This window comes from Lepidochelys kempii, chromosome 8, assembly GCF_965140285.1.
Source record: "Lepidochelys kempii isolate rLepKem1 chromosome 8, rLepKem1.hap1, whole genome shotgun sequence".
NCBI classification, from domain to species: domain Eukaryota; kingdom Metazoa; phylum Chordata; order Testudines; family Cheloniidae; genus Lepidochelys; species Lepidochelys kempii.
This window is the reverse complement of record NC_136387.1, coordinates 70876712-70948800: the sequence shown is the minus strand read 5'-3', so window position 1 is coordinate 70948800 and position 72089 is coordinate 70876712. Positions and strand designations below refer to the sequence as shown.

Sequence of the window (72089 nt, the reverse complement as noted above, 5' to 3'; positions counted from 1 at the left end):
CCCCACTCCAGAACTTTTGTGCTTCATATAAAATATCTTCCCAGCAATGTCACAGGAAACCCCACTCAGAAATCCAGGTTCTGGTGGAACATAAATTAATTCCAGAGCCCACAATCTCTCACCCAGAATGCCTTGTTGCCAGCAGAAAGGTGATATTAGCTCAAGTACTTTGGATTTCAGCTACTGTGATCTCACACAAACAGAGGCAGTCGCCCAAATAGCTGGGGCTCAAACCATTTTAAAAAGGGATCTCAAACTGGGCACCCAGGAACTGAAGCAACGCAAGCACAATAACTTAACCTTCACCCAGCAAATCAACTGGTAGTCAGTGCCAATCACATAGCAAGGGGGAGAGATTCTCCACTGTCAACAGAACATTACAGTGCATTTCATTTTGGCCAGCTACCTCTGACAGCACTACTGCCTTCCCTGGATCCTCAGAGGGTTCAGTTTGCTGGTGACTGAAATAGCTTAAGTGCAGGAGAGATTCATTTTAAAGCATTTTTTCCCAGGGTCAGAGTACTGGCTGGATTGTGTCCCAGCGGCATACAGCATGACTACAAAGAGCAAAAGGCACACAGCAAATAGATACAGGCACAGCCTGGCACCATGTGTATCACCTCAGTGCTCTGGTCATGGACTTTATGATCACTTACAACGGGCTATGCAACTGATAGCAATGTTTATCTTGCACACAAGGCTACGTGAGTCCATGTGATTTCACTAACGGAATAATTTGGATGCAGCAGAAAAGCTTCATGCTGGTCTGGGTCTTGTTACGAAGTTCTGGAGAGGAGCTGTGGAGAGGACAAAAAGGCCAGGGTGTTGAAGGTGGTGGTCTAGAATGAATCAGAATAATATCGGGTAGTTGTGTGTGCAATTTGTGGCAATAATAGAGCATAATAATCAAGGCAGTAATCACAAGCCACCACTTGCCTAGCTGCTTTCATATGGCAGTTTTCTGTAAGTATCCCAACAGAGGAGAACTTTAGGGAGGGATTTGTATAAGGACAAGGTGCTACTTCTAGATTGTTAATTTAGGACTCTAAGTAGATTCTTGTATTTTGCTTAAAGAGTCTTTAGCTTGAGTGATGTGGAGTCTCCAGATAAGAAAAAAATTCACCACCTAGTCTGGGACCAGGGCCAGATCCTCAGCTGGTATAAACATTCATAGCTCCATTGGCTATCAGTTTACACCAGCTGAGGGTCTATGCCATATATTTTTGGAGAAGGGGACAACATAGGCTTCCTCACCACCTTAGAGAGTCAGTTTAATCTGTGCAGAGAGGATGTAAAGTACTACCCTTCTGATTTACCACCATCTCACAATGCTTTGCATTGGTGTAAGTGATGACAAAGTGCAGGGCAGTGAAGAACAAGGGCTGCAGCAAGCACTCTAAGGTTTAGTTATATCCACCCTTCTGTTATCTCACACTGACCCCTTCACCCATTAACCTCATTTGCCTCCATTGGAGCTCATGGAGTTCTGCTGCCACCATTTCATCACAATCTCTGTTCACCTCAGCGTGAGTTAATTTATACGGATTACATGGGTCAAACAAGCAGCAAGATTCTAACGTGCCCGTGATCAAGCAGGAAGTGAGAAAGACCCTTGCTAAAAAGACAACCTAAATGAACACCAAAACTGTGAATCACAAACCAAAACGTTCCAATCATCGTGCCATAGGACCTGTTGGCCAAGAGTTAGTTCTGCAGCTAGATTAACTAAATTTGATGAACCTACCTGGGAAAAGGAGCTCTCAAATAGTATTGGAGGCAGAATAATTTTTAAAGAGTGAAGAGCAATGCAAAGAGTCAGAAGGATTTGGATTATTTTAGCTCCCTTATGCTACAATTAAATGCACAGAGTTTTGTTGTGCTGATAATCCAGTTCATTTTCCTTGGTGGACATACCAAGCACTGAATAAATAGATCAATATAGGTCTTTGGACAATTTAAATCACAGCAGAACAGGTGAATTTTGTTTCCTTGTTTGCTTTATAACTTTGAAATCATCTTTGACCTGCAATAAAATCCCTGAAGGATGCATACGACAGCAGTTCTAGGTACGTTGTCACACAGTGCATGCTCCGAGGGATCACTGACACAGCAAGCATTTGACAGGCTTCTCAGTTAATGTTCTTATGAAAACAAATAGGTGAAGCAAGTGAGAGGTTCTTGAACTTCTCAGTATTTCTGCTGAGTGACCTGACACCAAGTGATTTATCAGTCACGGTCTCATGCCTCCAATATTTCTGCTAGCAACTATTTTCCACATTTACACTGAGATTTAATACATTTAAATAAATTAACTTAAAGTGCTGCATTGATAAATGCCACAGGAAAATTATAGTAAAACATGAATTTACTTTGAACTGAACAGCCCATTCATCAGTTTGAGTTTGTGGGGAGGAAAAAATCTATCTACCCTAAAGTGCCATTCAGTTCTACAGGTAAAGTCGCAGAATGCAGGAAATGCAAATCTTAAGATTTTTTTCCAGTGATGTCAACTTAGTTGTGGGCCTGTTCTCATTTACACTATTTTTTTCACCTGTGAAACTACATCAATAGGTCCTGAGAGGAGGAGTAACTTTGTTGACACATTTCACAAGAACTGCGTCGTCCCCTGACTGCATGGGGGATAAAGTGACTAGCAATGCTGTTATAGTGACATAAAACTGCTGAGAGGAGGAGAGAGAGAGAAGAGATAGCGCTGCAATATCACCTAACCTCCATACAAAACTGCAAAAGGCCCCTTTTTTTTTTTTTTTTTTTTTTTTTAGGAGCACTGCATGCATCGCCTCACACTCTGACTGTGCCCGTCATTTTTGATGGTGCTCACTTCTAGAGCTGGGTCAGCCAGCTCATAGGAGAGCTGGGGATGCCTTTGCAAGTCTACAGCTCCACTCTGAGATAGGCATTTAACCACCAGAGACCTGGGTTTCAGTTTCCGTTGGTGGCTACTGCTGGAACCTGGGAGTGAACCCATCTGTTTTACATATCTCTAGATGAGCAGGAGGAGGTAGACCAAACCAGTATCCATGCACAGGGTTACATTTCCTCCTGCATTGCCTGCCCTCCCTCTTTGCCAAATCTCCCTTTTGAAAATAAGGCCACCTCCCCTACACTTATATATTATATATATATACACACATACACACACACACCTCCTCTGTGTATATAAATCTCCCCACTGTATTTTCCACGGTATGCATCCGATGAAGTGAGCTGTAGCTCACGAAAGCTCATGCTCAAATAAATTGGTTAGTCTCTAAGGTGCCACAAGTACTCCTTTTCTTTTTGCGGATACAGACTAACACGGCTGCTACTCTGAAACCTCCCCTAAGAAGAAAGTCTACAGGAGCAGAATGGGAGAACAATCTTCTCAACTTAGTGAGATGCTTACAATGCTCATTTCTATGCAAATTTCCAGAATGCTACACTAGCTCACAGCTATTTCAGACAAGTGCCCAAGGCATAAGAACAAAGCCCATTCTACTTGGGTATTCACAGTCAGCTGCCTTTGTGCTTTGTCTATAGCCCCTGCGCAATTACGTACTTTCCCTACAATTGGCAGAAGCACAAGAACAGGCTGATGCTTCCTTCAGTGAAAAGTTTCCATTAGGCTGGGAACAGATAGAATTGGCACTGCTGGCTGGAGAAACAGTGAGTCAGAAAATACATCATCTGTTACTTAAGAGCATGAAGTGGGAAACTAATGAGTGTCACTGTTAATCTTGACGCATGGGTTTGCCCATCAATTAGAGTTCAGGTGTGAAGGCTGCTTGGTAGCAAGTTCTGTATTTGCAGCTAAATATTTGTGTAGCCCCTGGATGTGACGCCAGGCATTTGACTTGCATTTGTAACTTGTGGGAATTTGTTCTACTGAAGTCACCTAAAGGAGCTTGCTAAACCAGTGAGATCAGACTGGAAATCTAATTTAAGGATTGTGAAGTATGCAGTAGCAAAACCACCCATTCTTTAGAGAAACAGGCAGCCACAGAGAAAATGCCATGGCCAGTAGCAAAGATCTGGGGTTGGATTATGCCTTGGCCCTTATGTGGGTACACAGACATGTGCAAAAAACAGCTTCTACTAAATGTCCTGCTTCTTAGTGGAAAGGCCCCATCCCTGCACTCAAGGGAGCACAGGTTTTTCACCCTTGAGGTACAACCCATGCCAAAGGTGGAGCTGAAACCAGATCCTTCTCCACTTGTCCCACCCTGACGAACAGACCAGGTGAAGAAAGGGGAGCACTGAGCCACATCCTGACCTACCCCTGGAAGCGCTGGGAAGCTCCTTGTGGGGTGGTGCCGCTCCTCACTTAACCCTCATACAGGATTGTGTACAGAATACCCTATTTCGCCGTTTCACTGGTTGCTCTACTTACTGCTGGATGGCACTGCCTCTTGGCGGTTCTGGGGATTAGCTCAGTCAGGCTAATGCTCCTTCCAGTGGTTACACCCTCCCAGTTTCTCCTCTGTACCTCCTCTCTCGCTCTCAGGGGCCAGAGTTGTCCTCTTCATGGCTCCATTCAGGTCACGGTTGTGATTTCCCCTCCTGGGGGGCAGAGGGGAGCATATCAAGGTTCCTGCTCTCCAGCAGTCCCAGGCAGTTTTCTACTTCACAGTGCCACTCCCACAACGGCTGGCAGAGGAACCCAGGCCCACCCGCTATTCTAGGTTCTGGCTCAGGGACCCTCTACACAGCAGCTAAGGTCCATTCCCTGCACCTTTCTGCCTTTCCCTGTATCACTTCCATACCTCCTGGCATTCCCCATTCCTCTGGGTTTGCCAGTCTCTTCTATCCCTTCTCCCAGGGAGTAACTTTAAGCAACTTCCAAGCACTTCTCCATCTTCCCAGGAAGAGGCTGCTTCTCTCTAATTAGCTGCATCCAGCCTAAACCTCCTCCATTTGCAGCCTAATTAGCTGATTGGGTCCACCTAGCCCAATTCAGCTCTTGCAGGGCCAGTGTGTGGAGCACACCCCATCTCCAGCCAGTAATGACAGAAAAACCTACACAGTATTTTTGGCATTAGGAGTCCTTTAAATGCAGTAACAGAGATGGAATAGCACCAGTAAAATAAACTCCACCCTAAACATCCTGTCTTCTCATTAAACTACAGTATAGTGACTGTTCAATCAGAATGCTAAAGTGTTTTCATATGATTTATATTTTACTGACTGATGAGATGAGAACACTATCACATATATCCATAGCAAATCAGACTTAGAGAGAGGGACGGGGTGACTCATGCTGAATAATAAAGGAGCTGAGCTGCAATGCAATAATTTAAAGAAAAGCTTTCAACATGGATCCTCCCAGAGGGCTTTGTTGAGTCCTCAGCGCTAAGACTATATGGGCCAAATTCAGCTATATTATAACTCCAACTTCAGTAGTTACACCAAGGATGAATTTAGTCCAGCTGGCTTCTGTCACTCCTGCCTCACTATTATATTCCAAGTAGTAACTTAAAAGTCTCAAGAGGTACTAAGCCAATCAGGTTTCCATCTCCCCTAACATACTGTATGCAAACAAGAGAGTTCCCCAGCGGATTCAGAATGGCCATGCTGATTTGTGTCTTGGCTATCATTTACTCACATGCTGCTGCTGGAGAGCAAAGATTTATCCTTTCCAAACAAATCCTCTCCAATTGTCCTTACAGCTGGAGAGTAACTTAAACAGTGCAGTGAAACTTACCAGCAAATGAATGCACTTTGTCAGGGGGTTTGAACTGGGGATCAAAATGAAATCTGCTACAGACCAAATCCCGCTATTGCTACCATTTGTTTTCATAAAGTCCTTGCACTAGTACTGTCCCTGAGTCTGACACAGGATCTGCATGTGCGGATCTTTGCACCTGGCAAGAACTCCAGAATCACCTCCACAGTCAGTGCACCGCACAGGAAGTGGATAGGTCTGCATAGTCTAAGAAGCAGTCAAACAACAAATCAAATGAAATAACCTGCTAACCATTGTACTGCTCATTATAACAGGACCCAGATAGGAGACGTCTCTCATTCCTCCTCACTTTTCAAGATGGCCCCTTCACCACAGCAAGTTGAAAACTAAACTCGATTAGTTGCTAGAGAGGGCCATTTATACTTTAGTTTAGAATTAAACAGTTCTGTGACAATTCTGGTTTTGGTCATGCAAAGCTGTAAGTGTAGATAGGGCCAGTAATCAGCACCTACAAGTGGGATACACACACACACACAAAAAGATGTAGCTTTCAAAATATGTAGCTCACTCCAAGGCACCTCATTCCTCACCATGATCCCACAGTGTGCATAGAGGGGACCTCCTATCTAAAGTGGGAATTCAGTTGGAAGTAAAAAGTGATATTTCCCACACCTTTCAAGGTCTTAGGTGCAGGAAAGATTTGGATTCTCTATTCTGACTAGTATAACTTCACCATATCTATCAAAGCAACAGGCTGTGGTATTTGATTTTCTTTACAGACACCATTCTAGAGGTACCTGACTAGGTGTTTGGCTTTATAAAACTAACCCACATGAAAGAAAATTATTTTAGAAAGCTAATCCCAAAGGGCCTACAAATGGAATAAAACCTGAATTTGTTTCTCCCTCTCAAAGTTACCCTATGCAATCTAGCTTCCTAGTCCACTTTTAAGCGTTATAATAACAACTGTTACCTTGTGGCTAGTCCCCTATGCATAGAATAACTGCTAAGATGTTTTTTTCAAAGCTTCGTCCCCGGTGATGCTATAAAGAAGAGAAATTATGCTGCAGTCAGAACCTTCTTAATGAGACTGCTCTCACCAAATAATTAAAGCTATAGTTTTCCCCCACCAAGTGAGAGCTAGCTCAGTGTTGTAATCAATGGATTAAAGTACTTTTGAACCTAACATTTCAGACCATTGGGATTAACACCACAGTTGTTTTTTCACAGAGAACCCAAGTCTCCACATATTTATGCTTATGTAAATCTGAAGTAACTCTGTTGAAGTCTATGGAGTTAAGTTACTTTTGAAGTGGTGTCAAGGAGAGAAGAATCAGGCTCACTATATTTAATCTTTGCCAAGTTGCTCTCAGCTGATTCATTTGATAATACTATTTCCCCAACAACATAGCCTGGAAAGGCAAGAATTAATATATAGGGTTTCCATATGTTACTGGTGTACAACTGATATCTATCCACCCATGGAGGTACTCAGGTAGCACCCCTAACCATAGTATCTAAGTGCTGTATACATTAGCAAAATAGGTTTCATCTCCATCATGAACATGTGTTTTAGGAATGGTAGGAATAACTGCTGGCAGCTGTCATTGTGAGCAGTCACCATTTCAGGATCTCAGAAGAGGGGTATCACCTATTACTACTGTAATTTTCAGTGTCTCTGTTAGCGGTAGGCTTTGTATCAGCTGGGGATTGTGCCCTTGTGTTGTTTTCAAGCCACACTGCAGCCCATGTGATGCTCCATCTTTACATGGCATGACAACAATCCAGCTTTCTTCATGGACAGCACTGGAGCTCACCATGATGTGCCGTATGATAAACATAGAATCTACCCATCTGCCACAGAGAGCAAGTCTGCAAGACTCGGCAGGTTCAACTCGGCAGTACTGCCAGCCTCTGTGATTTTTGTTTGGAAGTGCTGCCTCTGACTCCTGCTGAATTGGCAATGCTAACTGTGCTGTCAGTCATCCCTTTCATTCTCTCCCTTCTGCTACAAACAATGGTTTGTCACTCTGCCAGTCCTCCGCTATTATTCCACCCGATGCCACAGTGGCTCCTGCTTATTGCTTGTCCTGTAACTCAATTTATTTGTCAGAATGGGGAGATCAGCTGAGCAAGCTGGCCTGCCTTATTCTCAGGGTATGAGCAGGAACTGTTGATCAGAAAACTTTCTACTTCTGACATGCCACATCTGTTTTTGCTCAGCACAGTGACCAGACTGCAGAACGTGAGCATTGCTTTACAAGCAGGCTGCTTCCTCCAATACCCATCGATTCTTTCCAAACAGCCCATGTGACCTCTGGTCTCATGGTTCAAGAAGGATCTTGATAATTGGAGAGGGTTCAGAGAAGAGCCATGAGAATGATTAAAGGGTTAGAAAACATGCCTTATAGTGATATACTCGAGGACCTCAATCTATTTAGCTTAACAAAGTGAAGATTAAGGGGTGACTTGATTCCCATCTATAAGTACCTACTTATATATAAATGTTTAATATAATGTTTATAAATGTTTAATAATGGGCGCTTCAGTCTAGCCGATAAAGGTAGAACATGATCCAGTGGCTGGAAGTAGAACCTAGACAAATTCAGACTGGAAATAAGGAGTAATTTTTTAACAGTGAGAATAATTAAACTTTGGAACAATTTACCAAGGATTATGGTGGATTCTCCGTCAGTGGTAACTTTTTAACCAAGACTGGATGTTTTTCTAAAAGATATGCTGGAAGTTCTATGGCCTGTGTAATACAGGTGGTCAGACTAGATGATCATAATGGTCGCTTTTGGTTTTGGAATCTATGAATGATCACATCCCGAGAGCCCCACTTCTTGGAGTGATAAAAACTCTAAGATCTGTTCCATACACAGCCATTCCCTGTCCAAATGTAGTGTATTATTTGAACATTTCAGGAAGTATTTATTGCTTTGAATCAGGGAGCCAGAGTTAAAAGCAGATCAGTGGCCAAAGAAGTGCTACTGAAAGTCAGAGGAAGGCAACCAACAAATAGGAAGCAGACTGGTTGCTTTTTTGGTTTCATTTTATCCTTTGTTATTTTTCTGGCTCTGCACTATCCTTTCTGGGCTAATTTCCCACCCTCCGCCCCCGAGCAGCAGCCATCTGTCAATACCACCAGCCCTGCCATGTCTCCCATAATGATATACTTGCCCTTTGATGGACTCACCTGCCAATTCCCTACAGTCACCAACCCATCTGCCTGCTTTTGAAATAGCTTCAGGCAGGCCTTACATTGTGTTTGTCCAGGGTCTTGACTGAGAGTCTCTCCCGCTGTTGCCCCCATTACATTGGATAAGCTCTACAGCATCCTGTCAGGCCACGTCTGCAGTGGGGAAATGTGTTTAATATATTTTCTAACATGACATTAAACAACTTAGCAGCCAATGTTATATGGCTGCGGTTAAACTTAGGAGGCGGCCCAGGGTTAATCAGCTAACATGTTTTTAAATATGACAGTCCTCGATCACACTAAGCCCAAACCTATGGTGTGTTAGAACATGTATTCATGCACTTTAACTAACACACTGCACTTTCCCCAGTGTAGATAAGGCATCCTCTTTTTCTGGAAAGGCAAAGCCTGTTAGAAAGGGAGGAGCAGATTGGATCACAAACCCAATGGCTGGAAGGCATTGGGGCAAGGCCTCCATGAAGGTCCATTTTATCTTCTAAGTTTCTCAGGGCAGGGACTATTGCCTGTGTTTGTAGGACCCTAGCACAATAGGATCCCAATCCTCATCAGGGCCTGTAGGCTTATAAAGAACCTGTGATATCTCTGCAGACCACAGCTGCCTGGAGGAAAAGAGAAGTTATTTATATGGTAGATGTGTGAGAGAAATATCTGATTTTTCTGGGACGTAAGTAAAAAGATACACATTTTCCCAGCGTGCACAGAAAGCAGGTGACTAGAACTGAGTAACATGTTTCTATCGCGTCTCCTAGATACTGTGGTGACTTGTGCTCTATAAATACCTTAGATATAATCTGTCTTTGTGCAGTGCCAGTTACTGAGCCAGACGCAATTATATGTCTGAGAATCTCTATGCATTGGCATGCCAAATGCTCTTCAGAATCCAACACACAGTTACCCAAGTCTTTGAAAATAAAGCAACCTGTACTTGGTTGTTTGCAAAAATGTACGGTTATTACACACTGAGGCAAATTTTCAGAAGTCTGACGCCCACTCTCCAAGCAGATTTTCCAAAGCGTTCACATCTCACTTAGGTGCCAGATTTTCTAAAGGAGCTCAGCACGTTGGGGGTTGAACTATTTAGAAAAGTCAGGCCATTAAGTGACACAATGGGAACTGAACTTCTGGAAAAATCTTCCCTCAGTTGTGAATACTGAGCACTTGAAAAATCTGGCCCCTCATTCCCACATGATGACTTTTGAAAAAGGTAGCTGTGTGTGCTACCACAGCTATACAAAGTCAAAAAGATTTTGCTGTGCAGTGCAGAGATCTTGCAGTAGGCAGTCACTTAATTCCAAAGGTTGTCGTTCTGCTGAATGAGAGTATCCACATCATTCTTTTCTCCCCGTTATCATCCATCATCGTCTCATCAAGCTGACCCTTGCAGAGACAAACAGACTGAAGGAGACAACAGAGTTGCCTTAAGCCCTGCTAGTTATATTTCCCCCTCCATATCAAAATGGTGGCCTTTGCACAAGCTCAGGATTTCTCCTGCAGCTAAGGCAGCCCATGTCTGAACCTCCATCCTCCCAGGGTGAAAAACACCCCTCCTTGCCAATTCCAACTTCCGACATCTGTGAATTCCTAACATCAGTCTGGGGGCTGATTTAGGAGAGCACTAAGATGTGATATGAACTGTGGCTCTTCAAGCAGACAGTCAGCCTATTGTACTTGAGCAGCCTCAGTGTGCAGAGAATTGAGGAGCCAGCCAAGCCGCACTGACTCAGACGTTTTTCAGAGACACTAAATCACATGACAGGCTCTTCCTTTGGCAGAGTGACAGGTGCAGGTTGCACTTATTAAATGAAGCTACTACTAAAAAAGGATGGTGAGATCATGAAAGGATTAGCATATGCACGTCTGTTCAAGGGCAAATCACATTTGCTGATGACAGCTTTGGTTTATGTGGCTGCGGCTGTGAATGAGCCATCCTCTCAGTCAAGGATTCTTCCCAAGCAATTCATTAAAAATAATAAGTTATGGATTCCAACAGAGCAGAGAGGTATACTGCATTGGAAATAGAGTAATACCAGGAAGGGAAGAAGTGTTTTGGAGTCAGAATGTCATTTAAAAAGCTAGAGAATATGTTAAGGCTTAGATTTATCACTGCCAATCACAAGGTAGGGTTTTATCTTGAAAGGTACTAAGTACTATTGGCTTGATACAGTAAAATATTTAGGTGTGTGCTTAACTTTAAGGACATGCTTCAGTCCCATTGGCTTCAGTGGGAGTTAAAGCACCTCTTTAAGTACTCTTTTGGATTGGGGTGAGAAACAGTAGCAGAATTATTGAAGTCACAATAATTTCTGAGATCAGCTACTTCAGTGGAATAATTTTAGCAACAATCAATAATTAGCTCTTTACTGTCAGTTGTTACTGGTATTCTGCATGAACGCTAGTAAGGAAGAACTGCTGCAATCAGTTTTCTTGAAAGTACATCTTTTTTCCCAACAGACAAACTGTAGTTTCAGTTGGAGTCAGTGTTCTTTCCGGACCTAAATTGCCATGCAGTGAACCGTTAAATAGCGGCTATATTCCTCCCCAAGGGTGGAAGGCATTACTCTGATGAATGAAGTGATTTCTATATAGCTATAGAAAGCATTTTGGAATCTCAGGATGAAAGGCCCAATAAAAGAAAAAGAGGATTCAGTGGATCTATCATACATATAGAATATCAGAGCCTCTCACAATCTTTTATGTATTTGTCCTCAACACCTTTGCAAGGTAGAGAAGTATTGGCCTGCCCATTTTACAGATGGGGAAACTGAGCCGCAGAGTGAATAAGTGACTTAACCAGGCTCAGACTTGAAGTCTGTAGTGGAGCAGCACTGATTTTTCCACTGGTGCAACTCCATTGATTTCCATAAACTTATTCCCAATTTACATTCACAGTAATAGAGTGAAAGGAGAATCAGGACCTATACTTTTAGTTTAATACTAAGAAGGACAGAACTTCTTTTCCCAAATTCAGACCCCACTTGAAAGCCCTTGATTTAAAAGAGATTTAATATCTCTAGATTTAAAAGAGAACTCAAGATGTACAAGTTCCAAGCATTAGACTATAAGCAATTTGGAGCAGTAACCATCTTCCTATTAAATGTTTGTGCACGGACATGTACACAGGGAGCCTGACTGAGATCTTAACTGCTACCAAAATAAATGCAATTAACCACCAAGAATACCATTTGCCTCTGTCATATAGCAAGTTTTAGCCTGTATATTTTTAAATTTATTTTTCTGATTATGCTAGAAGTCAGGCAAAAATTAGTTTTAAACATAATTTTCAATGTTTACATAGCACAGGCCATGTTCTTAGAAATACATTAGGGAGAAGGTTAAAATTAAAATTTGCTCCTGGAAAATAATGGTTTCAATTATGAAGAAAACTATTTCATGAACTGAGAAATTTCACTTCTTTTTTTTTAAGTGAAGCATCAGTGGTGTCACAAAACCCAAGATACCATCCAACTTCCCAGTCCCTAGTAACTATGAATAATTAAGACTGAATGCTTTCATTTATCTACAATTCATAATCCCCAACTAATACTAATCTCCTGTAAAGAAGTAGCTGAAGAGATCATTGTATTCAGTGGGTACATTGTTCTGATATGGCTAGTCTTAATTAAACTTAGTTTTTAAACGAGCCACTTTTTTATTTGCAGTATTGCTCATGCCTGATGTTTCTTCGGAGGAAGGCAAGGAAAATGCCTTATTGGAACCAAAAATTGATATTTGAGAACTCTCTGGGAAAATTAGGAGTTGCCACAACTTCTTAAAAATTGCACTAGAGAAACTGGGAACAGAGAGCCTTAGAGATGGCTGAAGATGACAAAATGTCATTCAAGTGTCATGGCTTCATGAGAATATACTTTTGTGAGTGAGTAGTCTGCATTTGTGTCATATTCACATTTTCAGCTCCCCAGCTGTAAGTTCAGAATAGCAGTAGCTCTGAAAATCATGTTGGGTACTGAGACACCAGAATGAGGTGTCCCTTCATGCAGAAATGTTGTCCATCATCCAAAAGGCTAAGGTCAAGATCAGTCAGAAATAGGAGAGAGGCAACATCAATTGTTTTTCCCTCCACAAAACCAAGTTTTCATGAAATTGCACCATACTTGTAAATATATCTTTAAGCTGCTCCACTGAGGGAAGGAATGGAAAAAGATGTGTGCTGGGAACTAGCTGAGAGGAGCTAAAAGCAAAGGTCACCTGAGACAAGGTAGAAGAGATGGAAATACAGGAACAAGGGAAAAGAGTAATGAAAGCCAAGAAAGATAGTGAGAAATGGAGCTTTAGAAAGAGAGGACAATAGGGATTGAGATCCTGCAAATAAAGAGGAATCTGGCTCTGGAAGTAAAGGAAGTCTAAGTCTGAAACTAGAAAATATATACTTTAATATGATAATTTCTTTATTCAGCTACTAGGTATCTGTATGCCTTAGAGTTTCACAGTGTGTGTGGTCCCTAGTAAACCCTGGGGACAAAGTTGGCACTCCAGTTCTGTAGAAGCCTGTTTGTGCCTGTAATTTCCTATAATCAGGACCCTCTGCATTCTGCAGGATTTACCACAGAATTTACCCCCATAGCAAAGAACTGTGCTCCAGAATCTGACCTTAAAATTAAAAAAAAAAAAAAAGTTTCTTGCCCTTATGGTTTCAAAGAAAACCTCAAACACTAACATATTCAGTTTCATCAGCAGAGAGCCTGAAACAACAGCTTTGCCAAGTGCCATGTGCCCCATTAATCTGAAAGTAGTGTGGATTTCATAAATCCGCATCTCTATAAATTGGCATTTCCCCCCACACATGACAACGTGCAAAGCAATTCAGAGTTTTTGCCACAAATTCATCATTTTGCTTCAGCCAGCCATGCACCCACCCAACCAATAAACTAATAAATGGCCCCTGTGCAAGACAGCAATATCAGAGCCTGTGACACTCCAAGGAATGGTTAAGAGGCTGAGATTTGGAGGGGGGGGAGAGAGTAACTATGAGTCTCACCGAAAGAGAGAGAACGAGGCCAAGACTTTAGGTTTGGTTTTAATACCACAGAAGTCCAGCAGGAGAGTAACATAGTCAGCTAGAAAGCCACATGGTAATTTGTGTAGTTGCAATGCATAGAAAGATAGATGGATGTGCAGACTGTTTCCCCCACTAGTATCCTTAGCCATATTTCATTCTGCTGCTGGACTTTGAATTCTAACCATGATCACCCATAGTGCTGGAGGAAGATTAATTTCAGTTTTTGCTGAACTCTAAAGCATTGTCAGTTTGCAAGAAGAAGTTGTGATATATAATCTATGAAAAAAGGCCTTTCCCATCATGATGAAGATAAGCTGTATATCATCAATATACTTGTTTACTCTTGCAACATAACGCAACAAAGAAAAACTTTTGGAGATGCTAGTAATTTTCTACCACTGACTTATTAATCCTAAAGCACATGCCACTTTAGTTGAGAAATCTAACATCAGGGAAGCCTTTGCCAATTGTGTTAAATGTTTTCGGGGTTGTTTGCTATTAATCAATTTCTATTTGTAAAAAACAAAACAAAGCACACATCACTGCCAAATAGATTTCATAGTACAAAAGTCCTCTTATAATTTGAGAAACATAATAGTTTTCCTACTGACATGAAGCATTTTGGATGTTGTTCAGCTATATTAGCTCCAACCAAAGTATTTAATTTTGGGAACTATAATAATGAGACAGCTACTGTCTTTTACGTTATTCCTTCTATGTCAAGAAACTTGATTTTTTTTTTAAGGACTCACTTTCTTAGATCTGGAACAGGCATATTCCCAGCAGTTTTTCATTTCTGAACTGCACAGGGAGCAATTGTAAAAACTCTGTCTCTCTATCGTCATAACTGGCAAAAGGAAGACTAGAAACAATCTCTTCAGTTAAGAATCTTCCTGGTGTTCTAGGAACCCAAAAGAGACCCAAAAGTTTGTGGTTTATCTGTCCTTTCACATTCCTTATATTGACAATGTACAGTGTAACAGAACCTAGCAGCATACACATCTGTGCACGCACACATAGACACACACGTGCACAACCCTTGTTAGACAAATCTAATGGTTTTATAATTAAGCAGATTGGAGACAGATGCCATCAAAGATTTTCTCTGTAAACTTCTGTGGATGGAGAGAGATTAAACTAGGCTGATTACTAATTTATCCTACAGATAAAAGGTAATGCATGACACACAACTCCCATTCTGTTTACAATGCCATCCCTCATCCACTAACTCAAAGGAAGAATTGGCACCTGGATTAAGAGTCCTTATAAACCTTTTTCCTTTATGCGGGAAGATCCAATTATTCAGGATGATTGAATGCCAACATAATTGAATATAATCAAAGCTATACAAACCTGAGAATTAAAACAATTCTTATTCCACTTTCATATCTGAAGCTCTGGATAACTAGGGACCAGGTGCCTGAGTTGCAGAGAATTAGTCATTGTCTCACAATAGGAATTTCATTATAAACCAGAGCAAAGTTTATTGGCTAGTCATTCAGAACATGGATCAGGTAAATTAAAGGCAAAGGTAAATTTCAGATAAAACTGATAAATTAATCTAGACATGATATTATAGGATCTAATGGGGGTGGTGTGAGGAGAAAGCAAATAAAAAACAACGGTTAGAACTACAAAAGCAACTCAGATGTATCTATCTTCTGCACCAAATGGTTTTCATAACTGCATTACAAACAAATTTTACCTGCAACAATTAAACAATCAACTAAATTACTACTTAAAACAGCAAGTGAAAAGGAGAAATTTTGAGTTAAGAGGGCCTTTATGAAGTCAAAGTGTTTTTTTTTTTTAAATCACATTACTGAATTGCAATTCCTCTTTTAAGGCTCAATGTAACACAAACCAAATCCTAATATCCTTGCTTATGTGAGTAATCTATTGATTACTAGTAGTCTATCCCTCATTCATTGCTCATGGCATTTTCAAAGCTGGCATTTTATTGCACCCACACTGACAAAAAGCCCAGTGGCTGGAACTCACCAAGAAGGTGGCTTGGAAGCATGGTCTGGTGTACAGATGCCCACAGAGGATTTTCAGAAGGGCCCAGGACAGCTCCAAGGCTGTTCTAATCGCTCAAAAATTAGTTGCAGTCTAGATACAATTCAGCCAGGAGACACAGGCTATAGTGTCCAAACAGCAGCCCAACACACACACACGTAACTTGAAAGACACAGAAAGGGGCAGACAGGTTTTATAGGATTAGTATGGGGAAGAAGGAAGGGCTAGGAGTGGTGAGGAAGAGGAAGTAGAAGAGACTCAGAGAAGAGACACTGTGGGTTAGGGGAACAGTATCAGGAAGAGTCTCTAGAGCAGCATGTGATCATGTGGGACTGGTACATCATGAGACAATTTAGATAGGAGCCAGTAGGCCAGGGGTCGTCAATAGGCATACCACAGGCCAAATCCAGACCAACAGATGCTTTTGAACAGACCCCCAAATTTTTTTATTTACTTATTATTATCAGTATTGTTGTTATTTTCTCTGGAGTCTGGACCTTAACTATACCTTGGCCAAAAAATTTGGACCTTGACAAAAAATAATTGACTGTATCACTGAAGTGGAAGCAGGACTCAGAGGAGGAGGTGCATTTACTATCCAAACAGGATCTATGAGCCTTGAAGGACTTTCATCATCCTAAGGCACAGGTCACACAGGGATATAGGCTATTCTACCCTGTTCTATTCAGGTTCTTATGCCACACTCAATATAGTGGCATTTGTATGCCTAGACTGACTGATGAAGTCATCCAGCATCTCTGTACTGAGCTGAAGGGGAAGCTATGGGGGAAGCCATGCCACCTCTGTAATAGTCAGGGTCACCGTAGCATCCAGTAATTCTTGCCACTTGTCCTTTCAACGGGTCCTCTCTGTACCTAGAGGATGGCTTAAAGGCTACAATCCACAGGGGTTTAAGCTTCCCTGTGGATCAATAGATCCAACACCAAAGTATATAGTTATTCTTTGCCGTGGATCTCTTCCCATCTGTACTGGGCACGGCACAAACAAGTTCTGAAGGGACCAAGTGGAGACGGTACAGTCAATACATAGATCACATACCTATTCCATGGATAGATGGATTGTTATGGTGGCTATCTACCCAAGAGCATGTCACAAGTTTTATATCCTGCCATAGACACACACAGCATTTATCCAGGGCATAGCCTGAAGGCACAGACTCTACATATTGTCAGCACAGAAGATTCGTAAATATTTGCTGAGGAGCTCATCCTTGAGGAGGAGTATTTCTGTCATTCTGGTGTAAATTTCTTAATCTCCTTAGATAAGCTTCCTTTTGTCTGTCCCCATCCTCTCATCACCTGTCCCTGCCTGTAGCAACTCTCCAAAGATGCCTAAAATAGCATATGATTACCCTGCTCACCACTGGTATCCAGGCCTCAGACATGATGTGCTAATTTACAACTGGCAGGTTCCTGTTCAACTCCCACTCCTCAGGTAATTGGCATGGGTGCAAGCACCAGGTGCTCGGGCAATTTGGGTGTAGCCTAACACAAGCTTTGAAAATTCCCTGGGTGCTCAACTTCCACTTTAGCCCCTAGATCGAGATCCACATTGTTATTTGTGCTTCTCCAAACTTTTTAAGAGGGTGAGCCACAGCGTGTAGAAACTGCTCCTTGTCCGCTTCACATTCCACTTCCACTACATTTGAGCAATGTGTGAAAAGTTGTCTTCACTTTTGAAAACTGACCAATTCTCCCTGTTTATTTGATGCTATTTCTGAAGCTCCATGAATTTAGAGGCTGGTGAGGCCATTTTACTGTCCCAGCAGGCTACAGGTGCCCCATGAGAGAACTGCTGAGGTGACTTGAATGAGTGACCTTAGAGCAGCAGGGAGAGATCATGCATTTAGAAATAGGAGAGCACAACATCATCTAGCAGTGAAGATGTGACAATCCCTGTGCCTGGGTACCCAGCAGAACTGAATACATAAATGAAATGGGCTCCCAGAGTGGTTAGATTTACAGAAAGCACCATCTCATTCTACTTTGAAAATTCCTTGTTTGAGTTTCCAGAACTCCTTGCTCACATCCTCTGCAGAGTGTCCAAAGGGGGCCATTTGAAAAATCCCCCGGATGTCTCTTAGATGAAACACAGAACCTCAAGCTTAGAAGCTAGTTAATTTTGCCAATGGATCTCTTGGCCTCCTGCTGTCTATTGCCACATGAGAATGAGAGTTATGTTGTGTTCTGTACAATCTCTGCATCCTTATTGCAGGAAATAAGATTGTATCTCACTAGTAGGTTAGGATGCAGTCCTCCAATAAGAAACTTTAGCTGTTAAATTGAAAAACATCTTAGCCAAGGCTGTCCAATTGTTCTCATTCCTGTCTCCTCAAAACTGTCTGAATTGCATTAAAAATTGACCCATGTCCTCACTGTGATCAAATAATTCTGAAGGGATACAAACAGATTCCAAACTGATGTGATCAAAAATACCAGCTATACAATTTGCTTAGAATGGTATTAATCTAAAATATAGCTATAAATCAAACAAGCTATTTGCAAATGGGCACATTTCTGTAGTCTTTATTTGAGCAGAGTTCTCATTTGAATCTGGGTCTTGGAATGTGTGGACTTTATGGAATTTAGTGACTTTGATGCTTTTAAGGAGTCAGACTGGATATCCCACTCAGGGCTTTTTGGAGCCAATTCTGCCAATGGGCCCTGATCCAGCAAATCATGTAAGCATGTGCCTAACTTTAAGCATCCAAGTACTCCTATTGAAGACAAATGGGACTATTTGCTTTTCAGGGTCTATATGAGGGCAGAATTGGCAGATAATGAAAAACCTTGTAGAGAAAGAGTCCTGTATAACATGCAGAGAATACCACACCTCACTCTTATACAATGTTTTTGTTCTATAGATCTCAAAGCACTTTACAAAAGGAAGTAAATTTTATCATCCCTGTTTTACAGATGAAAATATGAGAGAGACAGAAAGATGAAGTGACTTACCCATAGGCACCCAGAAAGCCAGTGTCAGGCCCAGGAATAGAACCCAAGTTTTATATTGATAGGGGACAGAATAAGAGTTTTAGGAGGTTTGGGGACTTAAGAGTCAATTTAATTTTACTTATTCAGGCTTGTGTATTGCAATTAATATCCAGGAAGGAGCCTGTAATCCTGGTCAGGCAATACTGTACTGAGATCTATAAGGAATTTTAAAATAAACTGTGGAAGATGATTTCAGGAGTCTGCCTGATGATTAACAGGCATTAGTTCTCAAGATCTGCACCAGCCTTGAAATAAATTCCATACAATTACATTGGTTAAAAAATAATCAGCTTATAACAATAATGACCTTGATGTGGGGCATTTCCTTGGGATTAGTGGACACATGAGGCTCCTTGGCTGTGTTTTAAGCCATCTAGTCCTTCCAGCTGGCCATTAAGCCCTACAAAATTCCCTCCACCTCTTGCATCATTGTCTAAATTGATGCTATTAAAAAGTCACACTTTAGCTTTGTTATTCCAGTTTAAATTTAGGGTTAGGGTTAGGACCCGCCGAGTCCTTGCTCAGATTTACCCTAGGAGCCAGCCTCTTTAAATCTACCTACACTGCAAACTTTTAAAAATAAAAATATATAAATAGAAAGTATGCTTCACTGCATAAGGACCTGAGCTAGCTAAATTAAAGCTAGCTTGGGTTTGTCTACACAAACTGCAGTCACACCCTGTGACTTCAGTGTGGACATATCCTGAATCTTATCCTTATTGTCCTCATGTATCAAGCTTCCACAATGCTGTAGGGAAGGTGAACGTAACCAGTGGACACCTTACCCAGAGGTAAAAATATATATATATCCTTCTTGATCCACAGCAAGCCTGAAAAAACAGCTCTGACAGCTGCACCAATATGGTAGGGACAGGGCAGCTTTCAGCAGTAAGAATGGCTACTGTGTGTGTCCAGGAACGCTTAGACATACGGGGAAGGTGGATCTGATGGAGCCAGTCAGCTCCCTCAGACAATGGGTGGTTAGAGGAGGTGGTGTTTTACTCTATTTTTTCTGGTCCATGGATACCCAGGTGTGTTCTGGTGCAGTGAACTACCTGAAGGGTGTCCATTCCCCTGGTAGGCCAGACACCACCCAAGTCTTAGCAGGAGTTAGAGGCATTTGGACAGGAAACCAGGTGACAGGGGCTCTAGAATTCACTAGCAAAACCTAGTTTGGTTTCCCTGCTGATACTTCACATTTTTATTCTCTGACGTATACTACTCCTGGGGGAATTCTGCACCGAATTTATGCGTGTCCCCTCCCCCCCGATTTTTTTGCTTCCCTGCACAAAAATTATTTTCTGATGGGGAAGCAAAGTCACATAAGAGCTGACATGTGACTCTCCTCATCAGCAGGATATGTTTTATGTACCCAGGGCAGCCAACAGAGAGGTAAATCACTGTGGGGCAGGGGACCAGACTGGGGAAAACCTGGCTGATGGCTCCTGCCCTGCACTGGGCTCAGCTGCTAGTCTCAGATGGGCTGGGGAGGATGGGACTTCCTCTTCCCGTGCATGGCATCCAAGGCTGGGTCAGACCCACCCCCAGATTTCTCCCTCAACTGCAGGAAGCTCTGCAAAATCATATATACACACACGCTTCCTGCACCCATCATTCCTCAGCAGTAGGGGGAGGGATCCCTGCACAGGGAGCTGCTCCCCCATCTGCCCAACCCACATGCATCCAGAACCCCTCATACCCAGACCCTCCTGCTGAACCTCCCCCTCTCATCCCCTGCACTCAGAACTCCCCCAATGAGTCCCACTCTCCCTGCACCTGGACCACCCCAATGAACCACCTGCACCCCCATCCCACTGATCCCCAACCAGCTGCACCTGGATCCCCACCCCGCTAAGCCCCACTTGCTCAGCAACTGGGCCCCCCACACCCAGATCCCCCTGCCAAGCTCTATCCCCCCAATACCCAGACACCCCCCCGCTGAGCCCCACCCACCTTCACCTGGACCCCCCTGCAAAGTCCCATCACTGTGGTACCCAGAACCTCCCCCTGCCAAACAAGCCCCTGTGCATCCAGATCCCCCCTGTACCCAGATCCCCCACTGAGCCACCCGCACACCAGATTGCCCCACACAGGACCCTCTCAACCCACACCTGGATCCTGCCCCTCCATACTTGGATCCTGCCTTGCTAAGCCTGCCTGCCCACATTTGGTGCACTGGGCATGAAGGGCCAGGACCCTGGGGTGTTTCTGGGACAAGCCTGGTCCTTGTGCTGTGTCAGGATTGGGTGCAGCCTCACCACTGAGTCTGTGTCCCAGGGGGGAGCTGCACAGTGATCTCCCACCTCTGTGCAGCCAGTGGACTGTGCTCCCCAATGCCATGCTGGAGCCTCCACATTTATTTGACAAATAAAATTTGCAGAATTTTTCAGCATTTTAAAATATTGTGCGTATACATTTTTTTGGTGCAGAATGCCCTCAGGAGTAATATACTGGGCCTTATTCTTTAAGAGACTGGTGTACAACCAGTATAGCTCCATTGACTTCAGTGGGGTGTCTCCTGATTTCAGCCAATGAAAATGAGAGGAATATGAATATCTGGTGCTTAGCTGTAGTTACCAAACATAGTAATCTAAGTAATTAATAGTACTCAGTCTGTGATATTAATGATAAAAGTCATAAATGGACAATACTAGACAACTACATTAAACTGTGTATTTCTTGCCTCTGTATAGTTCTCACTATTTTGTCATATTTGGTGGATACTTACCAATACTGAATACATTAGCCAAAAAAAGAGCCAGGATTGGTTTGCAGAGTATGTTACTTGCTACAAATAATTTGTTCTGCTCCACTGACAATGTTATGCATTAGCTCCTGCCATTTCTTTTTGCTCTTTAGTACTATGAAAAGCTTAAGCAAAGTGACTCCCGTGTTAGCTGGTTTTCTGACCACCCACGCTCTACAGGATATAGTGGAACTGAGAGCATGGCAGGGATTGACAGATGTCTGAAGTCACCATTCTTTCTAGCAGTTTTAAATTTCAAGGAAACAGCTGGGTGCATAAAGGAAGTAAACAGTAGCTAGACAACTGTTACACCGCTGACCAAAGCTCCAAAAGTACAATATGTTTTGAAGCTAGGGGAAGGTTTAAGCAACGCACTATTGGGAAAGTTTCCATACATTGTAACACTAGTGCAGATAATCCAAAGACATTATTTCATATGTAGCTACATGAGTTACATATTTGCAGTCCAAACAACTGCATGGATGTTTTCAGTAAGTTTAAGCATTCCAAAATCAGTGTTACATCTAAAAGGACTGGGGCTGGAGAGAAAGAGAATGGACGCTCACCTCCACTGAGCTTTATAGTTTACTTAAGGTCCCAATCATTCTCTTGCTAAGACAAAACTCCTATTGGAATCGGTGGGAATTTTGCCCAAGACAGATATTAGGACTGAGTCCTAACTTTTGTACAGAAATCCTGACCTGCCTTACACATCTGCGGAAGACTTAAAACCGATTAGCCATGAAATGGAGGCCATAACCAGCAGAGTTCCCAGACAGAGGGACTCTGCACGTCCCTGAGCATTGTGGTGATCTCAGTAATGGATCTCTGCAGCCCCTTACTGTGCACCCACACACTACTGATCTACCAGGTCAACACCCCGTATGGAAGGGGAACAGCAGGCTGCATCTGCTTTCCCCCTAATGCTCTGTTTGAATAGCTGCAACCCAGCTGCGTAGGCAGCCTGGCTGATTGGAGCAGAGGTGCTCAGCCGCAAGCCCTCTAAAGTGTGTGTGCATGTTCAGCACAGTGCTTTTATGTGAGCTTTGTCCCATTCCCCAGGGTTTGGCCTCGCTTACAGTGTATTAGATTTAGGTTAAAATGAAAACCGCTCTACTACAACTCAGGCTTGAGTCTCACAGCGCGCTGCTAAATATTCCCAGCACAGTTGGCATTGTGGAGTTTTAAGTCCTGCGCTATTCTTAGATGGAGCTGCAGCAGTTCGAAAATGCTCGGTTGCAATCAACACATCCCACAACATGCTCAAGGGCTGCTATCTTAAAGAATCCTGCCGGCTCTCCTGGCTTTATTTATTTCAGTTTGTATAAAAAGCGCTTGTCCTGCTCTAGGCACTTGAATAATTTCTATTAAAAAAAACCAACAACCAATATTCGTATCAAAACAGCAACTTGTTTTAAACTAAAGTTGCAGCTGAAGTGGGACATTTAAATACAAAATAGAAACCATTTCTTAGTTTCTTTGGATGAATTTCCATTTTCAGAATGTATAAATGCTTTTCCAGGTATTTAAGGTCCATGAATTGCTATATTATCAAGGAATATATGGTAAATCATGGAAATGATTCAAAAAAATTGAATATATTTGGTCAGTTTATTGAATAATCCTAAAAAAATGGACAAGATACAGTTAGTACAATCACTTTTTGAGGTTGATTAATCTGTGTAATAGCAGGTGTGTTGGATATAGATCCAACACAGATATATACACAGTAGACGCTCTCCAGGATGTGCTATGCTAAGCAAATATTCCTAGGACAATTATACAGAGAAGTTAATCTGCAATGTAACATTTATATATCATCTTTTATCAACTGTGACAAAACATTTTACTATAAAATATGATCAAGATAATCAAAGTTTTAAAATGATCAAAAAAGGCAATGGTAAACAACTGTTTCTTTAGTTTGGTTTAAAAGCTATAACAGATTGGGGGTTATGAATAGAAACAGGAAGGGAGTTCCACCAACAGAAACAATCACTCGGAGCTCTTCCTCCCAAAGATTCAGGGTGTGGGCTTGCTTGGGCAAGCAAGGAAAGCAGGATTTTTTCAAGGGAGCTCAACATGCTGGGTACCAAGTGCTTGACAGTCTGAGCTCTGGAAAAGTCTGACACCAAGGGTGAAATCCTAACCCCGTTGTCATCAATACGAGTTTTTCCATTGACTTCAGTGGAGTCAGGACTTCACCCTTATTACCTAAGAAGGAGCTAGAGAGAGAGATTTAAATTACTATGTAAATTGATGGAAAGCCAATCTAAAGTAATACGTTACATCTACTGGGTACCTTTGAGAATACAGGACTACTGTAGTGTCATTGTAAAATATAATAGGGAACATCTGCAAACAAGTTAACAGTAGCTAAAGGGAGTCAGAGTAAATCTCCCAGCCTGATGATACCATGGGTATGGTTGGAAAACATTCCATTTTCAAAATATGTAATATTACAAGTCAGTAATAAAGTTCATAAACTCTTTAGTCACCACCAGTAACTACCCATGTTATAAGGGTGATATTTAAAAAGCCATGTGTTCCCAGTTCTTCTAATTGTTTTAAAGCTCGCTCATATTTGGGTCCATTTCTTATTATGGAATCCTTTCATGAGCCACTGCCCCTCCCAATCCTGCTCACAGTTTGTAGTCGTTGTGGATACAAGTGTTTTCCAAAGGCAGTATCAAGATCCAGTGAAAATAAACTCCCTTTAATGTGCTGGGTGTTGCTTGTTGGTAACTTCCTCCCATTTTGTATTGTCCCTGTGTTATTTGTTTCCATTCCCTGCATTTAAGATTTTATGTTTTTTTGACTGAATCTTCTCTCATTGCCTAAGTCTGCCAGTGCACCAAATCTCCAATTCATTTGCAGGTTGTTCTGGCCTACTTGTGAAACATCTGTTCCGTGGTGTGCTTGTTGGTCAGAAAGAGCCTCTATAATGCACAAAAAAAGTTCTAGATGGGCTAAAATGAGCAGGGCATATCTCTGGATGAAAACTGACCCATGCCACAACATTCTGAAAGCCAGGGCTGGCTCCAGGCACCAGCTTTCCAAGCAGGTGCTTGGGGTGGCGTTCAGAATGGGGCGACCGTCCGTGTCCCGCAGCGGCAATTTGGTGGCAGCTCCGCCGCTGTGGCAATTCAGCGGCAACAGCTTGGGGTGGCAAAATTGGTCGAGCCGCCCCTGCTGAAAGCACAGCTGGATGAAGCAGCTCAAAGTGCATTTCAGAATACCAGTGAAATTGGTCCTTGACCTTGAAAGACATTCTGGGTAGCCTAAGGGTGTAACTGCTGGATTTCATTCCTCAATGTTGTGAAAGAATACACATAGCTGATGGGCAGATCTCCCCTAGCTTGTTTAGATAAGTGCCCACAAGTTTTTTATGCTTATCTAAGCTTCTTTTGTTTATCATAAATTCACCATGACTTCCAACATTGACAGGGAAAAATAAACAAACAATCTCTCATGAGAATGGTCTTACTTGTTGTATTAGTTATCTTTAAAGAACTAAAATTGCATGCAAGATACCACCTCCTCCTCAATGGTATTACGGCATTCAAGTTCAGCTCAGCCACTCCAGCCAGCAGCCTTCTGGTTTAATTAACAAAAGGTTATGGCAAGGCATTCTCAGTGAAAGAGGCCCATGACTCTAGAATTTATTCCCGCCCCCTTCCCCTCCCCCGCTCTGACAAAAAGACAAACTTAAAGCTACATATAGACAAACTCATGGTGAAGGCAAGTTTACTCTCTTAAAAACAATAATAGCACTTTGCAGGAAAGAGAGACTAGACCCTCAGCTGGTGTAAATTGGACTCTCTCCATTGGATTTTAAAAAAAACAGATGTTAATGGGAGCTTGCCAATTTACACCCACTGCGAATCTGGTCCTATAACTGTAGTCAAACTTCTATTCCCTAACAAACAAAGGGGTTATTACCTGTTGACTAAGAGGAATTGCTTATAACCTCAATAATACAGAATTCTCTTTTGATTTAGTTGAGTGTTTCCCTTCAGACTGAAACTGCAATTTCAGTTTTCAGGGCCCATTTCTATTTTCAGTTATGCTGGATTACACAGTTTAACACTATTTTTTACAATTACCATTAAAAGACATAAGCAAGGATATGGAAAAGTGGGTGAAGGGACAGCTGGTGCAGTTCTGATGTGGCATGATTTTTCTGTGCTGCTCTTTAGAATTTGCTTTCAGGAGCACAAATCTCAGAAACAAGATCCATATTCATTTCCAGCTGTGAATGTGTGTCTTCAGGCCCACTTGTGAACTTTTATCACAATGTTCTATTCCCCTAAATTCTCACCCACTTCATTACATGACTATATAATGCAATTGTTTCACCATTTGGATACACATTAGGCGATCTGACTCCTACATTAGGAATCCATGGCAAAATGGAAACAAATGAATAAAGGGGATGAACACAAAAGAATGTGGTTTCCATGACAGATCAAGTGGCACAACCATCCTTTTCCAAGTAACTCAAAATATCAGTCCATCCAAAGTAGAAATATACATTACATTACCACCCACCATAAAAAAGATAAGTTAAATACACTTTTCCACTTGAAGATTTTTTTTCCTTTTAATTTGTGGACTAGGTAAGATATTTCCAAAGGAAACTATTTTAGCTGTCAGCTTTCAGAAATCTTGCAGACTGAAAGCACAGCTGTTTGGATCCACTGATTTGACAATAAGTAATGTCTTAGTTACGGCACTGTCATTGGTGAAACAGGCTTAAGGGCAGACAAAGTGACAGCTGGCCCATTTCTTCTTTTGCCATGTAAATCCAGTTTAGAATAGGATTAACATAATGGAAAATAACCCAGCGGCTGAACCAAAAATTCTACCTAGCAACAGGTTAATTGAGAAACACACTTTAAATACTTTCATAATAATGGGCACTTACAGAGCCCAGTAGCATTACTCATACTTGCCTTTCCTTTTTAGAGTAACCATGAACTCTGCAACATAGATGAGGGAAAGAAAACATTAACTCTTAGAAGTACTCTTTAATAAATCCCACCTGTAGACTAAGTGATTTAGGAACTTACTTCCTGTTGAAAGTCATTTGGACTTAGGCACTTTAAGAAATGTTACCATACATCGATAGCATCTACTATAGCTGAAGTTTGAATGATACTGGTAGACACCAAAGGAAGTCTCATCTAGCTCCTTTCAGCTGGAGGTATGGAAGATAGAGAACACCTGATTCTGTTCCCACACACCTTGGGCAGTCATTTACATCAGTGCTAAGTATAAAATGCTCCCAAATCCAAGTGGCAGGATTTTACACCCACTATGCAAAGGACATTCAACATGGATTCATCAAGGGCAAGTTATGCCTGACCAACCTAGTTGCCTTCTATGATGAGATAACTGGCTCTGTGGATATGGGGAAAGCGGTGGATGTATTGTATCTTGACTTTAGCAAAGCTTTTGATACGTCTCCCACAGTATTCTTGCCAGCAAGTTGAAAAAGTATGGATGGGATGAATGAACTATAAGGTGGATAGAAAGCTGGCTAGATTGTCGGGCTCAATGGGTAGTGATCAACAGCTCAATGTCTAGTTGGCAGCTGGTATCAAGCGGAGTGCCCAGGGGTCAGTCCTGCCAGTTTTGTTCAACATCTTTATTAATGATCTGGATGATGGGATTAATTGCACCCTCAGCAAGTTCACAGGTGACAGCTGGGGGGAGAAGTAGATATGCTGGAGGGTAGGGATAGGTTCCAGAGTGACCTAGACAAATTGGAGGATTGGGCCAAAAGAAATCTGATGGAGGTTCAACAAGGACAAGTGCAGAGTCCTGCACTTAGGAAGAAAGAATCCCATGCACCGCTACAGGCTGGGGACCGACTGGCTAGGCAGCAGTTCTGCAGAAAAGGACCTGGGGATTACAGTGGACGAGAAGCTGGATATGAGTCAGCAATGTGCCCTCATTGCCAAGAAGGCCAATGGCATATTGGGCTGTATTAGTAGGGGCATTGCCAGCAGATTGAGAGAAGTGATTATTCCCCTCTATTCGGCACTGGTGAGGCCACACCTGGAGTATTGCATCCAGTTTTGGGGCCCCAACTACAGAAAGGATGTGGACAAATTGGAGAGAGTCCAGCAGAGGGCAACAAAAATAATTAGAGGGCTGGGGCACATGACTTACAAGGAGAGGCTGAGGGAACTGGGCTTATTTAGTCTGCAGAAGAGAAGAGTGAGGGGGGATTTGAGAGCAGCCTTCAACTACCTGAAGGAGGGTTCCAAAGAGGATGGAGCTAGGCTGTTCTCATTGGTGGCAGATGACAGAACAAGAAGCAATGGTCTCAGGTTGCACTGGAGGAGGTCTAGGTTGGATATTAGGAAACACTATTTCACTAGGAGTGTGAAGCACTGGAATGGGTTACCTAGGGAAGTGGTGGAATATCCATCCTTAGAAGTTTTTAAGGCCTGGCTTGACAAAGCCTTGGTTGGGATGATTTAGCTGGTGTTGGTCCTGCCTTGAGCAGGGGATTGGACTAGATGACCTCCTGAGGTCTCTTCCAACCCTAATATTCAATGACTTCACAAGGGTGCAGATTAAGGGTGAATCAGGGCTAATAACTTGGATAGAATGGGGGCTTCTCAGAGCTACTCCTTCTCCAGAAAAAGATTGCTTATAGATTTAGAAACATTAAAATCTTTGTCTTGAGCTGAATTACTACACACATCTAGCTGAATCACTGCACACACAAGTTGTCTGCCCAGATGTAATTACTATTTTGGGGCTCCACTGGGCCTAGTTCTCCAATGCCTTGCACCTTGTGTAGTCATTTACACCTCTCCAGAGTGAGTGTTACCAAACCAGTTCAGAATGGTAGCATTTTGTACATTCTTTCCATAGGTGTGAATGATTACAAGAGGTGCAAGATAATTGAATTCAAGGGGCTATTTGGACTCAAGTTTGAACCCATACTGGTTTTACATCCATGGAATTCCACCGATGACAGAGCAGAATTTGGCCCCAAACCTGCTTCTTTATTTTGGTCATTAGCATTCATCTCCTTTAGGAATAGGTTAGGTTCTAAAGCTCAAGTAAGTATCCAAAACTTAAGACAATTCCTATAGATTCATTAGGCCAGAAGGGATCTCTGATCATTTATAGATTTTAATAAGGATGAAACAAGTAGGAGTCTATGAAAAAGTAATAGGTTCTATAGAAGTATATCATGTTACAGAAAATAATTGTCTCACTATAGGACTCTATAACAGGGATATTATTAAATTCTATGGGTATAGTTAAAAAGTTGTTTTCTTTTAAATCCATAAGGGAATGTTTATCTGGACATATCCAAACTTCCATGGGCTACCACACTTGCACAATCAGGCTCTTCTGATAGCTCGGTACTTCAGGCTTTGAACAGCAAACTTCGCTTTTCTTGTGGTATTTTTAATTTTAGGTGCTGACCCAAACCAGGAAGAGCAGAACATGTTAATAGTGAAACAAATTAGTTCTCTCATCACACAATGAACATGGGTTAATTTCAAGTTTTGAACAAGAGTTCAAGGTGGATCTTGAAGACATTAATGCATCCCTAATCTCTGCCTGAAGGGAAGCGTACTGCTTAGATGCATGGGCAAATGATGGCATAGCATAAATATGGGATATGCCATTAAATATTGAATCATAGCAGGATCTGTCGAGGGAAGATTCACTCACTGGATAGATCACTTGTAAGTTGTCAATTCTGTTACATCTCAGCATTTGTGAGGAGCTGGTCTATACCCATTATGGTGATGTACTGCTAGTTATGTAGGTGGGCAGCTTTTGGACCCAGCCAGGGGAATAAAAAGTGTTAACTCAGCAGCCTGAGACAAAGGGGGTAGGATTGGAAGCGGCTTGGAGCAAGGTACTGGTGGTGATGACTCAGAATGGAACATGGAGGGAGGGAAAGATAGTGAAATACCAAGGTACTTGCTGGACGTTTTTACATCTGTAAAGAGAGACGATCAGTGGCACTGAGGCAGGTTTGGTGCTCTGCCTTGCCTATGGCTATCAACCCTGGCACAGGGGGGCATAAAAACATACACACCTACCATTCACAGCATGAGAGGTTAGAGCAACAGGCAAATAGTCTCATCCATCTCTCCTTAGCATAGGTGAAAGTCATTTCCTTGCACTAACTCATTACATGTGAAGTAATCCCATGATTTGAATCACAGTCTATTTAGTGTCTGTGCATTAAGTGTAAAAAGAGTGGAGACACCGACAGATCCCTGCATACACCGTATTTGCAGAGATTACAGTTACACTGCTGAGGTCTGAAGCGCTTCCAGACTCAAGTTCCATCTTATGTATACCCAGCTTCAGCTTTTACACATGTGCTGGGATTTTTTCAGTGAGTGGATTTTATTTGAGGCAGTTCCACCCATTCTGCAGGTTTCCTTGTGTGATTTAGAAGGCTCGCTCCCACTCATGTAACCAGAAAGGTGAAAATGTACACCATCCCTTAAGCAGCATAATACCAAGTTCCAAAGCACATGACAGATATACACATCTCATTCCAGTCAGCTGAATAGCCACCCACTATGAGAGCTCTGTTAGAACACAAGCAGTAGAATTGCAAAAGGCATACTAGTAATGTTCAAGTAGAGAGTCTGACCCTGTAGTTCTTATCCAGGTTGTTGAAGCCTCTGAGAATCTGACTCCTTTACTATGTACAATTATTGGTGCTCTCAAGTCCGCAGCATATTGCTTTAAACTTTTTTCATTAAAGACATACATATGAGGAAAAGTGGCATGTGTCTGAGTGCATTTGTGCCATGTTCCTGGAAATTGTGCTTTGGACATGAAATAGTTAAAGAAACTATGGCCAGCTAACTGTGCACATTAAAACAAAGAGTTGGCAGCTTCTGAAGGAAAAGGGCTTGTGCTCCACTGTTCAAACTTGTCTGTCAGCTCATGCCAGCATTCTCCACGGCTGCCTCCCCACCGCACCCTCATTACATGTGGTCTGCCTCGGCTGATCTGCTCATCTGTTCAGAGACTCGTCGGATAAGTCAGGCATTCTCCCTTCTCTCTGCTGTGGAATTGGATCACAAACCACCCCGCTTTTCTTGAAACCCTCACAGGTGGCTCTTTGCCTGTGGTATCATTTCTTCTCCCTTCACCGCTTGTCTGTTTTTAATTTCCAGAATGGAAGAAGCTGAACTGCTGAAGGAAAGATTCCAGGCCATAACAGTAAGTGCTTACAGTTATAACTCATGAGGATAGTCTTCGAAAAAGCAATGTATTAATGCAGTACTGTATGTTTTCTGAAGAATCATTTGTTCCATAAAGGAACAAGAAAAGGCATCTATTTCTGCTTGAAATGGTTACTTTTCCTTTATTTTTCTTTGTAGGTTATACGCTGTGATACAGTAAATTTTATTATGGTTTAATAGGTTTGAAGACTAAAGCCAGTGCACTGAAGTCATTATTATACCTCATATCATACATACATACATAATGCTATCTTCATATCAGAGTGTGTGTGTGTTTGAAGGACGCCAGGTCAAAAAGCAGGTCTTCTTGAGCTAGAAGCTCTGCAACTGATAAATTACCATATTTCACAGGCAAAAAGTAACACTGCAGGATTTCTAATTTCTGCAAATGTTAAAGCTTAAGTTATAAAAGTCAGAAGGAAGAGCATGGGCTGACTGAATTCTAAGCTATCAGCTTTCTGTAGAACAACAGATTGAGGGATATTTATAAAGAATGTAATGTATGCCAAAGACTGTAGAAGACACCTTCATTCCTGCTCTAAACAGAATTCTGCTTTGAAAGTCTGAACTTTTTTTTTTTTGGGGGGGGGGGGGGGGGAAGGGACTTTTTGATCTCTTTAAAACAAGGAGCATAGATGGCGAAAGTTAATGTAACAAAAAAAAGTCACTCAAATCTACAGGACCCTGATTTAACCCCCAACAAAATCAATTAGATTAGAGAAGGGTTAAATTGGGGCAGACTTCAGCTCTGGGTGAGAAAAAAGAAAAGAAAATCTGTAGTAGGATAGTTCAGATTTGATTAATTACAGGCAACCTTTAAGCCAGTGCCTTTATTTTCAAGGTCCCCCCCCCACACACACACACACGCTCTCGCTCTCTCCATATGGTGGGTTAGTATTACATGATCTTGCAATTAGCTGACAAAGATTATATAGCCTGGATAAATAGCCAATGGCATTAAAAAACCTGACCAGCACTAAGCACATCATGGATAAACATGAAGGATCCTCGATGGAAATACTGATAAAGAGTTGAACTGGAGTTTGTTTTTACTTGTTGCATCTTAAAACACCACCCATCTACTAGACACTAGGTGGAAGCACAGCAAACAGCATATTCATTTAAGGCCTGATCAATTCCCCCCTAAGATCTTTGGATGCGTTTTCATTAATTTTAATGGGATCTAGACCAGGCTCAAGCTGCAACCTGGTTTTCAGTGCACAGCCTCAAAGCTGAGAAGTTTTTTAGAGGGTTATCAGATGGAATAGCTGGAAGGGGTTGCACTTTTCTCTCTCCACACAAACACTTGAGAAGCAGTTTTTAAAGACTTGTGACCGCTTCCTATATCCTCTGCTGCCTATTATAAGGCATGGGGAGTCAGGCTTGGGGTTTTAGCCAGGTTCTTATATATTGCACTTGCTGCCTGAAGCAAATACTTTCCCCTAACTGTAGAATCTGTAATATTTGCCATAGCAAACTCAAACTAAGACAAAAACCAGGGCTAAGTCCTCCCTTCCATGGGAAAAGGTCCTGGTGATGTCAAGGAATTATGACGTGATTGGAATAACAGAGACTTGGTGGGATAACTCACATGACTGGAGTACTGTCATGGATGGTTATAAACTGTTCAGGAAGGACAGGCAGGGCAGAAAAGGTGGGGGAGTAGCACTGTATGTAAGGGAGCAGTATGACTGCTCAGAGCTCCGGTACGAAACTGCAGGAAAACCTGAGTGTCTCTGGATTAAGTTTAGAAGTGTGAGCAACAAGAGTGATGTAGTGGTGGGAGTCTGCTATAGACCACCGGACCAGGGGGATGAGGTGGATGAGGCTTTCTTCCGGCAACTCGCAGAAGCTACTAGATCGCACGCCCTGGTTCTCATGGGTGACTTTAATTTTCCTGATATCTGCTGGGAGAGCAATACAGCAGTGCATAGACAATCCAGGAAGTTTTTGGAAAGCGTAGGGGACAATTTCCTGGTGCAAGAGCTAGAGGAGCCAACTGCGGGGGAGCTTTTCTTGACCTGCTGCTCACAAACAGGGAAGAATTAGTGGGGGAAGCAAAAGTGGATGGGAATCTGGGAGGCAGTGACCATGAGTTGGTTGAGTTCAGGATCCTGACACAGGGAAGAAAGGTAAGCAGCAGGATACGGACTCTGGACTTCAGGAAAGCAGATTTCGACTCCCTCAGGGAACGGATGGGTAGGATCCCCTGGGGGACTAACATGAAGGGGAAAGGAGTCCAGGAGAGCTGGCTGTATTTCAAGGAATCCCTGTTGAGGTTACAGGTTATGTGTCGAAAGAATAGTAAATATGGCAGGCGACCAGCTTGGCTTAACGGTGAAATCCTAGCGGATCTTAAACATAAAAAAGAAGCTTACAAGAAGTCGAAGGTTGGACATATGACCAGGGAAGAGTATAAAAATATTGCTCGGGTATGTAGGAATGAAATCAGGAGGGCCAAATTGCACCTGGAGCTGCAGCTAGCAAGAGATGTCAAGAGTAACAAGAAGGGTTTCTTCAGGCATGTTGGCAACAAGAAGAAAGCCAAGGAAAGTGTGGGCCCCTTACTGAATGAGGGAGGCAACCTAGTGACAGAGGATGTGGAAAAAGCTAATGTGCTCAATGCTTTTTTTGCCTCTATCTTCACTAACAAGGACAGCTCCCAGACTGCTGCGCTGGGCATCACAACATGGGGAGTAGATGGCCAGCCCTCTGTGGAGAAAGAGGTGGTTAGGGACTATTTAGAAAAGCTGGACGTGCACAAATCCATGGGGCCGGACCAGTTGCATCCGAGAGTGCTAAAGGAATTGGCGGCTGTGATTGCAGAGCCATTGGCCATTATCTTTGAAAACTCGTGGCGAACGGGGGAAGTCCCGGATGACTGGAAAAAGGCTAATGTAGTGCCAATCTTTAAAAAAGGGAAGAAGGAGGATCCTGGGAACTACAGGCCAGTCAGCCTCACTTCAGTCCCCAGAAAAATCATGGAGCAGGTCCTCAAAGACTCAATCCTGAAGCACTTACATGAGAGGAAAGTGATCAGGAAGAGTCAGCATGGATTCACCAAGGGAAGGTCATGCCTGATTAATCTAATCGCCTTCTGTGATGAGATTACTGGTTCTGTGGATGAAGGGAAAGCAGTGGATGTACTGTTTCTTGACTTTAGCAAAGCTTTTGACATGGTCTCCCACAGTATTCTTGTCAGCAAGTTAAAGAAGTATGGGCTGGATGAATGCACTATAAGGTGGGTAGAAAGTTGGCTAGATTGTCGGGCTCAATGGGTAGTGATCAATGGCTCCATGTCTAGTTGGCAGCCGGTGTCAAGTGGAGTGCCCCAGGGGTCAGTCCTGCGGCCGGTTTTGTTCAATATCTTCATAAATGATCTGGAGGATGGTGTGGATTGCACTCTCAGCAAATTTGCGGAGGATACTAAACTGGGAGGAGTGGTAGATACGCAGGAGGGCAGGGATAGAATACAGAGGGACCTAGACAAATTGGAGGATTGGGCCAAAAGAAATCTGATGAGGTTCAATAAGGATAAGTGCAGGGTCCTGCACTTAGGACGGAAGAACCCAATGCACAGCTACGGACTAGGGACCGAATGGCTAGGCAGCAGTTCTGCGGAAAAGGACCTAGGAGTGACAGTGGACGAGAAGCTGGATATGAGTCAGCAGTGTGCCCTTGTTGCCAAGAAGGCCAATGGCATTTTGGGATGTATAAGTAGGGGCATAGCAAGCAGATCGAGGGACGTGATCGTTCCCCTCTATTCGACATTGGTGAGGCCTCATCTGGAGTACTGTGTCCAGTTTTGGGCCCCACACTACAAGAAGGATGTGGATAAATTGGAGAGAGTCCAGTGAAGGGCAACAAAAATGATTAGGGGTATGGAACACATGACTTATGAGGAGAGGCTGAGGGAACTGGGATTGTTTAGTCTGCAGAAGAGAAGAATGAGGGGGGATTTGATAGCTGCTTTCAACTACCTGAGAGGTGGTTCCAGAGAGGATAGTTCTAGACTATTCTCAGTGGTAGAAGAGGACAGGACAAGGAGTAATAGTCTCAAGTTGCAGTGGGGGAGGTTTAGGTTGGATATTAGGAAAAACTTTTTCACTAGGAGGGTGGTGAAATACTGGAATGCGTTACCTAGGGAGGTGGTAGAATCTCCTTCCTTAGAAGTTTTAAGTTCAGGCTTGACAAAGCCCTGGCTGGGATGATTTAATTGGGGATTGGTCCTGCTGTGAGCAGGGGGTTGGACTAGATGACCTCCTGAGGTCCCTTCCAACCCTGATATTCTATGGTTCTATGAAAAGCAGTAGTGGAAGTACTTGGGAACAGTTCTAGATCACAGTGTTTCCTTGGCCTCATCCCATTAGGGTGACATTTCCCTCCCTGCAGAAGAGATGAGGGTGTGTCCTTAAAAGGCTATTGTCTACTTGGATGAACAACAAGCACTCCCAGGAATCCTTGTAAAAGCAAAGGTGCACAGGCTGGCTGGTTTGCTGTTCTGATAGCTCTAACAATACGGACCCTCTGCTGGGGGACCTCACAGACAGGAGAAGAAGATGGAACTGCTGGGAATGAAAGACTATGGGTGCATTAGGACTTCTGTGTCAGATAACGTTGATAGGTCTGTATTTTCTTATGAAGTATACTTCTCCAGCTCTGGTGGAGAGTGCTAAACATTGGCTCCACCCTACCAAAGATACACATTCACAAGCAGTGGAACCACAAAACCATATACAGTTAGCCTGGATTAGAAATTGGAAGATCCATGATGTGAGACTGCTGTCTCTTCCCTTCCCCTCCCACAGGGTTTGCACAGATTCCTCCCCTCCGCACATGAATTTTGAAGGGCTTAAGGTGACCCTGAGTATTTAGTTAGGCAAGACTCCCATAGACTACAATGGGAGTAAAAAATTAAGGCACTGGGCCATGTCCCACTTTGGTATATGGATGAGAGAAAGGGGCGTAGGTGCCTCTTCACCCTCACACAAACAGGGCAGCTCTCTCTCCCCATTATGAAGAGTGCTAAGAGGAGTCTTGCCTGTAAGCCTCATCTTCAAGGAGTGTCCATACCCAGCTGACTAATACTTAACATTCATTCAAAAAAAAAATAAAATGAAGGAGTACTTGTGGCACCTTAGAGACTAACACATTTATCTGAGCATAAGCTTTCGTGAGCTACAGCTCACTTCATCGGATACATGCAGTGGGAAAATTTCCCACTGTATACATTCGATGAAGTGAGAAAATTTCCCACTGTATACATTCGATGAAGTGAGCTGTAGCTCACGAAAACTTATGCTCTAATAAATGTGTTAGTCTTTAAGGTGCCACAAGTACTCCTTTTCTTTTTACGGATACAGACTAACATGGCTGCTACTCTGAAACCTAACATTCATTCAGTTATTTAAAATGTTCAAACCGCTGTGCAGACCCTGTACAGACAGCAGTAAGATCTAGACAATGCACAGCAAAGTGCAGCTTAGGGAATGCCCCAACCTGCTTTAAATCCTTTCATGACTAGCAGGCTGCACATGTACTCAGACTGTGTGTGGAATTTGGCCCACTGTGTTCAACAATCAATTTCAGACGAAGTGCTGTCCATACAGCACCAAAAATTTTTTTTACTTTACTTAGTTAATGGGTAGTTACTTAGGGAGGTGTTAGCAATAGCCACAGATATTATGAAGGATGCAAGTACAAAACCTGAAGATGAAGCAGAGCATAGGAGGAAACATGGGGGTAAAGTAAAATAAATGTGCGAGGAGTTCGCTTAAAAAAAAAATGATTCCTTCTTTTAATGTTGTACATTGATCTCATTTTCAGTTGGATTGGTTTTTTTTTTGTTGTTTGTTTCTTTATTCTACTTTTATCCCTTTAGGATTGCCTTTTTGTATAGTATTCTTATACACTACTCTGTAACTAACTACTGTGTTAGTTTGGATACAGTACAGAAAAATGGTTCAAGAGGAAATTATTGTTATCGCAGGATTTTTGTCATTTTGAAAGTGTATTTGCTGCCTGATTGTTTACTTTGACCTCTTAATGCTAAAATAAGATTTTTTTTTAAGTGAGTATGTGGACTCCCAGGGCATCTTTCATAATTTACTATTTGTACCAAAGTTAGCACTGGTATATTTTAGCATAAACTTAAGCTGGGTGCATTCTCTGGCTTAAAGTGTGACTATCAAGAAAACACGTTCCTTAGAAAATGGACCAGCCTGAAAATGTGTGTAGTCAGTCAGTTCAATGATGACGTTTTCAGAATCCACAAAAAGAGAGAGCCTGGAGTGACTCTGAAGTCCAAAGCATGATGCGCATGCTCATGAGCAGATTGGGCAGACAAAGTCATCGGTGAGCACCTTGGTAACTATAGCAGTAGTAACAGGTTTCAGAGTAGCAGCCGTGGTAGTCTGTATTCGCAAAAAGAAAAGGAGTACTTGTGGCACCTTAGAGACTAACCAATTTATCTGAGCATAAGCTTTCGTGAGCTACAGCTCACTTCATCGGATGCATCCAATGAAGTGAGCTGTAGCTCACGAAAGCTTATGCTCAGATAAATTGGTTAGTCTCTAAGGTGCCACAAGTACTCCTTTTCTTATAGCAGTAGTATGATGCTTTTACCTTGCAGCTAATAATCTATTATTGATGTCCTCTTCAAAGGCTTGGAAAGCTCTGAGTGTTGTGTGCTGATCTATTTAATGCAGCCTTCTCAAGATCATCCAGTTTTATTGCACCAAAGTGTATGCTGTTCTTGATGCTGTCCTTGTAGTACTTTCTGGGGCAGCCTTGAGTCCAGTGTCCTTGTGCCAATTCTCCATAGAAAATTTTTCTGGGGAGTCGATATTCAGGCATCCTAATGAGGTGTCCAACCCAGCGTAATTGGGCTTTTCTCAGCATGGCCTAGATGCTTATGGCATTTGACTTTTGGAGAACCTCCAGGTTGATAATTTTGTCCTGCCAGCAGATCCCCATAATGATGAGCAGAGATTGCATATGAAAGTCCTCTAGGTGTTTGATATGCCATTTGTATGGTGTCCAGGTCTCACAGCCGTAGAGAAGAGATGTGAGCACAAAAGAATTATAAAGTTTTATTTTTGTTGAGAGGGTTATGTTGTGAGATTTCAGGACTGTGTTAAGTAACTTTCCTAATGACTGAGAAGCTTTCTGTATCCTATTCTGTAAATGCAGGCTGACTTAGTGACCTGTTCATCTAATGATTGGATTAATTCAGGAACACTTATACAGTGATATTAGGAAAGTTCTGTATTAAAGAAAGCTGTGAAGTTCAGAGATGGCATATTCTTGAAATCAGAATAAACGGAACAGTAAGAAATCTATGATAGCAGTTCTTAGCCAAAGCATATTTTATAATAGATGCTGCTGACAAACACCACCCACAAATATCTTAAATCCATTGGTAGTTAGGCAAATGAGTTACAGAAGAACAAAGAATCTTTGATGGATAAATGTTATAGGGACTGTGTCAAGCTATATTCCAAATCTAAACTCACCTTTAAAAGTTGTATCTTGTATCGCAGAGGTAGGTCAGTAGCACCTTTCAGGGAGATGGAAAACAGAAGTTATGTCCACTTGTCATTTGACACTTTTCAGAAGAGAAAGTGTGTCAATGCCAATTCACTTACTACATTCCAACATGAGGCAATCATACTCTGCCAAGCTACATTCCTCCCCGTGTACTTCCAATTGATTAGGTGTTTATCACTTGCTGTCTCCCCCAGACAGGTACTGTTCCTACCAAGGGTCACACAGTTGACAGCCTTCACACGAGAAGTGGCTGACTTTCAAAAGCAAATGAAGGGCTTCTCTGATAGCACACTAGCAATTCCTGTGTCTTGAGGCTACATCTCCATTAAGGCAGGTCCAACATCAATCAAACACACATGTTCCATCTCAATCATAAGGGGGAAAATAAACCATCACTGCAGGGCAGTTTCCTTAGTCATGGCCCCTAACTGTAATGCCAAAACAGGGCAGCATCTCCCCACCCCTATCCCAAAATGTTCATAAATGATCAAAATATAAAAGGATTGCCTTGCACCAAGGAAGGCTTCTCTTCCCCTATTTACTCCTTTTCTTGCTTGGATCAGGCATTTCCAGGCAAGACAGTGGAGTAAAGACCAGCTCCTCTCCCTTCCAAAAAGAGACTGAGCAATCCTTTGGGAGATGCCACTTCCCTTTTCTCCACAGCTGTCACTTCCTCCTCCTAACAGCTAGGCTCATCCTGACTACTCTTTCCACCAGGTTTGGCAGCTCAGGTAGTCTTTGAGAACCAAACGTCTTCCTCTTTGCCCAGTAGAGGGGCATAGCCTTTTCCTAAGTGACATGGGAGGCCCATACACCCCGTCAGAGACCCCTATATGCAGTCTTTTATAACCTCTAGTCATTACATCAGTTTTTACTATGGTGCATCAGTTACTGTATAGAACAGCAGGTGAGACATGAGTTAGTTATTGCCCTACCACACATTAATGTAAATGAATAGGTGCCAAAGTTGTTATATCTAATAGCAGTACTTTGTGGAAGCAATGACTGGCAGCAGAGTGGCCCGTTAGGGGTGCTTGTAATGGTACAAGTTACTCTGTGCTTGATTCAATGCCTACTGAAGTCAATAGGAGTCTTTCTTTTTACTTCAAAGGGAGTTGGATTAAGTCATCTATCACCATTGTATGTTCTCCCCTGATTCAGGAGGCCACTGAAAGTGGTACTGGAACAATTTTTATAGTGGGGGTACTGAGAGCCATTGAACCAAACTGTATATGATGAAAACCACTTTAAGCCAGGGGGTGCAGCAGCACCCCCAGCATCTATGCCACTGGGCGCCAAATCAGTAGTCTCCTGGTGACCGGTAGAGCAGCCACAAGTTTATTTTATATTATGGCAGCTATCTGTGGCTCCAAGAGGTCATCCCAGCATGTGAGAATTGCCTGGGTGTAGGGACATTCCAGGCATAACCCTTTCCCTTAGCCATGACCTCTGTGCTGTAAATAGGAAGGAAGATGGTGCTGTGGTGGTGCTGTATCACTTGAGAATTCCCCTCGGAGGTCCAAGTTAAAGCACCAAAGCAGTGACATGTCATTTTTAAAATTAATTTGTGGGTTTTTTAAATTTCCAGGACAAGAGAAAGCTTCAGGAAGAAATCACACAGAAGCGTCTTAAAGTAGAAGAAGAAAAATTAAAATACCAGCATTTGAAGGTATTATTTTGTCAATATCAGCAGCTTGTTATTCAACATTTCAAAATATCTATAAGAGTCAAATAATAAAACACAAGGAAAGTCCTAGCCCTGCTATTAGCATTAGGCACGACTGCTATAATTAAGTGTTGCTTCAGCCTTCAATCTAAGCGTCCTTACATTTATGGGTTTAAAACATGCCTTTACTGTTACATTTGCAGAACAGTTTTGAGTTTTACCAGGACTCCAATGGACTTTAATAGGCATCGTGCAAAAGCTTCACACAAAGGGGTTAATGTTGTTTGATAATTTTTGTATCTTAAAGTGAGATCAGAACCAGAAATAATTCCCAGCTTAAAACTGGGCTTCACATGTCAGACTGAGTGTGTTCACATCATAATTTCAGCACAAAATGCAATATAATCATGGGATGCAACCAAATGGCAAATAACAGCTTCTTGCTAAAATCATTGAGTAGCAGATTATTTTTATCTGGCAAAACATCTATCAATTTATTTAATGCATCTCCTAAATGAAATAATGTTGTGACCCTGTATGGGAAGCATATAGGAGAAGCGTCTGCAAATTTTGCACCGATGTCAGACTTGGCAAGTTCACATTAGTATGGTGTTCAAAACACTGATGTGACCGGACAGCCTGGAAGGGCCACACTGAGAATGCTACACTCAGGGCAGACTCCAAGGATTAGGGCAGACAATACCTCAAACTGCGGGTTTATTCTGTAATTAGATTCACAAAGCCAGTAATAAAATAACTTCTCTAATACCATGTTGGTTAACAAGAAACCAAATACAGCCCCCTTTAAGCGTTTCACACTTGACTCCCATCTAGACAGCCAAGTCTAGTATAGTGAGGGGTTATTGAAAACCTGATTCACCACAGGTGAGTTTCACCAATCCCAAAGGACGGGACACTTATCCCCAGGTCAATATGAGTCTCAGATCTTACCCAATAATCACGCCAATCGTTAATAGCTAAATCTAAGATTTGAATAATAAAAGGAAAAAAAGAGTTGCAAATGGTTAAAAGATCAATATACATACAAATGTGTGTAAAGTCCTTGGGTCAGTTTCATAGCAGAGATGGTGTGGCTGCTGATTTGTAAAAGTCTTTCTGGAATCAATTTAGGCAGTCCAGATATAGAGTCTGTCCCAGTCTTTCCACGCATCTTCCAGGTTATTCCAAATCATTATTTGAAAGATGTCTGTTTTACAACTTGTACTTTCTCTGTTCAAAGTTTAAGCAGACTAGGGATGAAAAAAGATTAGGCCCAGGGCTTCCTTCTAGTTCTTCTAGCAGGCTGACAAGCTTCCTCACAGATATTGTCACAGCAGGGCCTTCTCCGGAGGAAGAATACACAATGTATTCAAAGCAAGGTCTTTGCTTTGAAGCTAATCTTCTATTTCTTATGCATACACTGGTAAACTAGTTACACTCATTCACATAAGGCAATTAACCAGCCATGCATTGTAACGGAGATATTTAAACCAAAGACAATGTGGATAATATTATTAGTTTCCTGCAGTATCTTATATCTTTGATCTTAAGGTTAACTGGACACAGTTGCATACATAATTAAGGCAAATAAGACATGAAAGGGAATTAGCATCGACAAGATAATCCGCTTACATTGTTAAACTTCTAACAAGATATAGGTAAACACAGACCAATACACTTAGCGGCTACTCTTGATTCCTATTATTACAAATGAATGAGCTGATTGCTAGTCTAGTACAGCTCTTTGAAATTCACATACAAGTAGATTGTCTTGATTACCATTTCAGAGTAACAGCCCTGCTAGTCTGTATTTGCAAAAAGAAAAGGAGTACTTGTGGCACCTTAGAGACTAACCAATTTATTTGAGCATAAGCTTTCGCACACCTAAAGCTTATGCTCAAATAAATTGGTTAGTCTCTAAGGTGCCACAAGTACTCCTTTTCTTTTCAATTACCATTGTAATGCCTTCTGTTACATTGTTATGGGTCATACACAGGTTGGCTGGTCTGTCCGGTGTCACAACTGATGACTCAAATGCTCCACCTCTTCAATCATATTATTTAAAAAATGGGGTGACTATTTTCTCAGGCGTCCCTTCTGCCTAGGACAGATTGGCATTTCAAGTAATTTGAATAGGACATAATGCTTGCTTCTTGAAAGTATGTAGAACTGATATTCTGCTATCATAAAGATCCTAAGCATATCTTGCCCCCTATTAATTGCGTGTCTGGAAGGAGGCATCTAGCAAAGGGGTATTGATTTCAAAAACAGGGGTTTGGCTTGCTTTCCTGAACAAGTTACACAGAATCGCCTCTCCCACGACACAGAAGTGTATCTAGAACTGAAACATCTTCAAATTAAGCACAGGTAGCCGGTCCCATTCATCTTCCTCTTTCACCCACACAAGAACATAGGAAGCTGTGTTTGCCATGCTAGATCATTACATCCTTCAGTGCCATGTCCTACTGCTTTAGAGGAAGGCAGGAAAAACTGCAATGAACCTGACCCGTTGTGCAGTGCTATATGTGGAAAAAGAAATCCTCTCCTCCATAAAACCTGCAACTAACAGACTGCAGGCAAATCATTTGCTTGTCCCGGTTTTGGCACATATACATATGAAGTAGTAATTTCAAGGGGATAATACCCTATTCTTATACACTTCAAATATTGACAGCACCAGAGGGCTCTGTTCTTGACTATTACGTCTAGGCCATTGGTAGGCAACCTGCAGCCCATCAGGGTAATCCGCTGGCAGGCCATGAGACAGTTTGTTTACATTGACCGTCCACAGGCACAGCCACCTGCAGCTCCCAGTGGCCGTGGTTTACCGTTCCTGGCCAATGGGAGCCGTGGGAAGCGGTGGCCAGCATGTCCCTGTGGCTCGCGCCACTTCCTGCAGCTCCCATTGGCCAGGAACGGCGAATCGTGGCAACTGAGAGCTGTAGGGACCCATGCCTGCGGACAGTCAATGTCCGCAAAATGTCTCATGGCCTGCAATCAGCTAACCCTGATGGGCTGCATGCGGCCCGCAGGTTGCCCGCCACTGCTCTAGGCCCTACCTTGACTCAAATAGTGGATTTAAAAGATTTGTCTCTCTGTGTCCCCAAGCACTTGCAGTAAGTGAAATATCTTCCTATACTTAAGGAAAGGGAGGCCACGTGATCTTGCAATCACTGCAGCATGGCAAATGGGGCCCAATGTCACCGGTGGCCAGTGATGCTCAATCCCATTTTAAGTCCCCTCTAGCTCTTCTTTCATAATAATGGTTTTTGCAACCTTCCATCATATTTAAGCCTGGCAATATCTCCAGATATCTTATTTGCCGTTCTCTGGGCTATTGAAACTCAAATATCTCTTTCCACGTGCTTCCCAAAACAGTATACAGTATTAGGAACACGAGTGTGCCGCTATTTAAGATAGCATCATTGTAGTATATTCAATACTATTTATTTTCTGTCCTTATATGAACAAACTCAAGCATCCCTTTTGTTCTTATTAATGCTAGGGCATGCTGAAGGGCAACTCCCCACCCCCCCGGCCACCTTTCAAGGACATGAAATTGCCTCAGTTTTAGTAGAAGTTAAGATGCCATGTGGAACTGGGGGACATAGTGACTATGGAGATTCTTTCCCCTTGTTCCTGGTATCTTAAAATATACAAAAACAATCCCTATGTTGCAGGAATAATGACCTATAATTATTTTAAATAGTACAAGTGTACACACTGCCCTGCACAGGTGCGTATTAAAGACAAGATCTTCAGTTGGTATATATCAGTCACACTAACTTAGTGTCTGGTCCTTGAGAGCTATTTTTTTCAGAACCCAATTGTATATGGGTATGGATATGGATACACACACACACACGCTCACACACACACACACACACACACGCTCACACAGTTTGAGGAGTGAGAGGGTGGGAGGGAGGGGAAGAGAAGAGAATGACTTTAAGGGCTCTTTAGTTTGTGAGCAGTAATTTCCTACCCCAATATTACCAGTGCATGTTCCTTGGTCACTGCATTAGAAACCATGTAGAAGCCACTTTACGTTGATCATGGTGGACAAAAAGACAGGTAGATGTGTCGCAAGTACAAGGCATAGTCTAACTTTCAAACTAGATGTGTTTGAAAGTTGCACACGGTACACCAAAGTGATTTAGGCATCTAACGCCCATTGACTTTCACTTTTGAAAATGGTACTTCTAGTCCATCTCCATTCTGCTAATGCAGAATATTTCATTCATTTGAATTTGTTCCCTATTACACAATTATCAGTACTTTTTCCAGTCTATCTTTCAATGACCCACACAATGGAACAAAGTTGTTCCTGATACTCAGACTGGATTTTTCCTTTCCTAATTTTGTCCTATGATTCCTGTGTGTACTCCCTGGTACCAGCCTAAGTACATTATTCTCTTTCATTAGTGTTTACTCTCTTTGGGTATTGTTGGCTATCCTATCCCACTTTAGTAGTTTCAGCTAAGCTACTAAAAGAGCTAATTATCTATATTTCCCCATTAATCAAATCCTCTGTTCCCCAAATAACTTTGCTTGCTCTTCTCTGAACTACCTCTAATTTGTCAGTGTCTTTCTGGTAATGAAAGGTTTCAGAGTAGCAGCCGTGTTAGTCTGTATTTGCAAAAAGAAAAGGAGTACTTGTGGCACCTTAGAGACTAACCAATTTATTTGAGCATAAGCTTTCGTGAGCTACTCACGAAAGCTTATGCTCAAATAAATTGGTTAGTCTCTAAGGTGCCACAAGTACTCCTTTTCTTTTTGGTAATGAAGTGTCAGAATAGAATTTAATATCCCCATGTGTGGCCACAGCAGAGCCATATGGAGAGGGATTACCATCCCCTTTTCCATGACTGGTTGTATTAGCACACAATATATAAACCAAGATTATATTGGCCTGTTTTGCTTGCATATTACACAGCAAGCTGATCTCTCATTAACCATCCACTATCACCCCTAGATCTAGTTTAACATTATGGCTTTCCAGGTTTGTCCCTTTCACTGAATTGCTTTGTGTTGCGTCACTTTTCTCCATCCCATAACTATGGGCTACTTGCTCCTCTCCAGTATGGTGGTAGAGGGAAACAAGACTGGGCAGGTAAGCCCCCAACCTGAATGAGGCTTTCATGGATTAGCCCCCTTACAGCAGTCTCACTCCCGATCAGTTAGGTTAGAGCTCTGTGGGTCAGGAAAGGAGGTTCCCCAGGGCCAAGGGTAGCATGCCTCCCCTATACAGAGGGCACATTAAATCTGCATGGGAGTGATTACTGGTGCAGCCAGCAGTAACTCCCCTCTGCACCTACAATCATTCCCATTGAGAGGATGGGGAAAGGTATAGGGACCAGAGCTGTGCGGCTGGAGGTGGCGTGCAGAGAGGATGGGACTCTCATAGTTCTGGGTAGACTTTCCAGCAGATTTTATGGATCCTTTCATTTTACCTGCTGAACCTGTCTATTCCCACCCCCTTCAATGTGTCTCTGACTCTCCGAGTGCTATCTCATGGAGGTCACATGTGTTACCATCCCAGGGGTTTATTCTGTGAGAATAGTAAGTGACCCTATTTTTAAAAGCTGTTAAAATGTGAAAAACTCAGACCTCTTGCTAGATACAGTGTATGGGTTTGCATTTTGCACATTGGGAAAATAAAATATGCATCTTATGACCAGCCACAAAATTTACATCAGACTGTGGAACACCTATGCAGGGGACAAAATGATGACAGATAGCTCAGTGGTTTGAGCATTGGCCTGCTAAACCCAGGGTTGTGGGTTCAATCCTTGAGGGGGCCATTTGGGTCAAAAATTGGGGATTGGTCCTGCTTTGAGCAGGGGGTTGGACTAGATGACCTCCTGAGGTCCCTTCCAATCCTGATATTCTATGATTCTATGATTACTCCAGACTTGTTCTGTGGTCTGTGACCAGCTATACCCCACCCACCCCCCGAGCATGCTCAGGAGTTTGTTCACAGCAGTGTAATCTATTGTCAGTACCACCAGCATGACAGAATATGAACCACACGGGGCAATGATAGCATTCCAGCCATTCTGAGAGTCTTAGCTGATCATATTGTATTCACATCCTTTTCCTCTACACAATGTACAGAAGCCAACATGATATCATGCACTCAGAGGTACAAACATACTGTAGCATGCATAACTTTGTACTGTACTAGAACCACTTTCATTCTTTGTAATGAAGGAAGAGCAACATGGCTCTGCAGAAAGTTTCTGAGTCCCTAAAGGCAGCTGTTATCGCTATACCTCAATGAATTATACTGGTTTCAGTGGAGCCATGCAGGATTCTTCTCTAGCCAGAGCTTCTCCCTTTATACAACAAACATTTCCAAATTATACAGCATGTAAGCCATTCATAAAAGTGTGACTAATTAAATAAAATGTGCAAGAAAGCTATTACAGGAAATTTACCCACATTTCTTATTTTTTAGATTATTGTACTAAAATGTTTTCATAGGGATTATCCTTATAGTCCTTGTACACAAAACTTCCATTGATTCTAATAGACAATATGCATGTCTGAGAACTACAGGATCAGATCCTATGTCATATTTGGAAATTATAATCTCCTTTCACCAAAAGCAGTGCTAGGTCAATTCAAAGCAGAGCAATACCTGGAAAGTCATTACCCTGAAAGCCCTACCTATCATACACATTTAAATAAAAGATTCCTTACCTTAAATTAAAGATAGCTAATCAGATTAGATTATTGTAGGAATTGTCCTGATCTGGCAAGGGGAAGACACTCTTTGAGTGCCCAATCTTATAGATTCATCGATATTAAGGTCAAAAGGAACCATTATGATAATCTAGTCTGACCTCCTGCACAATGCAGGCCACAGAATCTCACCCATCCACTCATATTCTGGCTTAATCCCAATTATCTTCTTTCTGGTCATAGAATATCAGGGTTGGAAGGGACCTCAGGAGGTCATCTAGTCCAACCTGCTGCTCAAAGCAGGACCAATCCCCAATTTTTGCCCCAGATCCCTAAATGGCCCCCTCAAGGATTGAACTCACAACCCTGGGCTTAGGAGGCCAATGCTCAAACCACTGAGTTATCCCTCCCCCCCACAATCATGCCAAGACCAAGACACATTCATTGACAGGGCTTGGTGAAACAGTTACAGAAAGAGGATTGTGCTTGCCTTGTCAGATGTACACTGTCCTCTCTCTTGTTTTAAGTCTCTACCCCCCTTGCAATAAAATGATGTTCTGTTACTCAGAGTTATCAAATGCAAGTCCAATGGAGGCTGCATTAATATTCAGAGCTGAACAAATAATTGGGGGGTTTTGGGGCCAGTGGCCAAATTTAACTCTCCCCCACCAAAAAAAACCCAAAATTTGGTTTCTTTGAACCAAACTGGGGTTTTTTCAGTTTTTCCCTCAACAAACCAAATATTAAAAAGTGTTTGGGGGTGAAACAAAAATTTTGAATGGCAATTTAAGAGTGACATTTTGCACTGAAATAGTTTGTTTCGAATATGCTGAAATCAACAGTTTCAACCAAAAATAAGGCAAGGATTTTGGGGGAGGGGTTTGGCTGAAATGATTTGCCAAATTCATAAGGTTTCGGTCACTCCAACGGTGCCTCTTTGAATATTAAATTTGTTAATGTAAAGAAATCCACCCAGCTCTAGTAACATTTTCTTTGCCCCCTCTGCACTGGCCCCCCTTCTTAAAGGTAGGGTCCCAGAGGTGATTGCTAGCTGGGGAGTCTTTGGCAGCACTACTGTGATGGAGTTGTACTGCCTCGGAGTTGAAAAAAGGACCAGGAGGCTCCAGAGCTAGTTTGGAAGCACAGGGCTTCAGATTCTGCAGGTCCACAGATCCACAGCTTATGGAGGCAAAAAGAGCTGGCCATTCTGCCACGGGGAGGGGTGAACCCCATCCTTGTGCTCCACAAAGGAACCATCTCAGGAAAATACTGCAAGGAGAATCTCAAAGATCCTCGATCCACATTTCCCCTCCAGTGGGTACTTCCATGGAAGAAAGTGAGGGATCCAGGTGTGTGTTAGCAGCCAACGTCCACCTTTGTCACATGCGTACATGGGAACAAGTTTGAAATGGGTCTTTTGTTTGCACTCTGTCCCCAATATACCCTCCGTCTTCAACTGCCCTCCATCAATAACCCTATGTCTAGTGCAACGTGACTAAAGATTTTCAGAATCAGCCCAGTCCAAAAAAATGGGTGTGCCTTTCTTCTTTGCACAAGCACAGACCTAGCTTCTTGTGGTGGCTTAGTGGTGAATGAAACGAATCCACTTCCTGTTCAAACAGTTGTCATTAGGAAGCTGATGCTGTGCTGCCAAAATGAAGGAAGCATTTGTCAAGTTACAGATTGCTCACAGAACACAGCAAGGGGTGAACAGACTAGGGATCAGCCAAGGGCTTCAGTACCCACCAACATCCCAGGGGTGGCCTCCAATCTTAGGCTGAAATATTATGTGAACATAAAAGTAAGTCAAAATGCCAGTTTAACATCTCCTCCTAGTTGTTTTCACTAGGCATTTCAATATTGTCCTGCAAGGCAAGAGGCATTATCCATCTATGGCCCATACGATCTGAGCACTTAATCTTTGCATTTCTCCTCATGCCACCACAGTGAGGTAGGGAAAAGCTGTTCTCTTCATTTTTCAGATGGTGAACTAAAACACAAAGAAGCTAAGTGACTTGCCCAAGGTCACACAGGAAGTCTGTGGAACAGCAGGAATTTAATTCAGGTTTCCCAAGTCCCAACCATAGGACCACGCATCCTCTGCCACATCTGCATCAATCAGCAGCAGGTTGGAAAGATACAGGGAGTGCAGTTCGTAGGGATGGAAAGGCTACTCCTGGTTGTCTTCCTCAGGGCTACTCTTCCAGGCCTTCGAAGTGCAAGCACATTGAATTTGGCTTGGAGAAAGTTTCAAATGCTGATCAGCTCCTCACAGCTCAAGCCTATTTCTATTTGAAAGTGAATCTACTCAGTGAAGAAAAATGTATATATGCGTGAAAATACACCTGTAGCTTCTTAGATGCACTTTGACAAATTAACACATTTCCTCTTATTTATTTTAGATTTCAGTGTTGAGTGCCTACACTTTGCATTCTAGATGTCTTTCATTTACAAAGTCTGGGCAAGACTCTCTACACACAGTTATGGGGATTTGCATTCCTCTGGTGTGCAAAGGAGCCATAACTTTCACAAACACCCCAGAGAGAATTCACCTGTTGGAAGGGAGCTCCCTGCTGGCATAAACATGCCGGATCTGGGCCCTGTACCCAACGCATCCTTCCCCTCTCTCCCCACTCCCTCAGTCTTCCCAGCACAGGAACGCATCAGGGTAGGAAGGGGCATGCTGAAACATATCTCTAACAACCCTACACCAGTGGTGCAATTTAGAGGAACCCAGCAGCTGTGTTGAGACTAGAGCAGCTCCTGTTCTTGCACCAAGCACAACTCTGGCATAGGAGAGACTATAGCCATCTGCCCCAAAACAAGTTCTCAGACAATGGGAGTAATAACTGAGTGTGCTTTATAAGCCTGTGCAAAGTGGATCAGCAGCCACTTCATGCAGTTGACAAATATATAAATGAATAAGTGACTTAGAGCACCTTCTGTGTGATCAATTCACCAGCTCAAAAAAAATAGAAACCACAGATGAAAGACAGGCTTATGTTTTAATTAAGTAACGCTCATTAACAGATGGAAAAGTCCAAACACTTACCACAAATGCATGGTTCCACTCTTTAACCAGCCATGAGTGCCACTTCATTCCACAGGGACTGGGATGTCTCCATCTGTACTGCTGTGGTTTTATCTTTGAGGGGTTTAAGGTTTAGCCTTACGTTCAGGAAGCTATGATGGGGCACCACCCACAAGCATGCCCCTTCACAGCCCACTACCCTTTTACTGTCTTGTAGTGATTTACTCCTGCACCAGAGTACTCAAAGGCTAGGATTCCTGCTTTCTGGGACTTATGTATTCATTCTCATACAGAGTCCAAACTCTCTAACACCTCAGCACCCAGAAGAAGGGCAGACCTAATTCAGGCAGGCCTCCTCTTCTAAATTCAGGAATCCTACCACCTCCCCCTAGGTCTGTGTAATAACTCAGGTAGGCTTACACTGTTGGTATTGAAGAGTCTCACATGTCTTATCTTGGGGTCTGCTTTAATAATTCAGTCCTTCCAGTCCTGCACTGGGAAAGCTGAGCAGGTAACAATTCTCCTACTGTTTTTAGGAGCTCCTCTAAATAACCCTTGCAGCAGGAATTCTGCACACACAGCAGAAGACTGACACAATGAGAAAAGGGCAAAGCAACCTGGGACTCTAGGCATGCCCTGATACAGGCCACTCCCCTACATCATGGCTCCACCTCTGCAGCCCCACTCTTGTACCACATTCAACCTCCAAGTGAGCAAGTGACACCTCTCAGAGCTATTGTTTCAGGCTGTCTGCAGATTCAGGCAGTCATCACTTTGTTTCAAAGTTTTCTTTATAATGATCCTGGCTGGAAATGGTCATTTAAAAATAAAAAGATATATATACACAGATGTAATTGCATGACTTCAGTAAGCTGGGGCTCTAGGCATGAGCCTATAGAACCTATGCTTTAATGCAGCACAGAGTAAAACAAAAAATTTCAAACACTGGGTCAGTTTACAAATGTTAACCATCACAGCTAATAAGTGACATGTGGTCTGCTCACCTGTTAATTCAGCCCATCTGTAAAGGCAGAATGATTGATAATGAAAATGTTTTGCTGTTAATTACTCTATTGTTAAACCAATCACTGAACAACAACAGTTTATTCTTGTTCATTTATATTTCTATTATGGGAGTCCAGATGCCCCCCATCAGGTCTCATTGTGCTAGGTGCTGTACAAACACATACAAAGACATAGTCCATGTCCCAAAAAGCTTACAGTCTAGGAAGCAGATAAGTGTGTTTAAAAAATGCTAATCAGTAACTTTGCTTGTCTTTATCTTTCCTGAAATTAGAAAAAGGCCCTTCGGGAGAAATGGCTCTTGGATGGTCTGAGTGCTCTCACTCCAAAAGAGCAAGAAAATATGCAAAAGCACAATAAGAAAGACCAAGAACGGACCAACGAGCTGGAACAAAGCATCCTCAGGTACAGCACAAATTTGTTGTGGCCCTCTGTAGTCATTAAAATGATTCATTCTTAAAAGCATGAAGAAAAGGAGAGGTCCCACCCTCCATTGTTACAGGTAAAATGAAGTATCAGCTAAGGCTAATAATTTGCAGTGTTTTATTAAATTCCAAGGGTGCAAGACAGTCTTTAATATATTCTAAGGGCTCCTACAACTATCAGAAGTATAGCATGTGGGTTTGAAAGTCATTATTCCTCAAATCTATACAATACCCCTAAAGGATTTGTTTTTCTGACTCCAAATTCACCATTCCCTGTACTCTACAGAGGCAAGCACTAGCATGTGGTTTTTGCTCAGAGATGTCAGCAGTTGAATGAATATTTTAGTAAGTCAGATAATGCACACTTAAAATTAAGATAACCAATAAGTTCTTAATTTTAGCTAAAGAACATGTAGCCTTCAAAACTTGACCCCTTGCAAAGCATTCCACATCACAGTATAGTACCTCTAAGTCATGTAAGCATTCGTGTCCTGTGATTATCTCCAGTCATGCTTTCACTCATAACCTATAGTGTTAAGCACGTCCTAAATTTAATCCTCAGAACCCTCCTGCAGAGTCCTTCCTTTACCCTTTTGCTACCACGTCATACCAGTGTTTCTACAAATCTCACAGCTTGGCTCTCCACCACATATAGCTATTTTAAAGCTGCATAAACAGATTCAGACATGGTGGACCTATTGGATCACAGGCATGTTCTTCAGGATTGTTAGCTGCATTCACTACTTCTTGACGGCTGTGGGGTTTGTACTGTACACATGTTGTCACTCCTCTGTGGCTAGCAGTACTGACATTTGCCGAGTGAGGACTACAGCAAAGATGAAGAGCTGTTTCTTTAGATCCACAAAATTGCCTTGTCCCTGGAGCCTTGATGAAGCTTCTTCCTACCTTATTTTAATTTAACAGCATCTTCATCTGGAGAGTCCTCTTCCTCAGCTCTCCTCCTCCACCCACTCCTTTGGCTAAATTGTCGTCAAGATTATCTCCTATCCACCTCCTCTCTACTTCTTGTCTTATTGGTACAAGTGATATTTATTTGCTGATGGGCTGCACTGCTGTGCCAGCTTGTGTCCCATAACTAGACTGATTCCTTCCGTGAAGCACTTTTCTCAAGGGGAATCACTTTTTGAGTACATCAGTGGAATGCTTTGTTGTGGTGACAAGGGTATAGCTGCCTCGCTGGTTGTAATTATGAAGACCCAGGTAAAATGCATCAGTGTATTCCACTGACAATGTGATTTCAAATATTGCTCACACACACACACACACAGAGGGAAGGATAGGCTCAGGACCAAGCAGAGGACACACAGCATGCTATGAGCTGCTCTCCTACTGTTAAAGCCCCAAGGAATCCTATTTCTCGGATATACCAGGAGGAGACTTTTTCCAAGGCTTGCTGACTTTCAGGAGGAATGGGGCATCTAACTCCACTTTGAGCCTTTGGGAAGAGAAGAAAAAAAAACAAAAAACAAACCCCAACCTAGCCTCCCCAGCAATTTTTTAAAATGCTATTTTTAAAGCCATAGAATCAGGTCAAGACTGTTCGTGTTTTTTCCTTTCTCCTCCCTGCAGCAGTCCTCTACACTGTTTCAAATTCATTCAGTGGCACCTAAATAAAGAACAGTGCCCTTATCCTGCAGCTCTGTGAATAGTAGTAGAGCTAAATTGAGAGTTATTGAACTCCTGACAGATTAAATGCCTTGGAAACCCAGGCACCCCAGCGGGAAAGTACTGTAACTCCAGAGTATAAATCCAATTTGTCACCTGATGAAGGTACCTTAAGTGTTCTCAGTGCCTGAGTCATAGTATCTGGCAGGTCTCATGGCAACAGTTGCTGCAGGTCTCCTGCATCCTGTCAATAGAGAGGACTTAGAATGAGCATCAAAATAACTCCTACAGTATTAGCTCAAAGCTTACAGCAAGTTTTTAAATCCTTATAATAAATGGTCAGACTATTGCATTTAAAAAAAAAAAAAAGACACTACATTCTTAAAATTGACTTAACCAGGTTTCTAATAAGGTTAAATCCTATTAGAATCACCTGTGTAGTGATGATATTTTTGTATCTCTTACGATGCTTAATTCCTAAGGACTGTTAAGGATGTTGCAGGATCTCATTACAGAGTACATACTGTCCTTCGATGCTGCCTTTATTCAAAATATAGCCATTATTTCCTCCTGGACAGGAGGTTGTATACACTGATCGTACACTTTCTTTTGCACCATATGGAACCTTTCTATTTCATCTCACTTATCATTGTTCTTATTATAAAGTCAACATACTGTAAAGGAGAGAACCACCCCCCTCCAAAAAACACCCAAAACAGAACTAAATACTTCTTTGTATTTCAGGGAGGTGGATTAGAATCAGAGCCCCTACTTTTCATTCCAGGTTGAATACAAAAGTAGACCAGGGGTAAAAATTTCAGAAGTGCCTAAGTGACTTAGGCTCCAAAGTCCCATTTTCAAAAAAGTTACTTAGGCACATAGATGCAGGTAGGCTCTTAGTGAGATTTTCAGAAGTACCTAGGCATCTAATTCCTATTTACTTCAATAGGAGTTAAGCACCTAGATACTTCTGAAAATCCCACTAAGTGCCTATCTGCATCTTTAAATGCCTATAATTTAAAAATATGGCCATTAAGCTCCAAGGTCACTTAGGCACTTTTTTGCATTCTAGATCATATTTTTACCAAAGCCTAGTTTGTGATTCTGGTTCAGATGTAGCCAAAGCTTTACAGCAACAATAATTCTCATGAGGTTTGGCCCAGAGATGTTGAAAAAAAAATATCTCACTGCTGGCAAGCTTTCTACCATTTGGAAATAAAACTGCATAAAACCAGCTCATAGATATAAGTGTCATCTAATCCATAATCTAGATGTAATTCAACCTTGAACCTGAGCCTAAGCATAACCCTCCAACACTGATCCAAAGACTTTCTTGTCCCTAGCCCATCTCTGATAGTTTTCCATTAGTTTTACATGCAGAAAACAATCAAATAGCTTAGTTACAGAATACAAATATCCATTAAATTCCTAGTGGAATTTTAGCCTGAGAGTTTTTAATTATTTCCACTCTATCTTCCCTGAAGATCTATTTGAAAATCCCTTCCCCAAACACACAGTGTTTTCCCGTATACCGGGAAGCCAATTTTTTAAAAGCTAACTTCTATTTCTGTGCCTGTACATTTCAGGTTCGAGCAACTGTAAAAGCAAATTTTGAGCCTTCAGTTGTTTACAGGCATGATTAACATGCTGTGGGTGTCTAAGCACCTGACTGTGACCACAAATCAGTTATTTAGATTGCAAAATTATTTCAATTGCAGTCATTTACAAATGCAAAATCAGAAGCTTAGTTAAACTCAGGATGAAAATTTCATCTGAAATGTCCACTGCCCCACAACATTAAAAGCTTCCTCTCTTCATATTAGTCTACTTCATTTTGCTATTCATGAATAGTGGAACCCAGAACTGTTGCTGATTTTGTATGTACCCTTGTGGCAGGTGACCTTTTGCAGTGCGATATGGACATTTTCTCAGCTCTGTGCTATTATTATTTGCGTCATCTACTTAATTTTGTTGCCCAGCTAACTTCTCCTTCCCTTTGACCTTTCTTTGCAAGCACTCTTAGATCATTTTCTCCTCCAGATGATTTCCACTTCTTGATGCACATACAAAATATCCTAGCTTTAACTGAAGTGCAAAGAGAGCCTGACACAAATGGCATGAGTATAAAACTGCCAAGGGAAATGCAACACAGAGACAGTCACTGTACTCTTCTTAAAGTGAGAAGATCTAGTTATGATGTAATGCTACTTAAATAGAAATGAGTGTCAGTAAATATCACTTAGTTTTGTTTTGAATGTGCTGTGTTTGAACGAATGTAGAAAGGAATCAGTGCTATTACTCAGCAAAAATATCTCCCAAAAGATATAAGCGAACTCAAGTGTAGAAGAAATCACACACACAGCTCTTTCACACAACTCACATTCTTTAAGCTAACACATTTGGCAGCCAAAGAAGTACATTTAGAACCATTGTAAAATACTGCAGGGGACGCCCAGAGCTCTGAGCCATTGTGTTTTCTCTCTGCCTCAGGAGGAGTGGGTTTTGCTCGAGATTAGAGTGTGTGTCAGCTCCCACCCTGCCCCCATAATGTGTCTTCCTCACTAGCCATCTCAACACTCTTCCAATCTTCACATGCCTAGCAGGCAAAAGTTAGTGAACTCCAGCTCCAGAGCTCCTCAGAGATGTCTTTCTTCAATGCACAGCCCCATCACTGCACATTCACTGAAAATACTACATTTGTTGCTCCTTTAAACCGTCAATACATTTCAGCTCATTAATGTAGCTGGTATTTGACACTCTTATTTCAGTCACAGCACTGAACTGGTTTATAGTAAAGGTAAAACAAGATTCCACAGAAAGCCATAGGTTTAAGTGATACCAAGTACTAGGAATAAAGGTAAAAAGGTTTACAAACAAACAATGGTAAGAATACACTTTCTAAAGGGCACAGACTTAATTTAGCAAGCTGTAGTCTTCATTTAAGGTAGCTTCCCCACTAATATTCCTTTTCCAGCAATAGCTGATTAGCTCATAACCAGGCCCTGGCTTTCCTTGTCTCTTCAAGTGAATGATAGTCTTTGTGTGTGTCCTTATATCTCAAAGTCTGCCTTTCTTTCCAGGGTCAAATTGATCCCTTGGGGTTCAGTCTGCTGTCTCCTCCAGGAGACCAACTGCATCTTGATTAAGGTGTCCCCTGGTGTATTCCAATGTAATGGGTCCTGCTGCCATTTTACAATGCAACTGTCCCTATAGCAATTCCCCATGCCAAATGACTGGGAATTGTCCTTCCTTTTGTTTACCACATACGTAAATTACAATCCCATCATCATTGATCAACCCTGCTTTGTTTGTATTCAACTCCTGGGCAGACATGTTTTCTACTTTGTTCAGATACAGACTTTACAAGCTAATATCAGAAGCCATCCACACTCAGCCTTGGCACATACATTTCACGATGATATCATTGACCAGTCTGTTGTAACTTGCCAAAGGATACCTCACAAGGCATATTTTGTATAAATATTTATTGCAATAGTGTGTAGGGTGTGAATACAAGGGTACCTAGTGAGTCACACCCAGGTCTGACATAATGCAATTTAATTCCCAGAGAACTTAAAAGACAAGAAACAGGAATCAAGCTGAAATGAGTAACACTCCAGGAAGTACAAAGGTATAATGAGATGGTGTTAGCTGTTGAAAGCATGATCTGAAGATCATCAAATTCTAATACCACAAAATAGTTGGGGTTTGATCAAACTGTAACAAGCTAAAACTCCATGCAGAGCAAAACATAGCATAAAAGCATTAAAATCTTTGCAAGTGAAAGCCTCACCATCTTAGTGCTGATCTATAGATGGCCTTGTGTGGGTGTGCCAAAGAGGAGAGAAAGTGTAAGAAACTCCCATCATTTCACCACACCTGCTAGATGTAGTTCAGCTGTCTGCACACAGGAGCACAAAATATAGTGACCTCCTAGCACTAACCAGGCCAGAATGGGTGTGGCTATGGTCCAACCTTCCTGTACACTGGTAAGTGCTTGCAGGTGAGCACAGTTATACCTTTTTAAAAGATATAGCGAGACCTACTCCTGATCAGACTTCCCAGGCCCTTTGTTCTGTATTATACAGGTGTAATAGCTCTGTCTACCATTGGCGGAGATCTAGATATGCTTTAAAGGTTTTCAGGACCTTAATATACAAGAAACACCTAACTATTTACATGAGCACCTCACAATCATTAATGGATTTTATCCGCAATACCTGTGAGAGGTAGGGAGCCATTATCCCCATTTTACAGATGGAGAATTGAAGCATGGGATAGATTAAGGCCCAGACCACAAAAAGATGTAGGCACCTTACTCCTATTGAAATCAATGGGAGTTAGGCCCCTAAATACCTTTAATGATCTGGGCCTAAGTGTCTTGCCCAAGATCACATAGGAAGTCAGCGTGTGAGCAGGGAGTTGAACCTAAGTCTTACAAATCTTAGTGTAATGTCCGTTCCAATAGCCCACCTTCCTACCACTGTGCTATAACTGCCTATCCAACAGCTCTGAAAGAGAAGACAGATACACTGCTCATGTGCACACTTGCCACTGAGTAACACTATATTATTGAAAATCCCAGAGAAAGAATTTTACTGTTCATCTGAATGTCAAACTGGAGAGTGGCTGTCACATGTACTACCAAGGGGTGAGTTATTCTGTGCTTCTTTCTTTCTCACTCTTTTTAAAGAAAAACATGTAAATTCCTTTAAGGAATATTACAGCATTTCTTTAGCTCCTGGTTTCTTTCTGCAGTTGCAGGCAGATTTCATAGTGAATGCATGCATCTTTCCCTCTCATCCCACTACGGGGCCTCCAGTTTGAACCATTTCTTTTTTGGAGTGCCTAGTAGGTCCCTTCCAGGGTTAATCTGTACCTGTTGATCATCCAGTACACAAGCAGGATTTCTGCTTTTTTAGATAAAAGAGAGAGTTCCGTTCTTTGTATCAATACTGAACAATTAACAGTGACCTGAGCCAAAACTGCAGGCGAGTAGTTCAACACTCAGGTTACAAGCCGGAATAGCATTCACAGTATCTATCCCATAGTACTCTGTTTACATGGTAGAGGTTACAGGGCATAAAGCCACACATTCTCAGCTGAGGGTGCAAACTGGCTGCAGAATCAGGTAGACATATTTTGTCACTTAACTGGACAGCTTGGTTGCAAAAACCATTCATTCTCGGTAGAATTAGTTGCTAGACAACTTATTTTAAAAAGATTACAAATAACAACATGTTACCAAGCACCATTCAGGCAGTTGGGAATATCCAGTATACTTCCAATTATCCAAATAACAATGGGAACATGGATTTTATTCAGATACTCAGGAATTTGGATCATTGAGAGGGCAGGAGCCATTCAGCAGCTGAGTGGCCTCCCCTGCAGCCTGGGGCTTATCCTCTGCCTCTTCCTCACCGTCCTGACCAGGGGTTTCTGCTCTGCCCACCAGGACTGCACCTTGCACCTGCAGGGATTGGGTGTCCCCAGCCTGGTGGCAGCCAGGAAGCCCTCTGCAACTCTGCTGTAATGGCCCCACTTACTCATTCCTGTGACAGTGGTCTGCCACAGGAGCCATTGAGCAGCAGTGTGGCTCCCCTGCCACAGAGTCTAGTCCTCCTCTTTGCAGTCCTGGCCCAGGGTCTCTGATTAATTATTTGAACCTCTGCATTATCCAAATCCATCCCTTGTCCCCAAGCATGAGATACCTGCCTTCTGCAGCATGCATCTCATGCTGCAGGACAAGGAAGGGGCTCAGATAAGGGGAGGTTCGGATAATAGGGTTTTGGAAAAATAGAAGCTGTAATTTATGAAGGGAAGTTATGGCTAGATGGAGCCCAGAGCTGCTAAAATGTTGGCCCTCCCCAAACTGACTTTTCCTCTCTTTCTGGTATCCTCCAGCCAGACTCTTGTCTTTCTTCCACTCCTGCCTGGGTCCTTGATCTTTCTTCCAGGTGAGGCAGAGCTGCCTCTCCCTGCAAGCAGCAGCAATCAGCTGTGTGCTGTACTGTTTCCTGAGTCAGTCACTGCTCTGATTGGGCACTCTCTGACTTGAAGTCCCAGTTCCAAAGATCCTGCCTTAATCTACTGATGGAAATGGGAAACTGCCTTGAGCCGTGAATGTTACTCAAGGGCAGATGGACAAATACCCACACCAGGTATTTAATATCAGTAGCTATGCCCAGCTTCCCTACACCTGAAACCTGTACAAAGCAGTGAAAACCTCCAAAGATAAGTACCCCATAGCAGCCAAATTCCTCTCACAGCATATGTATTTTTAAAAAAATAAACACTAAGAATGGGAAATAGTTAAATATCAGAACTTTTTTTCCCCCAAATAGAACATTTAAACATTTCTAAATCAGATTTAAAAAAAATAAATTACAAAAAGCTATTCTGGCACAATTTTCAGCCTCTCCAGCTATGCACGTGACACATGCAGCACAGGGCTTTTGCAAGAATGCATCCCTACAAGCTTCAATGTGCAAATGTATAAGATTCTTTGCAAACTGACCCTAAAAGTTTTATACATAAACATGAAATGATAGAAACAAGTGCAAAAGCAATTATTTTAGATCCAGATCACTGAAGTCAAGGGGAATCTTTCGATGAATCCAGTGGAAATGTACCTATGGATTTAGCTTAGGACCATAATTACTGTTCTCTGCTGTGGGCTTGAGTAACATATAGAGGGCTGGTGAGAAAACAAGCCTTCCTTTTCACAGAAAATTACAAAGTTTCAAAACCTTCATGACAACGTTTTCCTCAACTCCAATCCCTTTCTGTGAAACATTTCAGTTTTGACAAAACAGCATTTTTGATGGTAAAAAGTTGTGCTGAAGCATTTTTGACCAGCTGTAACATACAGTTCTGCATAACAACAACAAAAGAGAGAGGGAGGGAGAAAAGAATTGTGATTCCCTATAGATATACAGGATGTACAGAGAGGCTACACACAACTAGTAAGAAGACAGGGTGAAATCCAGCGTAGACTAAGAGATGAATTCTTTCAGCTGGGTATCAATGTGCCTCTTCTGTAACAATAAAGGCTTTAAAAGCTCTCAGACAGCCAACATGTCTGGCAGGGAGGCTATTTTGGGTTAGTACTATTGAAATCTGGAAGGGAGATAGTAGGATCTCCAGTAATGGATCCACTGTCTTATTAATACCCAAATTTAGTTTACTAAATATTCGTGGAATATTGCAAAACACAGTGGTATTTTAGGTTTATGCTTGCATTGTATCTAATCTGCTTACAGAGGCCTTTGGTTACAGCCAGGCATGACCCAAGACACTTTCCTTTAATAAATGGGCCCCTTAAAATTACCTTCTTGTTATAGAACACCTAACCCAAGTGAGAAGAAGGTTCAGAAAGGGGATGTCATTAATATCCCGCTGACATATATCCTGCTTATTGAAGCTGACAAGCTTCTCTTGCAAACTGGCTGCAATTATGAGGACATTACCTTGTACACTTGAGGCCCTGCCTCAGCAAGCACAATAAACGTTGTTCAGCTTTCCGTGCTGCCTGTCCTTGGTGCATTGAATCAGCATTTCTGGGCGTATTACTGTTCTTCTGAAAAAGAAAGACTTCCAGAGATGTAGAGCCAGCACTTCTTCCACAGAGCAGGATGTATAGCAATGTTGAGTTATAATGGTAAAGGGCATATGGCAGGAAGGAGGATTTTAGAGACCATTGATAGCCGGGACATGGCTTTATGACTCCATCTATTTAAAACTGGTCAATGTTGTAAAGTTGTGGAAGGTACACATCCAGTTCTCTAATTGGACTAAGGTGTGCCACATCTAAAACCCCATCATCACAGTACTTTGCATTTATGCATCACCCTTCCTTTCACAATTAATCAAGCCTCATGCAGTAACATGCCTGGGAGTCAGGTATTGTTACACCCTGTTCGTGGATTGTAAAGTGAGAGACAGAGATGGGGGGAGGGTAAATGTTCATATTTATGTGCACTTGTGGACACACATACAGAGGAGCAAGTGTTAGACCATTCATCCCCCAAACCCCTTGTCACAACTGTAAATCAGTTGTACTTGGTCCCAAACAAATGAAAGTGAAAGAAGTAAAGCTTTAATCCCAGACTTTGTAGAAGTTTTTTGTACATGGGTGGCTTTGTTTTTGCCAGATACACAATTAACACTGGTTGGAAGGATTTGTGCTAGTATAATACTATCATCAACACAATTATGATTTGTAACAACAATTGTTTTCTAAATTGAAATAATTACACTGAAGAAAGATAATGAGATAACTTTATTGGTTTACTTTAGTCCTACAAAGTGAACTTTAGGTATTTGTAGCTGTGTTTTAAAACTCAAACAAGTGCTCATAATCCCAGTTCCACTGTGTGCCAGCTACAAGGAACAAATGCAATTTTATCTCCAAGGGCAGCAGTTTAGCTCTCTTATCTTCCTCCACTCTTTTGGAGCTCACTTCTGCCACACTTACTCACACAGAGTAGCACCTTACTCCACAAGAAGTCCAACTGAAATCATTGCCGCTATTTATGTAGTAAGGCACTAATCCACATTATGTAAAAATTGTCTGAATCTGGCCCCTTAATTATAATCTTGTAAATTGCTTATAACTTTCCTACCCACCAAGCAATCAAAATGCTCTGCTTGTTCTAGACATGGGAGAATGGTGATCCAGAACAAAGAAGTGAGCAAATAAACACATTCACCCCAGTCTGTGAACTGGCCTAATATGTTAAGTCATTGTTATATGGGGAGGTAAACACCATTTTAGTTGTGATAATGCTTGATAATGAGAGAGTTTAGTTGAAGGTGAAGAAATCCTTTAGGGGCCTGCCCCCTTCCCCCGCCTCTTCTAAACAAGTTAATAAAGAAACTTTACCAGAGTGCCTTAATCTGCTTATTTTCAAAGTATCCTCTGAAGAGATCTGTGACAAACAGGCATATTCTGATTTCATACCTTCCTAAATCAAGAGCAAATCAGTTTCATCAGTGTAAAAATGGTGTAAGTGTGAGAGGAATCAGGCCCATCGGTATCTCTATAGGAAATATACTGAAAGCATAATTGCATTTTAATACCTATTCTTTAAATATTGTTATATAAAATATGTTATACTTGCAGACTTGAGAAAGAAATTGAAGCTCTGGAAAAAGAAGAGATGAAAATCTCAGTTAATGAACAGGCAATTTTAAAGAAGCTTAAATCAGTTGAGAGAACAGCAGAAGATATCTTAAAGGTTGGTGTTACAACTCTTCAGAAAACAGGATTCTTTACTAAAATCTATTTGTTATAATAATGAATTAAAGAGGAATTGAATGGATCATGGGACTGATAATAAGATACGGGGTATTTCGCCTCATTAGTTCAAATCTAACATAGAAGAGTGACCAAAAGATTACACTACCCAATGGTTACATGACCTATATGGAAAGAGTTTGGTGGTTTCAGCCCATTACTCTATGGAAAAAATATCTACAGCACATCACGAAATCACACACTGCAATTGGCAGCTTTGCAGGCAATCTCAGCAGAGAGGGCAAGGAATGAATAACGAGCATGGACACTGAGCTACCTAAATCCTTGAGGTGGTCACTCCAAGCAACTATATTGTGACAACTAGTTTGTCTCTCTAGTATCCTGGGACTGGCAGGGCTACAGCTATATTATGTTGTTCACCTGTCATAGAGCCTAAGTGCACTTACAATAAAAATTGTATGGTACCATTAATCATTAGTCAGCTACGCTGACAAAATGTCAACAGCATTTTTTAAAACCCTCTTGTCTCCCTCTTGAAATAAAAGAGAAGCCTTAACCCATAACTTCAGGAAAACCCTAGCTTTAAACAGATTTTCAGCAATATGCCTGAAAGTCAACAAACTTGGGGCCAGAGTGCACAACACTTGCTCATGCAAATAGACTCACTGACTTCAATGAGATTACTCACAGCCACAATTGCCTGGTGGCTTTGTCAGCTCCAGGGAGAAAAGTAATTCCTGAAGTGAGGGCCCTCCACTAAGAACACCCCGTCCTCTACACTCCAGAAGTACTATGGGTTGTTCTCTAGTGCCACGTGAAACTGTGAGAGAGAGGCCATCAGGAGCCAGACTCTAAGGGGATAGATAAAGCATGCTGGCAGAGTGGAGTGGGAAAGCTTGCCCCACCACTGCAACTGTCCTGTTGAGAAGTTGTTTTCATTTCCAGGTATCTTCCAGTTCAAACTGAGCTACACAGAAAGTTAAAGAGTTGTGCAGTAGAAAAGTCTCTGTGTTTTGAGTTAATTTCTTAAAACTGAAATAATCACATATCACATTTTGTTGCTCTTTCTTCATAGTCTGTGAAGGCAGCTAAAGCAGGAATTCAAGAAGGTATGTTCAACAGAAGCATTTTATATTACATTTTTTTTAAATGTTTGTTGCATGAAGCCAATGAAAAGTAATGTGGATCTCCCATTTACTTATTTTTAACAGAGCCAGTGGACTACATATATACCAATATACCCGACCTTCCAAAATCCTTCAGACCTTCTGCACTGAAAAGGGCCGGACAGGCAGGAACTGAGGATGATGAGGAAAACAGAAGAGGTACAGATTGGTAGTAACTTTAGAAAGAGTGCAGATTTGTAATGGTTCATAAGAATCTTAAAAAATTAAAGCTAACTTATTTAGGGAAAGGATCGAGAGACTACAGATAATAGGCATAATTCTCTTCTTACTTACACACAGGTTACAGCCGTGTTAGTCTGTATTCGCAAAAAGAAAAGGAGTACTTGTGGCACCTTAGAGACTAACCAGTTTATTTGAGCATAAGCTTTCGAGAGCTACAGCGAAAGCTTATGCTCAAATAAACTGGTTAGTCTCTAAGGTGCCACAAGTACTCCTTTTCTTTTTACTTACACACAAAAACTCCATTGTAGTCAGTTGAGTGGCACTGCTGTATAACTGGTGTACCATTGAGAATGAGGCCCCATGTTTTCTAGCACTTTCATCCAGCACTGACTTACTGTACTTGAGGTAACCCCTATCTGGTTCTGATAGTAGTCCACATAATGCATTTTCCATGAGCAATTATGCCTGCTGAGTAACCCAAATCTAACCATCCCCTGACCTCCACAAAGCTTCCTGTCTCCCACTGTTTAAGACCAAGACTCTACTCCTGCATAGTACTACACTCCCTCAATTCCCATTGACTCCCACTGCTCGGCACCTTGTAGGAGCTGGCCTCAAGTTTAACCTGGCTTTCTCATTTGGTGTTGCATATTAGAGCCTCAAACAGCTGATTTTCTATCAGAGATGAGTCCCAACCAAAATATTATTTCTTAATATCTTCAAACTTTGAGGAGGACAGCAGGGGATAAAGTGGGGGTTCAATCTCAGAACCCAGACCTGGATTCAAGTGACAAGGTTGACCATTTTTGCTATTCTATGCTGAACCAAAAGCTTAAATCTTAGTGCATGCCTCATTCTTTGGTGCCTTAGACTCAGGATCCAAATTCTGTGGCACAGGTCAACAATCTCTGCTGAAAATTGGACTATGAGATTTGACAGTTTATCCAAACCACCTATCATAAGGATAAGATCTAAATATTTGTTGCAGCTACTATGTTATCACTGTTAAGTTCTTATTTCTCTTAACAGCATTGTTTGCCATGGAAATTAAAGTTGAGAAAGACATGAAGACTGGGGAAAGCACAGTTTTGTCTACCATACCTCTTCCGTCTGATGAGTTTAAAAGTACAGGAGTAAAAGTCTATGATGACGGTAGGAAGTCAGTCTATGCAACGTGGTCCAACGGCAGCGTAACACACAATGGCATAGATGAGCTTGCACCTGTTGAGGTGGAAGATCTTTTAAGAAAAGCAACTGAAAAAAATGCTAAATCTCCTACAGAGTATCATGAGCCTGTGTACGCAAACCAGTTTTATAGGCCAACAACTCCCCAGAAAGACAAATTAGTTCCTGGGCCAAATTTGGAAGACACTGTTAAAAAAGAGACTAATGAACTTGGCAATCATCAAAATGAATCTTTCTATAACAAAGGCAACAGGCAACATAATGAAGAAAATGGTTTTGATCTTCCCAAAGTAACACTGCCAAAGTCTCCCTCTCCAGGGTCTCAGCAAAAAGAGGGAAAGGTACACATTAATCCAAAAAACAGGATAATACATAATGACAAAAGAGGAGTTCTACAAAAGGATTTGGAACCCTATCAGAAGACAAGAGAGAGTCATTGTGAGGCAATGTTTATGAACTCAGAGGATACCAGTGAAAAGTCTCCTGTAACTCAGGATGCTGATGAAGACATTAGGTACAGCATTGTTCAAGCTGTGCCATGTTATGTGGATGATACAGAACCTGTTACAATGATTTTCATGGGTTATCAGCATGTAGATGATTATGAAGAAGCAGCAGCAAACAAAAACTTGTCCAGATATGATGGAATTATCCATGCGGAACTGGTTGTCATTGATGATGATGATGAAGATGACAGCAAATCTGAGAGACCATCGTATCATCCTGTAGGCCATTACAGTCAAGTTCACCAGCCACCCAACAAACAAATAGCAGAAGTTCCACAGAGGATCCCGGAGGAAAACCTAGGTGGAAACATGAATAAATCATGCCACAAAAATTCCATATCACTGGAAGAACAAGAAGAAAGTTTGAGCTCTATGTACCATACTCATCTTGATGGCCAGCTATCTGGAGACGGTACAGAGGATCCCTCGTTAACAGGTAATAAAAAAGGAAAATCATGTCACTGCTGTTCACTCATGTAACAACTGATTGCATCACTCTTTTTTCCAACTAACAATCCTTTTCACTTTCCCATTCTTCTGCTGTCTTATGGACAATTACACAATTATTGGTCAATGTCTTTACTCTTTTTATTGGTTAACGTATGCTAATCTGAATTTTTAGTACTGTGGAATGCTTTTTTCACCTTCAGCAATGCTCTAGTTGGCATATTTTGAAATAATGATCATTTTGAAAATTAATTTCCAAAAACCTATTTCCATAATGTTCAGAGATTAAAAAAATGAAACAGAAATTTAACACTCTTGATTCTTCTAGAAATGCCAATTTAAAATACTACTTTTGACATATGATGTATGAGAATACATTCACTTTGCTTCTGGGTGACTAATAGCATTGCTTCTTACACTATGTATCTCCTTATTGGGACATATCTGTGCCTGTGTTCTAACTATTTCCTGTATAATCTAATTTATGCCTTAAATTAGAAAGACTGTTTAGCAAGCAGCTTTACATTCTTCTTGGATCAATTTTGCCTACCTTGCCTTGACTATGTTTATGCAAATTAATGTATTTTCTAGCCTGATTTATTTAGATATTTTTATAGTTTTTAAAATATGACAAAATGCCATTTTCCTGTCTGTATATTAACTTCAGTCTGTCTGTATTGTCTGTCTTTATTTATTAAAATACCTTACTTTTTTCTAATCTGTTAACATATACAGTCTTGCACTCTTTCTTGGTATACAATTTTATAAAAATGTTAAAAAGAAATCCTCAAATAGCAATAGTTGTCTATCAAAGTAAGCGAATATGTTTTATATTTATACTATAATTTAGCTATCAGTGAAATATATCTAAAGAATAAGAGGAGCATGTTTCAATCAACTGGTAAAGATTATATTACATTTAAAAGAAAAAGACATCATCATAATATAACTCAAATGTATTCAATTGCATCCTGATCCTGTACCCCTCCCACCCTCCAAAATTCCCAGTAGTTTTGATTGCAGAAGACATGCAAGATTGGACCTTAGCTAACAATCCACTGGTGATCTAGCAATAGTTAGAATGTTAGGAAAGGAGTAGCAATTTAAATGTAAATATCTCCACAGGACATGGATACTTCATTGTAGCAAGCTAGCAATTTCAAGTAACATTGCCTGAGTATCACTGTACTTGGAGAAACTTCTGCATAGCTATTGTGAAAGGATGCATTCACTTATTTCATGTTGGCATGGTGCGGTCATGCACCATGCAGCCAGAAATTTTAAAGTTTACTTTTCTTTCATTTTCAGAAGCTGAATTTCTTTTGGCAGATAGAAATACACTCACAGGCTGGTCCTGCCTCATTTTAACAGTAAACTAACAATTATTTCAGTGGGAATAAGGCAAGCCTTAAATGTAGTTCTTTTAAACCATTTTTATCTTTGCCTATTTCCACTGATTTAAAATTTGTATAAGAGAGAGGAGAAACAGGTCATTGGATGTAATCCTGGCCCCATAGACATCAATAGGAGTTTTGTCACGGACTTCAATGGGGACAGAATTTCACCCCCTATGTGAAATACTATCTCTAACAGCGTATTTTTAAGTTCCCAGTGGAACATGGAACAGGGCCACATCCCTCTCCTTCCCCCATCTTTTTGTCACCACCCCTTGCCCTATTAGATGGTGGAAAAAGCCAGGAAATGACTAATTGTTCCATACAGCCTTGTAGTCATACTGGTAGTTCTAAAAAGGAAACAAAACCAGGAAAACCTCTTATATCCAAAGTAACAATGTATTACAAAGGGCTACTGCTTAGAGAAAGAAAAAAAACTGTTTACAAATCAATCATTCGCTCAAATCCAACTACCAAGTTCATCCTGGTAACTCCACTGAAATCCATGGAGTTACCCCACGGATGAATCTGGCACATTACCGTTAATTGTTATCGCATTGCAAGCTCCTGTTTTGGGTCAGATGCTACAGTGTAGCATAGAGAGGAAAACAATCAACTAGGCACTTGAGGGCTGAGGAGTCAATGGTAGCATGTGCACACGAAGAACATGTATCAGGGACTCTGCTAAAAATGAAGGGGAAGTGGATGGCAAATAAGACTAGGGAACAGATATCTTATGGCACAATTAATTTGAGAAGAATCTCCAGAGTAAATTGCTGTAGAGGTTAACGGTAGTAAGGGACAGCTCGGAGGCACATGAGCCATGTTCTCTGCCTATGTATTTGGGGATCCATGGGTTTGAACCAGTTTCCTGCACATCCCCCCCCGCCCCATGCAGTACTAGAATTGCAGAACAGACCCCTCCCCTTTCCACATGGCAACCATACTTGCCTCCCTCTGAGAATGGTGGTGTACTCATGACCCCAATCTACAGTTACAGTCTACTGCTTCCATAGGGTCTAGCCCCAGGATTACAACTTCTATTTTTTTTTTAAAAAAATTCATTTTCTTCATTTAATTTCCGGCATGTGAATTTGGCTCATGCAAACATTTGTAGCGATTTAAAAAAATTAATCGCAAATAATTGCACTGTTAAATAATAGAATACCATTTATTTAAATATTTGTGGATGTTTTCTACATTTTCAAATATATTGATTTCCAACTACAACACAGAATACAAAGTGTACAGTGCTCACTTTATATTTCTGATTACAAATATTTGCACTGTAAAAAGTAGTATTTTTCAATTCACTTAATACAAGTACTGTAGAACAATCGCTTTATCATGAAAGTTGAACTTACAAATGTAGAATTATGTACAAAAAATTACTACACTCAGAAACAAAACAATGTAAAACTTTAGAGCCTACAAGTCCACTCAGTCCTATTTCTTGTTCAGCCAATTGCTCAAATAAGTTTGTTTACATTTGCAGGAGTTAATGCTGCCCGCTTCTTGTTCGCAATATCACCTGAAAGTGAGAACAGGCATTTACATGGCACTGTTGTAGCAGGCATAGCAAGATATTTACATGCCAGACACACTAAAGATTCATATGTCCCTTCAAGCTTCAACCACTATTCCAGAGGAATTGCGTCCAGGCTGATAATGGGTTCTGCTCGATAACAATCCAAAGCAGTGCAGACCAATGCATGTTCATTTTCATCATCTGAATCAGATGGCACCAGCAGAAGATTGATTTCCTTTTTTGGTGGTTCGGGGTCTGTAGTTTCCGCATCAGAGTGTTGCTCTTTTAAGACTTCTGAAAGCATGCACCACACCTTATCCATCTCAGATTTTGGAAGGCAATTCAGATTCTTAAATCTTGGGTCGAGTGCTGTAGTTATTTTTAGAAATCTCACATTGGTACCTTCTTTGCATTTGGTCAATTCTGCAGTGAAAGTGTTCTTAAAACAAACAACGTACCAAGTCATCATCCGCGACTACTAAAACATGAAATATATGGCAGAATGCAGATTAAAACAGAGCCGGAGACATACAATTCTCCCCCTAAGGAGTTCAGTCACAAATTTAATGAATGGATTTTTTTTATTATTTTAAAAACGAGCATCATCAGCATGAAAGCATGTCCTCTGGAATGGCAGCCAAAGCGCAAAGGGGTATACTAATGTTTAGCATATCTGGCACATAAATACCTTGCAATGCCGGCTACAAAAGTCCCATGTGAACACCTGTTCTCACTGTCTAGTGACATTGTAAATAAGAAGTTGGCAGCAGCAGCATCTCCCATAAATGTAATCAAACTTGTTTTGCTTAGTGATTGGCTGAACAAGAAGTAGGACTGAGTGGACTTGTAGGCGCTAAAGTTTTCCATTGTTTTGTTTGAATGCAGTTATGTAACAGCAAAAGAAAAACCCAGAACCCACATTTGTAAGTTGCACTTTCACAATATAGAGGTTGCACTACAGTACTTGTATGAGGTAAATTAAAAATAATCTTTTATCACTTTACAGTACAAATATTTGTAATAAAAAATATAAAGTGAGCAGTGTATACTTTGTATTATGTGTTGTAATTGAACTCAGTATATTTGAAAATGTAGAAAAACATCCAAAATTTTAATAAATTTCAATTGGTATTCTACTGTTTAACAGTGCAATTAATCACAATTAATTTTTTGGAGTTAATAGTGAGTTATCTGCAATTAATCAACAGCCCTAGTTTAAACTAAACCAGTAAGTGAAGGCTATAAACAAAGAGCTTAGTTTAATTACTCACATTTTCTTTTAAACTTGTCACTTATCCAAATCAAGAATCATACAGCTGTTCGCTCTGCATTAAATTAACATTAAAGAAAAAAAATTAATAAGCTTTGAAATTTAGCCCAGCTATCTTCTAAAAGTGTTAATGGATTCATTCTCTGTACTTTGTCTATGCTGTGAAATTACCAGCACTAATCCTTTCTACTAATTTCTTTCTATAATACTAAAATAATGCTTAGTCTGTTGGATCTAACTATTCGGGGTAAGTACATTCTTCCTTATTCTAAACAAGGAGATTTTGATTCAGAAGCAGAAAGCTAATCATACTATTCACTGAGGTTTTTCTGTTCTCTTTTCTATCCACAGCTCTGAGGATGAGAATGGCAAAGCTGGGGAAAAAGATGATTTAACAGCTGGAATGACATGGAACTCACATTTAGGCTTTATTAATCAAAAGAGAATAAAGTTAAGGCTTCCTTTATCCCTGTTTTTCCGGACTTCGTGTTTTGCTTATTCTAAAATATAAGTGTGTATTACATATTACACATATGCAGCCCTGTCCCTCTGCAGAAATCCAGTGACTTCACTAGGATTCCTCCCAGACATAAGGGGGCATCTGCATGGATAAACAGTGCAAATCAAATCCTGGAGTCCTTACACCTAAATAAAACTACTACTGACATCAATAGGAAATTTTCCTACATAAGAACTGTCAACTTTGGCCCTATACGAGCATACTGATATATACCTACACCCACGTGCTCTCACACACACACACAATAATAGTTGCTATGAATACAGCACGGATAAGCAATTAAACACCCCTTGAGGAAATTCCAGTCTTCAATTTTTCAGACACATGCACACACTTGAAAGTGAACTAACCCAATTGAAGATGCTGTTGCAATGTATTTCTAGTGAAAGTTTATTAAGTTAATGTAAAAAAGAAAAAAGCAGCGATTTAAGGTAGAAATATGATGAAATGTAAATATGCAGAGAGATTCCCATAGCATAAATAGATGTTGCTCCACTGGACGCTGATGGATTGGTAGCAACTGACAACAGCTGAGGACTTGGCTCAAAAATGTTTTAGTCAATAATTACAGTTCAGGTTGTAGCTTCCTAGCAGGAGGCTCTTTCAAGTCAGCTGTGCCCCCGCAGGGATGTAAAAGCAAATCCAAATTCTTCCTCATTAGATGGTAACGGTCTGTCACCATGCTGGCTGTGGGTGGGCGTTCTATAACTGTACTCCTACACATGGGCAGTGAGCAGGCAATAGCTAGTGCTAAATCTGATGCTAAACTTAGGTGCAACTCACACAAAGCACCCCATTGTGCTTGGCAAGCCCAGCGCTGCTTTTTTAGCTCCCCTGCTGCCCCACATGCAGTGAGCCATCATCATACCGGACACAAACACCTTTTGAGAGATACACATGGGTGCTTAAAAGGTAGGGCTGCAAAATCTCAAATGTTAGAACTTGGCCAAATGCAAGAAAATGAACAAATAAAACTAAATAAGGTTTAAGCTGTCGTGTGGCAGTTCTTTTCCACTTGCATTGTTTTCTCTCTCCTTCCATCTTTAGTAATCTTACATTCTCCTATTTTTTTTGCTTTTCCCTTTTGTCCGTTTTCTCCTTCTAATCTGACCACCCCAGCTCTCCTAGTACCACACTCTCTCTCTCTCAGGCATTTTCATCCTAAGAAGATGGAGTCCCTTCCTTTCTCCTCCTGTGCTGGGAGACTCCTTGGTTCCTTTTCACCTCACATTCACCATCCCCGAAAAGTTCTGGGATAAGGAAGTTGGAAGTCAGAGGCATGGGTGTGTAGGAGAAGGGGATGGGATTGGCTTCACTTTAAATCTGGAGAAGTTTAACTTAGTGTTACAGCTGGGATAAGTTTGCTTACTAAGACAACTTCATCCATGCAGGACCAGTCCAAATGCTAGTGGGGGTGCTGAGTATACCCATGGTTAAGCAGGGGTAGAATCCTCAACAGGCTGACATGCAATGAGAGAGAGGTTCTATGACTGACTACAGGACCCCTCCAGGCCTCATGCATCCCCTCTCAAAGGATAAGAGTGGGAAAAAAGGACCAGCAGCAGTAGATTTCGCCCCTACCCACAAGCAGACAGACAGCCTTCACAGAGCTCACTGTGGCCCAGGACCACAGACTCAGCAAGGCCTGAATTCTGGTAGGGCCTAAAGATCC

At 41.6% G+C, this 72089-nt stretch overlaps 1 protein-coding gene across 1 annotated transcript; it reads left to right on the top strand.

Moving 5' to 3' along the window:
* The first annotated feature begins 30665 nt into the window (after nucleotides 1–30665).
* PALMD (palmdelphin) lies at nucleotides 30666–70357 on the top strand. Its single transcript, XM_078854084.1, has 8 exons — nucleotides 30666–30930; nucleotides 40090–40170; nucleotides 51183–51313; nucleotides 62084–62198; nucleotides 63294–63327; nucleotides 63430–63543; nucleotides 64597–65694; nucleotides 70249–70357. The coding sequence occupies exons 1-8, from the start codon at nucleotides 30886–30888 to the stop codon at nucleotides 70290–70292; spliced, it is 1662 nt and encodes a 553-aa protein (XP_078710210.1). The 5' UTR covers nucleotides 30666–30885; the 3' UTR covers nucleotides 70293–70357.
* Nucleotides 70358–72089: the final 1732 nt, after the last annotated feature.

Bases quoted from the DNA above. Each gene is read 5' to 3' on its own strand.
- PALMD (XM_078854084.1), top strand. From the start codon at position 30,886: ATGGAAGAAGCTGAACTGCTGAAGGAAAGATTCCAGGCCATAACA. The intron at 63,328-63,429 runs GTATGTTCAACA...TATTTTTAACAG, and splicing joins TAAAGCAGGAATTCAAGAAG to AGCCAGTGGACTACATATAT. The intron at 65,695-70,248 runs GTAATAAAAAAG...TTCTATCCACAG, and splicing joins AGAGGATCCCTCGTTAACAG to CTCTGAGGATGAGAATGGCA.